This window comes from Vicia villosa, linkage group LG3, assembly GCF_029867415.1.
Source record: "Vicia villosa cultivar HV-30 ecotype Madison, WI linkage group LG3, Vvil1.0, whole genome shotgun sequence".
Taxonomy (NCBI): Eukaryota; Viridiplantae; Streptophyta; class Magnoliopsida; order Fabales; family Fabaceae; genus Vicia; species Vicia villosa.
In genome coordinates, this window is record NC_081182.1 from 12,999,657 (window position 1) to 13,070,306 (window position 70,650).

The 70,650-nt window shown below is 35.3% G+C and overlaps 7 protein-coding genes across 9 annotated transcripts; all 7 read left to right on the forward strand.

Moving 5' to 3' along the window:
- Positions 1-12,166: 12,166 nt before the first annotated feature.
- LOC131660354 (protein S-acyltransferase 21) lies at positions 12,167-18,227 on the forward strand. Its single transcript, XM_058929587.1, has 10 exons — positions 12,167-12,421; positions 13,138-13,251; positions 13,355-13,475; positions 13,912-14,099; positions 14,478-14,546; positions 15,622-15,693; positions 15,838-15,966; positions 16,376-16,456; positions 16,530-16,736; positions 16,960-18,227. The coding sequence occupies exons 1-10, from the start codon at positions 12,377-12,379 to the stop codon at positions 17,863-17,865; spliced, it is 1,932 nt and encodes a 643-aa protein (XP_058785570.1). The 5' UTR covers positions 12,167-12,376; the 3' UTR covers positions 17,866-18,227.
- A 1,182-nt stretch (positions 18,228-19,409) lies between these two features.
- Positions 19,410-24,940, forward strand: LOC131660355 (uncharacterized). Of its 3 annotated transcripts, XM_058929588.1 has the most exons (6): positions 19,410-19,602; positions 19,707-20,003; positions 20,077-20,388; positions 21,036-21,093; positions 24,094-24,249; positions 24,315-24,940. In XM_058929588.1, the coding sequence occupies exons 2-5, from the start codon at positions 19,943-19,945 to the stop codon at positions 24,215-24,217; spliced, it is 555 nt and encodes a 184-aa protein (XP_058785571.1). In that variant the 5' UTR covers positions 19,410-19,602; positions 19,707-19,942; the 3' UTR covers positions 24,218-24,249; positions 24,315-24,940. The 3 variants fall into 3 exon arrangements, with proteins under 3 accessions (XP_058785571.1, XP_058785572.1, XP_058785573.1); XM_058929589.1 differs by lacking the exons at positions 24,094-24,249; positions 24,315-24,940 and adding an exon at positions 22,317-24,012 and having other exon boundaries at positions 19,414-19,602; XM_058929590.1 differs by lacking the exons at positions 24,094-24,249; positions 24,315-24,940 and adding an exon at positions 21,181-21,346 and having other exon boundaries at positions 19,415-19,602.
- A 2,412-nt stretch (positions 24,941-27,352) lies between these two features.
- Positions 27,353-27,887, forward strand: LOC131654927 (uncharacterized). Its single transcript, XM_058924851.1, has 2 exons — positions 27,353-27,437; positions 27,541-27,887. Exons 1-2 carry the CDS (start codon positions 27,414-27,416, stop codon positions 27,880-27,882), a joined length of 366 nt encoding a protein of 121 aa, XP_058780834.1. The 5' UTR covers positions 27,353-27,413; the 3' UTR covers positions 27,883-27,887.
- Positions 27,888-34,567: 6,680 nt separating this feature from the next.
- LOC131654928 (MLO-like protein 9) lies at positions 34,568-38,176 on the forward strand. Its single transcript, XM_058924852.1, has 15 exons — positions 34,568-34,895; positions 34,980-35,037; positions 35,130-35,470; positions 35,561-35,677; positions 35,812-35,869; positions 35,964-36,052; positions 36,155-36,229; positions 36,330-36,418; positions 36,541-36,590; positions 36,683-36,723; positions 36,817-36,990; positions 37,094-37,129; positions 37,218-37,285; positions 37,458-37,518; positions 37,603-38,176. Exons 1-15 carry the CDS (start codon positions 34,767-34,769, stop codon positions 37,840-37,842), a joined length of 1,626 nt encoding a protein of 541 aa, XP_058780835.1. The 5' UTR covers positions 34,568-34,766; the 3' UTR covers positions 37,843-38,176.
- A 3,463-nt stretch (positions 38,177-41,639) lies between these two features.
- LOC131654929 (peptidyl-prolyl cis-trans isomerase FKBP18, chloroplastic) lies at positions 41,640-43,847 on the forward strand. Its single transcript, XM_058924853.1, has 6 exons — positions 41,640-41,976; positions 42,157-42,227; positions 42,322-42,408; positions 43,038-43,187; positions 43,295-43,354; positions 43,492-43,847. Exons 1-6 carry the CDS (start codon positions 41,682-41,684, stop codon positions 43,543-43,545), a joined length of 717 nt encoding a protein of 238 aa, XP_058780836.1. The 5' UTR covers positions 41,640-41,681; the 3' UTR covers positions 43,546-43,847.
- A 5,848-nt stretch (positions 43,848-49,695) lies between these two features.
- LOC131660357 (dolichyl-diphosphooligosaccharide--protein glycosyltransferase subunit 1A) lies at positions 49,696-53,894 on the forward strand. Its single transcript, XM_058929591.1, has 10 exons — positions 49,696-49,901; positions 50,083-50,127; positions 50,236-50,873; positions 50,950-51,097; positions 51,185-51,361; positions 51,784-51,852; positions 51,951-52,040; positions 52,871-53,029; positions 53,113-53,337; positions 53,442-53,894. Exons 1-10 carry the CDS (start codon positions 49,803-49,805, stop codon positions 53,631-53,633), a joined length of 1,842 nt encoding a protein of 613 aa, XP_058785574.1. The 5' UTR covers positions 49,696-49,802; the 3' UTR covers positions 53,634-53,894.
- Positions 53,895-61,670: 7,776 nt separating this feature from the next.
- LOC131654930 (outer envelope pore protein 21, chloroplastic) lies at positions 61,671-63,936 on the forward strand. Its single transcript, XM_058924854.1, has 5 exons — positions 61,671-61,806; positions 61,901-61,975; positions 62,055-62,267; positions 62,477-62,575; positions 63,692-63,936. The coding sequence occupies exons 1-5, from the start codon at positions 61,714-61,716 to the stop codon at positions 63,773-63,775; spliced, it is 564 nt and encodes a 187-aa protein (XP_058780837.1). The 5' UTR covers positions 61,671-61,713; the 3' UTR covers positions 63,776-63,936.
- Positions 63,937-70,650: the final 6,714 nt, after the last annotated feature.

A 70,650-nucleotide genomic window follows, 5' to 3' on the forward strand; every position in this document is an offset into this window, starting at 1 on the left:
CTAACAAGAACTGCAAGTTCTATATGGTTTAAGTGTTTTGCAGGTACAGAGAAGTGAAGTGAATCTTCAGAAGCAAACACTAGAAGCAAAACCATAAGAAGCGTTATTCTGTAAAAGGAATAAGCTCTTGGAAACTGAAGCAAGCTGAGTGCTGTCAAGCTTCAGAGATCAGAAGCAAGAAAGAAGAATGAATCAGAAGCACTGATAATAGAATTTGAATATCATTGTCTATCCTGTTCTGACAAAATTCTATTTGCTCTGATACATATAATGTTATGGCTCTGATACATTATTTGCTCTGATACATTATTTCAGCCTATATGGCTCTGATACATATAATGTGTTCAAACATACATTTTATGTTCTAACTCGTTCATGCTGACTTTTGTCGTTTAGTTTTTGTTCTGTAACATTTCAGGATGTAGAGATGCTCTGATGATGCTCTGGTACATTCAACAATGTTTTGATACAAATCTAGCATGAAGTGATGATTGGTAGACATTCAAAGTTCTGAAGCTATCCGAGGGAAGCAGAAATCAGAAGATGTGAATGTTCTAAAAGATCCAGAAAACTCAAGTTCTGAAGCTGTCCTGAATGGAAGCAGAAGTCAGAAGCTGTGAATGTTCTGAAGATCAAAGAAATTCAAGTTCTGAAGCTGTCCACGATGGAAGCAGGAATCAGAAGCTGTGAGTGTTCTAAGGATCTAAAGAAATTCAAGTTCTGAAGCTGTCCAATGGAAGCAGAAGTCAGAAGCTATGAATTCTCTGAAGGCAGAAGCTTATATGATCGTCTCTACCGAAATAATCAGGGAAGTCTTTTATCAAAGTTCTTCGAGTATTTATTTCAGGGGGAGATTATTTATCTCAGGGGGAGATTGTTAATCTCAGGGGGAGACATATTCATATGCTTATGCTATAGCTGTGTAATTTGTCTTTTGCCGTCTACTCTTTCTGATCGCAAATTCATATCATTTATATATGTTTTTGTCATCATCAAAAAGGGGGAGATTGTTAGAACAAGATTTGTTCTTATCAATTATCTTAGTTTTGATGATAACAATAATATGAATTTTGCTTAAGATAATATGGTACTCTAATCCAATGCAATTTCCCTTTCAGGAAATATATAAAGAGTACGCATAATTCAGCGCTCAGAAGTTGTGTCTCAAATGGTTCAGCATGCAACATCAGAACATGGTCTGGCAAGACATCAGAAGATGGTCGAAGCAGAATCAGAACATGGGTCTATGGAAGCATCAGAAGAACATGAGATCAGAAGCACTGAAGATCAGAAGATGGTATCACGCAACAGAAGCACTTCAAGATCAGAAGATCAGAAGATGCTATGCACCAAGCTGTTTTGACTCTGATGATATTCAAACGTAGTATTCACAAACATCAGATCAGAAGGAAGTACAGGTGGCAGACTACGCTGACTGACAAAAGGAACGTTAAAGCTACTAAAGGCAACGTCAGTAGACACAGCGTGAACAAGGCTCGAGGTAGTTGACAAAAGCGTATAACATTAAATGCAATGCTGTACGGAACACGCAAAGCATTAAATGCACTCAACGGTCATCTTCTCAACGCCTATAAATATGAAGTTCTGAAGTGAAGCAAGGTTAACGATTCTGCACCAAAACAACTCATATCAAACTTGCTGAAACGCTGTTTAAATCTAAACTCAGAATCTTCATCTTCATCAAAGCTCACTACATTGCTGTTGTAATATCTTAGTGAGATTAAGCTTAAACGTTAAGAGAAATATCACAGTTGTGATTATCGCTTTTAAGAAGCATTTGTAAACTCTTAGAATTGAATTACATTAAGTTGTAAGGAACTAGAGTGATCGTGTTGATCAGAATACTCTAGGGAAGTCTTAGGAGTGAACTAAGCCTAGAGTGATCGTGTTGATCAGTAGACTCTAGAAAAGTCTTAGAGGGTATCTAAGCAGTTGTTCCTGGAGTGATCAGTGTGTGATCAGAAGACTCTGGAAGACTTAGTTGCGGACTAAGTGGAAAACCATTGTAATCCGTGCGATTAGTGGATTAAATCCTCAGGTTGAGGTAAATCATCTCTGCGGGGGTGGACTGGAGTAGCTTCGTTAACAGCGAACCAGGATAAAAATAATTGTGCAATTTATTTTTATCGTCCAAGATTTAAAGTCACACTTATTCAATCCCCCCCTTTCTAAGTGTTTTTCTATCCTTCAATTGGCATCAGAGCGCCGGTTCTAAGGTGCAAGCACTTAACCGTGTTTAGAAAAGATTCAGGAAGAGAAAAACGCTTCAGTAAAAGATGGTTGATGAAAGTGAAAAGTCTACACCTACACCTGCATCTACATCTGGCTCTGCTGAGCAATACAACGGTAACAATGGTTATACTAGACCGCCGGTATTTGATGGTGAAAACTTTGAATACTGGAAAGATAAACTGGAAAGTTACTTTCTGGGTCTAGATGGTGATCTATGGGATCTTCTGATGGATGGTTACAAACATCCAGTAAATGCCAGTGGCGTAAAGCTGTCAAGGCAAGAAATGAATGATGATCAGAAGAAGCTTTTCAGGAATCATCATAAATGTAGAACTGTTTTGCTGAATGCTATCTCTCATGCTGAGTATGAGAAGATATCTAAGAGGGAAACGGCCTATGACATATATGAGTCCTTGAAAATGACTCATGAAGGAAATGCTCAAGTCAAGGAGACTAAAGCTCTTGCCTTAATCCAGAAGTATGAAGCCTTCAAGATGGAGGATGATGAAGACATTGAAAAGATGTTTTCAAGATTTCAAACTCTTACTGCTGGATTGAGAGTTCTTGACAAGGGATACACCAAGGCTGATCACGTAAAGAAGATCATCAGAAGCTTACCCAGAAGATGGGGTCCTATGGTGACTGCATTCAAGATTGCAAAGAATCTGAATAAAGTTTCTCTGGAAGAGCTTATCAGCGCCTTGAGAAGTCATGAAATAGAGCTGGACGCAAATGAGCCTCAAAAGAAAGGTAAGTCTATTGCATTAAAATCCAATATCAAGAGATGCACTAACGCTTTTCAGGCTAGAGAAGAAGATCCTGAAGAATCAGAATCTGAAGAAGAAGATGAACTGTCCCTGATCTCCAGAAGGCTAAATCAACTCTGGAAGACCAAGCAAAGGAAGTTCAGAGGCTTCAGAAGTTCAAGGAAATTTGAACGTGGAGAATCTTCTGATGAAAGAAGATTTGACAAGAAGAAGGTCATGTGCTATGAATGCAATGAGCCTGGACACTACAAGAATGAATGTCCAAATCTTCAGAAGGAAAGTCCCAAGAAAAAGTTTCATAAGAAGAAAGGTCTTATGGCAACCTGGGATGAGTCAGAAGATGATTCAGAAGATGAGCAGGCCAACTGTGCGCTGATGGCGACAGAAGATGACGAATCAGAATCTACATCAGAATCAGATTCTGAAGAGGTATTTTCTGAACTTACTAGAGATGAGTTAGTTTCCGGTCTAACTGAACTTCTGGAACTCAAGTCTCAGATTAGTCTCAAATACAAAAAGCTGAAAAAGCTATTTGAATTTGAAACAAAGAAGCTTGAGTTGGAAAATTCTGAATTAAAAGAAAAACTTTTAAAATTATCCAATAATGTTGGATCTCCTTCTGATTCAGAAAAATCCACTCCTAGTCTAAACCATATTCTGAAAGAATATGATTTAAGTTTCAGGAAGTTCTTATCTAGAAGTATTGGCAGAAGTCAGCTAGCTTCTATGATATATGCTGTGTCTGGAAACAAAAGAGTCGGCATTGGTTTTGAGGGTGAAACCCCATACAAACTTGAACCTGTTGATGAAATGAAAATCACATACAAGCCATTGTATGATCAGTTCAAGTATGGCCACTCTCATGATATTAGGCACACTTCACATGCACAAAGTTTTCACATAACACACACCAAGAAGCATGTGACACAACCTAGGAAATATCATGAAACTCATATTAAAAATTATCATGCTGTTCCTCCTATTGCTTATAATGTCAAACCCAAGTTCAATCAGAACTTGAGAAAATCTAACAAGAAAGGACCCAAGAAGATGTGGGTACCAAAGAAAAAGATTATTTCCTTTGCAGATTCTCTTGATAACAAAGAAGACAAAATTCAACATGACATGACACCTGGACTCAAGTTGCTCTCAACACTTGAAGGGAAGAAAGATTGTATTCCAAGTTCTGGTTCTTAAATCTGTTGAAGAAACTATGTTTGTAGGAATTCAGAAAAGAAGCTTATTAGTCTTGGAACCATCTATGATGTTTGCCTCTAAGGCTTTGATGTTTCTTTCTTGATTATTCTGTTTGCTCTAAATGCTACAGAATATACAACATTGAAACATTGATTGTGGACAAATCAATAAACATCTGTTTTGATGATAAACTCGTTTCTGATGAAACAAAGAGCTTAAGAATTTCTGCAGATACAGTTTTATCTTATCAGAAGCTGCAGAACAAAGAAGTGAACCTCCAGAAGTTGTGTATATCAGAAGTAATGGATCAGAAGATCATTCAGACTTATATCAGCACACTTCAGAAGGAGTATTTCCAGAAGAGAAACTTGATCAACTCAGAAGCAGTGATCAGAATCTGAAGGCGTAAAGTCTATTCTTAATACAGCTGTCATCTACTTTCTGATGATGAACACGTGTCTGTACGGTCAGTACAAAGCGTGCAGTTGAAAAGACGCCGACCTAGGTAACTGTATTAAATCATGTCATTTACTGAGTTCTCTCTCCTAATGTCATTTCTCATTAAATGCATATTAATTTTCTTTTTAAATCTTTTTAAATAACCCGCTTCATCTTCATTCCTTCTTTTTCTCTCTTTCTCTCCCGTTTGAGTATTCTTTTCGTTGTATCTCTTTTCAAACCCTAGTTCTTGACTTGATCTCAAAGTATTATCATAATGAATCCATCGTCTCGTTCATCAATCCCTAAAGAAAGAATCACTTCCACACAGAATCGTTTAAGCAAAAATGATGCTCCATTGAAAACTTGCTTAATACCTACGAAAGAACTGGAAGTTCTTTGTGAATCGGCTGTGGATATCAACAACCTCAAAGCAAATGGCTTTCAGTGTGATGCAAGAATATTTGAGCAAGGATGGTCAAAATATCTTGATAGATTGGTTGGTCCAATTTATCCTGAACTTGTAAAGGATTTTTGGGTACATGCAACAGTTACTCCAACTGCCATTATTTCTTTCGTGCTAGGGCATGAAGTGATCATCACTGAGAAACTCATCAGAAAGCTGTACAGTCTTAATGATGAAGAAGGTTGGGCTGAGTTTCAACCACATACAGTTGACTGGGCTCTAGTTGAAAAACAAATCTCTACAGCTGTTGGAGTTGATTCTCACTTCACAGGCAACTTAAAGCCTTTTTATAAAGTATGGGCTGAGATTATTCTGGGTTCTCTTCACCATAGAAAAAAGATGCGCTGCTCCTCCTACATCAGTCCGACTCACAAGTATACTCTTTTCTGCATTGGCAAAAAGATAGAGATCAACATCTCTCATATTCTTTTTGAGAATCTGAAAACCTCTATCTTTGATTCAAGAGAAGATGAAAGGGCGAAGTACCCTCATATTCCAAGAACAACCATTCCTTTCGGAAGGATGATTTCAGACATTCTGATTGAAAGCAAAGTGGTGGACTCAATCAGAAATTGTAATGCCTCGCATTTTCTTGGAGTAACTCAAGGTCCCATCTTCAATGGTGTTGATCTGTTCGAACTGGAAGTCATTAAGAATGTACCTGTTATGTGCACAAGCTTTCCTGACATTCTGTCAAGAAGAATTGCTGTTGAAGGATTCATATCTTTGTATCATAAAGAACTTGATCAAGTTGTCAAGTTTTACTTGGAAGATTGTGTGAGGAAGCAATCAGACGTTGATCCTGCTTGGATCCGTGGCAGAGTACTTCCATCCAAAGATGATATTCTGAAGAAGGATAAAAAGGAACGTCAGGCTAGGCTAAAAAGAAAGGCACAAGAAGATGAGGCTGAGAGAGCCAAGAAGTTGAGGGTCACCTATGATCCTGACAAGGTGGACTCTAAAGAACGAAGAGATAAAAGGATCAGAGATTCCTTTCGCAGAACCAGATCTTCTTCTTCTTCTGTACAAATCTCCAGAAATGTCCTTACTCCACTTCCTTCTGTCCCTAAACCATCTTTCCAATCACCTCCATCTGAACCAAAAGTAAACTTCACTTTACAAAATCCTTCTCCATCATCCTTCTCCTCTCCCATTCTAAACCCCACACCGTTGAGCATTCTTCCTCCAACTCCCTCAGATAAAACTCCCTCACCAATTCCCTTTAAAAATCCTCCTTCCTCTCCTCAACCCATTCCTTCTGATACTCCAACCTCATCAATCATTCTCTTAGATATCCCCTCTTCCCCAACCACCGCACCTCCAACTTCTATATCTCATCCATTACCTACCAGAATATCCCAACCCTACAGCCTTCTTTACCCTGACTGCAAACTCTCTCTCTATCCACCTGAACCTGAACCCTCTACCTATCTGGAACTCTTCAGATATGAAGTGATCAACGGATTAGACCTTCTGAAGGAAGCTTTCCTAAGCGGTCTGAATGATGTTTCTACGAGAAATATCTGGAAAAGATTTCGCAGGGTATTTCAAGAAGAAGCTGTGGGAGTACAGAGAAGACTTGTGGCTGCTGCCCCACGATCTCGTGGAATGCTAAGGAATTTTGAAGAATTCTGGGTTACTAGTCTAAAAGGTAGATATCTGTTGGAAGAGAAGCCCTTTGTGGATGAGATGGAACAGTTGAGACTGGCTGCTGCAATGGAAGCAAACCCATGCAGGGACATGGTTATCTGGATTCCTGAGTATCCTGTTCTGCTTGGAGACTTCAAGACCTTATTTGACTTTCTGAGGGAAAACCCTTCTAAGAAAGACCCTAGCTTGGTCATTCCAGAAGTTGTTGACCCACCAGAAGCTGAAGGTCCCTCTGCTCCCAGGAATTTAGCTGCCATTCTTCAGGCACTAGAGAATGGAGACTCTGAAATTCCTGCTGCAGAGTATGGAGATGCTTCTATGCAAGAAGCAGATGCTGAAGATCATGTTGCTGAATCAGACCCTGTTGAGGATATCCCAGCAAATGATACTTCTATGGAAGCTGCAGATCAACATGCCATTCCTGTGGTTGAAAGCGGTGAAGCTTCTTCTGATGAACCTTCTCGTCTTACAAGGACTCTAGAAGCGATTCAGAGGAGACAGGATGAGCAAAGCTCACTCAATGACAAGTATGATGCTTTCATTGAAAGGCAAGAAGGACACAACAACGATGTTAAAGAGATGCTGGCCAAGATCTTGTCAAGACTAGGGCCATCTTAGATTGAGTCTGTGTTGTTTCTTTCTTTTCTTTGCATCTATTTTGTTTCTGTGCATCTGATCTTTTCATTTTGTACTTCTGTACCCAATGGTTGAACCTTAATGAAATCATCTTCTTCCTCCATGTGTTCTGTTTTATTCATCTGAATCTTTTCTATTTTTTGATGATATGACAAAAAAGGGGGAGAAATACTGTGATAAATGATTTGATTTAATCAGTTGCATTCACTAACAAGAACTGCAAGTTCTATATGGTTTAAGTGTTTTGCAGGTACAGAGAAGTGAAGTGAATCTTCAGAAGCAAACACTAGAAGCAAAACCATAAGAAGCGTTATTCTGTAAAAGGAATAAGCTCTTGGAAACTGAAGCAAGCTGAGTGCTGTCAAGCTTCAGAGATCAGAAGCAAGAAAGAAGAATGAATCAGAAGCACTGATAATAGAATTTGAATATCATTGTCTATCCTGTTCTGACAAAATTCTATTTGCTCTGATACATATAATGTTATGGCTCTGATACATTATTTGCTCTGATACATTATTTCAGCCTATATGGCTCTGATACATATAATGTGTTCAAACATACATTTTATGTTCTAACTCGTTCATGCTGACTTTTGTCGTTTAGTTTTTGTTCTGTAACATTTCAGGATGTAGAGATGCTCTGATGATGCTCTGGTACATTCAACAATGTTTTGATACAAATCTAGCATGAAGTGATGATTGGTAGACATTCAAAGTTCTGAAGCTATCCGAGGGAAGCAGAAATCAGAAGATGTGAATGTTCTAAAAGATCCAGAAAACTCAAGTTCTGAAGCTGTCCTGAATGGAAGCAGAAGTCAGAAGCTGTGAATGTTCTGAAGATCAAAGAAATTCAAGTTCTGAAGCTGTCCACGATGGAAGCAGGAATCAGAAGCTGTGAGTGTTCTAAGGATCTAAAGAAATTCAAGTTCTGAAGCTGTCCAATGGAAGCAGAAGTCAGAAGCTATGAATTCTCTGAAGGCAGAAGCTTATATGATCGTCTCTACCGAAATAATCAGGGAAGTCTTTTATCAAAGTTCTTCGAGTATTTATTTCAGGGGGAGATTATTTATCTCAGGGGGAGATTGTTAATCTCAGGGGGAGACATATTCATATGCTTATGCTATAGCTGTGTAATTTGTCTTTTGCCGTCTACTCTTTCTGATCGCAAATTCATATCATTTATATATGTTTTTGTCATCATCAAAAAGGGGGAGATTGTTAGAACAAGATTTGTTCTTATCAATTATCTTAGTTTTGATGATAACAATAATATGAATTTTGCTTAAGATAATATGGTACTCTAATCCAATGCAATTTCCCTTTCAGGAAATATATAAAGAGTACGCATAATTCAGCGCTCAGAAGTTGTGTCTCAAATGGTTCAGCATGCAACATCAGAACATGGTCTGGCAAGACATCAGAAGATGGTCGAAGCAGAATCAGAACATGGGTCTATGGAAGCATCAGAAGAACATGAGATCAGAAGCACTGAAGATCAGAAGATGGTATCACGCAACAGAAGCACTTCAAGATCAGAAGATCAGAAGATGCTATGCACCAAGCTGTTTTGACTCTGATGATATTCAAACGTAGTATTCACAAACATCAGATCAGAAGGAAGTACAGGTGGCAGACTACGCTGACTGACAAAAGGAACGTTAAAGCTACTAAAGGCAACGTCAGTAGACACAGCGTGAACAAGGCTCGAGGTAGTTGACAAAAGCGTATAACATTAAATGCAATGCTGTACGGAACACGCAAAGCATTAAATGCACTCAACGGTCATCTTCTCAACGCCTATAAATATGAAGTTCTGAAGTGAAGCAAGGTTAACGATTCTGCACCAAAACAACTCATATCAAACTTGCTGAAACGCTGTTTAAATCTAAACTCAGAATCTTCATCTTCATCAAAGCTCACTACATTGCTGTTGTAATATCTTAGTGAGATTAAGCTTAAACGTTAAGAGAAATATCACAGTTGTGATTATCGCTTTTAAGAAGCATTTGTAAACTCTTAGAATTGAATTACATTAAGTTGTAAGGAACTAGAGTGATCGTGTTGATCAGAATACTCTAGGGAAGTCTTAGGAGTGAACTAAGCCTAGAGTGATCGTGTTGATCAGTAGACTCTAGAAAAGTCTTAGAGGGTATCTAAGCAGTTGTTCCTGGAGTGATCAGTGTGTGATCAGAAGACTCTGGAAGACTTAGTTGCGGACTAAGTGGAAAACCATTGTAATCCGTGCGATTAGTGGATTAAATCCTCAGGTTGAGGTAAATCATCTCTGCGGGGGTGGACTGGAGTAGCTTCGTTAACAGCGAACCAGGATAAAAATAATTGTGCAATTTATTTTTATCGTCCAAGATTTAAAGTCACACTTATTCAATCCCCCCCTTTCTAAGTGTTTTTCTATCCTTCAGTTCTGTTGCAGAAAATTCTCTGCCAAGGTCCGCTGAGCGGAGTTGAAGCGGATGACAGCTTTTTCTGTTTTTCCAAAACTTTGAAACTTCGTAACTCTTGAACCGTAACTCCGATTTTGTCGCCGTTCGAAGCGTCGGAAAGCTAACGCAATAACCTATATTATTATCTAATTAAATGATTCATAGGATGTAGTATCCCATTATTTTTATTAGGATCAAGTGATGAGTTGTGTAGTATGTTCAATTAACCAAACTTTGAAAGGTCGTATCTTTTAACTCGGGTGTTCGCTTTATGTGTTGTTTGAAACGTTCGGAAGCTATTTCCATGCTCTATATGATGATGTAGGATGTAGTAGTGGTTGTTTGATTTTCATAAATGGTTTTGTGAACTAGTGCATGATAAATCATGATGATGTGTTGTGTGAATGTTGTCGTAATGATACGAGGTATGTGATTAGTTGTCGATAACATGAGATCATGTTCATATGTGTTATGTATTAATGAATGTTCGTTCTTGATGTGAGACGATGTTTGGTTGTTTGTTATTAACATGATGTGTATAAGTGTGTTATACGTTCATCTATGCCGATGTGGCCAGTATGTTTGAACGGTGAATGTGTGCTGTGTGCCTATTAATGCCTGTGTGGTAATTATGGTGTGATGTAATTGATAACGATGTTATTAATTGGTGATATATCCTTTTGGATAGAATATAAACGGTGTAACGTGGGTATGTGACCGTGTTATATTGTTGATGATGTTGTTGTCGTGTAATAGAGTCATATATTTGCACAGCATAACATTTCATTACGTTAATGGCGGAATGCTATTAGCAGGTGGCCTGAATTGGCAATTATTACCAGTGGGGGCTTAATGCTCGGTAAAAAGGTGTATTTGCCCGAGTGGCAAGAGGTCATCAGTGGGGGCTAAATGCTCGATGACGTTTAGTCGTAGCTTGATGCTCGACAAAGGTGTATTTTCCTGAGGGAAAGAAGTCCCAGCATAATGCTCGGCAAAGGTGTATTTGTCATAATGACAAGGGGAGTTTTACTCCGGATTTGGTACCACATGCATATGCATAGTCGAGTCTCATTCATCATTGTCTGTCTGTATAATTTATGTTAGCATTCATGTGTCACATTACTTATATATTGATTGTGGTTGAATGAGTGGATTACTTTGTTGTATGATTCTTGATGATACTTGTTGGCATTACTATAATTGTCATGCTTTCATTATGAATTATATTCTCACCCTTCTGCTGATTTGATGCTTGAGTGGCATCCTGCAGATTAGCCGCTTTGGGAGTCTTTTGGAAGAGGTAGTTCTCCAGTTGGTCTTGTCGGTCGCTCTGATATGTAACACTGGGTAGTCGGGAGTCTGTTGTTATTTATTTGTATATGACTCTTTTGAATATGTATATGTGATGACGTGCCATTGTGTATTGTAAACACTTTATTTTGGAAAACTCCTCTTTGAGAGTGAGAGCTATAAGTATATATATATATGTTCATATCTTCCGTGTGTTATGTATCATGTTATTGGCAGGTGTGCATGCTTTTGGCATCGGTGATGTCCGTTTATTTTCAAGGTGTTTGTTTGGTTACTTAGTGTAACATCCTAATTGTGTTGTATGAAATTTTAATACTCTGATATTTTCTTGCCTAAATACTTTGGGTAGAATTGGGGTGTTACAGCGTTGCTCCTTTGGGGGCGACGCCGAGAAAGAAAAAGAAACAGTTTATAAAGACATGATTGCTATTGGAATTTGTTACAAAAGAGGATAAGCATGTCATTATAGGTGAGTAATGCATGCGACTTCTCTTTTCTTTGGTCCTGCTTGTATGATTATTATCGTCTTGTCTTAATTAATCTATTGTTTGCAAAATTTGACGAAAAAGACAAAATTAACTAACAAAAGTGTTTTTAAGGAACTAACAAACATGTAACTTTTTATAAATAAAAGACTCAAGTGAAACATTCAATTAAATTAATGGACTAAAACATGTCCTAAGTCTTTTCAATATAAATCATTTATCAAATTCTACATGTATCAATTTTTTTTTTACAAATATATTCTTATTTTATTTGTCATTAAAAATATAAATTTCACCTCTCTCTTATAATTTTAATAATTATAAAATAAATATGTAAAAAATAATTCATATTTTAGACAAATATTACTATCATATATATTTTTTACTAAAATTAGTTTCTTAATATCAATTAATTTTATTAAAAAGATTAAGACACTCATTAACATTTTATTTCAATAATAATAACAATAACATTAAAATAAAAGGAATTAGATGCTTCTTACATTGAGTAAGTGGCCATACACTTTCTCTTTGTACTATATTTTCTTCACAATACTGAAGAGCTTCTTCTTCTCTCTCTCTCTCTCTCTCCAAGTTGAATTTGACTCTACAAACCGTAAACCCTAATCGAAGAATTGTTCAGTTCAAATCCGTTTCTACTTTCTTCTTCTTCCACGTTGAACCGGAAATGGTTCTGATTTCTTAGTCAGTTATCATTTTCAGAGTCACAAAAATGGGTAGACGTCATGGTTGGGAGCTCCCTTTTCACACTTTTCAGGTACATTCATTCTTCTTCCTTCTCACTCACACTTCTCTTTCAAATTCCGTTTTCATCATCTCATGATTTATTTCTCTTCTTTTTCCATTTTCCACCTTTTGACTTTCTCGTTTACTTCCTCATTCCCATTTTAGCCGCATTTTTTCTCTATTACGACTTCATAATTTTCTCGATTTTTCTTTTTGGTTAATAATTGGAAATCTAGAATCGCTTTTTTGTTGTTGCTCGGAATCGCTTTTGTCGCTTTTTTTTTTTTTTTTTTTTTTTTATATAACATGGAATTTGTATTAATTCCTTTTTGCTCCTTACTTTCTGGATGAAAGTGCTTTTTCAACTCAAGTAATCATTTATACTAACATTTGTTACTATTTAACTGTTTAACATTATTATGATTTTGATTCTATATTCCAGCTTTTGAGTTTAGTGTAATTATATTATTCTCATTTTTAGATTTTTTTAGGGTCAATAATGTGCTTGTTGACAGAATTTTAATAGGATTGAAATTCAACACTTTAGTTAGGACATCTGCACCGACACTTCAAAATTTTCATTTTTATCGAATTATTATCGGTGTGGCTGTGTCAGTGTCAGTGTCAGGATCATGTTCGGGGTGTATGAGCTTCATAGGTTTTTACAACTGAATTTGTAATGGCATTGAGAACTGTTATTCTCACAAACTTCTCACCTTTTGTCTGCTTGTTGTAATTTGTGGACAGGTTGTGGCTATAACGGTTTTTTTCTTGTTATGCATTGCATATTATGCCTTCTTTGCTCCTTTTCTTGGAAAGGACATCTATGAATATGTTGCTTTTGGTGTTTATTCTGTACTGGTAAGAAACAATTTGATTCTTCTATACCTTCGTTCCGTTTTTCATTTAATAATGTAGAGTGAAGTATTCTTTCATTTACTTGTTCTTTAATTTTTAACTGCAGGCACTCTCTGTATTCCTTCTCTATGTTCGATGCACTGCCATTGACCCCGCTGATATGGGAGTAGTGCTTGATTGTGACAAAACTTCTAAGAATAGATCAAAACTTGATGAAGAGTTGGCAGGTTGGAATTTCAAAGCTACTGGCATTTATTTATATGATTGTCATGCTCTAGGTTTACTCTTCAGATCAGATTCACTTCATGATTCTCACAACTGTCGACATGTTGAATTTTTGTAATTAGTGTTAGTGATACTGCTTATTAATCAGAGTTGCTAAATCACTAATCACCAATGGAATAAAAAGAACTCCAATTGAATTAGTTATACTTTTACAGTAGTGACATTGCTCACTAGGCTCTAATTAACTGGCTGTACAACAAAACCCAAAGCAATTACAAGTTACAACAGATTAAGCTTATGCCTTTATTGTTGTTTTTGTACCTCTATAAGTTGGTTTCCATTTTTCCTTGTTATGGTTACCATATAGGATTATAACAGCAAATTTCTATGCTGTATGATGATTTCCCATGTTATCTGAACTCTAATCTTCTATTGCAGAACCCAACAAGATAGGACTAAAGGATGAAGGATTGTCTGATCAGCACAATTCGAATGGGTGCTCCAAAATCGGGTGTTTCTTGTGTAGTTGCCTTGCTATAGAAGATTGCCGTAGTGATGAAGATTTTATTCTACAGCAACAATCTGGCGAGGAGGATGCTTTGTTCTGTACTTTATGCAATGCTGAGGTTGGCTCATTTACTGTAAAAAACTAACTATCTTCTCCAAATAAAGTCAACACGAGTAAAATAAGAAATGATAACAGTAAAAAAATGGAGATAAGGTTTCATAGAATGCAACTAAGTTTTCTTCTGTTTAGATGAATAAAACAACCTGCCTCCCAAAACTGCTGTATATGAAAATTAGAAAAAAACCTGTTATAGACACACCCCTTTCTTGATAACCTGTGATAGTTCAAGCATGAACAATTAACCCCTTTAACCAATCGAAGGTGCAATTTTTCTTGTAGCTAATTGAGGAGTTTTTTTCATTTGCTCGCCTCACCAGAACATGAAAATTCTATGATGATTTATTTAGTATTACAACTTGTTAGATGCATTTTGCAGGTTCGAAAGTTCAGTAAGCATTGTAGAAGTTGTGACAAATGTGTTGATGGATTTGATCACCATTGCCGGGTAAGATTTGCTTAATTGAACCCAACCCCAAGTCAGTTACCGGGTATTTGAATGACTCAATATCGTACTGTCCTAGTCTCAGGTCTAGTTGTCTGTTGTCATACCTATGTTATCAATCTCGGATAGCGACACGGCCATCCCCAAAAGGGAACGTAATGGGAGCGGGGAGCAGAACAGCTGATATTATAGCGTCACGGGCCCTAGTACAGTTAATATTAATCAACACATAATTGTTGAAAACTAAAATAAATTAATCAAAATTCATGAATTATTCATATATTTAGAATTAAAAACCATAAGTGCAAAACATATTTCCAAATGTCAATAAAATTAAAATTCAATAAAATAACATTGGATAATATCATACACGGTTGACGCGGCTGAAGCGGCCAATTAGAGGGGCGTCGTTCCAAATCCAATCCCATTATCACGGTCATTCCAGCCGAGTCACCCATCTGTAACGGAACGGCACTACCTGATGTGGTTTTCTTGGTTTTTTTGTTCCATGCCGAGATAACGACCGGAATGGCCGAGTTTGATAGCATAGTGTCTTACTAATAAAAAAGGGCATTCCAACTTTCTAAACACTCAGTTCACACTTACTATGATTTCTTCTGGGGTTTTCTCACCTCTTCAAAGTTATTGTTTGTTTAGTTGTCTGACAGGTAACCTTAGTTGGTTGGTTAATTAGGGAGTTTGTTAACAGAAATAAGGGATATTGACTATAAATAGGATGAGAGATATTGAGTGGCTGACTATCTTGTCAACTGTATAGACTTGGAGCCATTTTGGTTTAAGGAGAGTCTTGAGAGACTCATAAAATTCTGGGAATTCAATTGTGTGCCAAGAATTTTCCCTGTTTTCTGTAATAATGCCAGTTGGTTTCTATCGGATGTTTCCTATGTTTGTAATTTACAATGAAGACTGGGTTGTCAACGAAAATTTACCCTGAAGTAGACCGTATTGGGTGGATTTTTGGGACTTGAGATGCTGTGTGCATCTGTATGCTTGTTTTGTTATTTTGTATTCCTTAGCTTTTATATTCAATAATCATTAAATTTATTATTTTGTTCAGTGGTTGAACAATTGTGTTGGAAGGAAGAATTACATCTCGTTTGTGTGTCTAATGGCGGTGAGCCTGCTTTGGGTAAGTAACATAAAGATGCTTACCAGCTTGTCCTAAATCTAGTTATCCCCCTCTCCTTTCTATTCTTCAGTTTTACGTTGAAAGAACCTCTATATTATGATTTTGTAAATTTCTTACTTTTTTTTCATGCATGTCATGTCACAGCTTGTAGTTGAATGCGGAGTTGGGATTCTCGTGCTTGTTCGATGCTTTGCTGCTAAGAAGGATACAGAGTATCTGATAGCTGAAAAGCTTGGAGCTGGATTCACCCGAGCCCCTTTTGCTACAATAGTGGTACATTTGCTATTTTTTTCTTTCAGAGTTTTATACTTCATCTCAAATAAGATAACTACAAATAAACTTTACTTAACTAAAGTTACTTTTTGTATAAGCTTAATCCTGGTTGCAATTTAAACATTCAGTTGGATATCCTACAAATTTGTTTTTCATTATTTGTCTTGAATATTTATCAGTTGTGTTTGATGGAAGTTATTCAACATAATTTTCAATTACTATTACCTAATCTCTGAACATCATTGAATAGCCAAGTTGTTAAATGTTACTAAATTTGAAATTTCTTCACAATTTCCCCCCCCCCCCCCCCCCCCCCCCCCCCCCTGATGTTCACTTCAACAAAATATGATTTGTTCAAAGATTGAAGATATAAGTTTCTATTTTTATGCAATTTTTAATCCTGTTACAGGCCATATGCACAGCAGTTTCTTTACTTGCGATTATACCACTGGGAGAATTATTCTTTTTTCATATGATCCTGATCCGAAAGGTATAATCATGATCCTTTCCTCCTAATTATATATTTTCATAAACATACTCTAAGCTGTCATTTTGTCTTACAGGGTATTACAACGTATGAGTATGTTGTTGCCATGAGAACTATGACTGAACCACCCGGTCCTTCAGTTGACGCGGGTGAACAGCAGAGTCTACCTTCATCTCCTACTAGTTCAGCTGTCACTGCGATAAGCGGAAGAAGCTCTGTCGGAATGAGTTTGCAAATCAAAGGTGCCTGGTGTACACCTCCGAGAATCTTTATGGATCACCAGGTACTGCCATCTTTGTACAATTGCCTGAATTTTATGATTGGGAACTATTTTAAATGAATAACCTATCTTTAAACATTACAAATAGTCATAGATAATTACTGTGAGAGATAAGAAAGTTGAATTGAGTTGAATAAAATAATGCACAAAACACAATAAAACCGCTCTTAATAATATAGGTAATAGTTGTTGGATGTTGATCAAGTGTCTGGCCTTGAATGAGCAGGATGAAATGATACATCAATTGGAGCCAGGCCGTCTACCATCTACTATGGATCCAGATGCAATACAACCTGACAAAGGAAAAAAGTTGAACCAGCGCCCAGTGAGAATAAGCGCATGGAAACTTGCAAAATTAGATTCCAACGATGCAGCTAAGGCATTAGCTAAAGCTAGAGCATCATCATCTGTGCTTCGTCCAATTAGTTCTCGATCACATGCATATGATGCAGATCATTTATCAAGTAGCAATGTGAGTGGAAGAAGCACCCCAAATAGCAACCAAGGATTTCATAACAAATATGATGCAGCCGGGACATCAAGGCTATCTCCTTCCAAGAGCTCATACCCTCCCAGTCAAGCAAGCAGGGAAGATTCAGATGCATGTCACCACAGTATGAGTAACTTCAGCAGTCCACAAGTCTCCAACTTAACTCCTTCCCCAATGCAGAGGCCAGGTTTGAACCGAGACCATTTCAACCCCATGTATCAGCAGCCATCTCAAAATCCTTCTCCTTCATCAGCTGTAGGAAGCCATGGGAATGTAAATCTAGTTCAAGAAAATGGTGCTCGTGTGCCAATGAGAAATAACAACCTCGCTGTTTCAGAGAATAGAAGCTCGTCAGTGTTTTGGGATCAAGCAGCGGGCCGCTTTGTCCCGAACACATCTAGAGCTCAAGGCAGTTCTCAGGTTCCTGGAACAGAGTTAACGTACACTGGTCGCTCTATATTTTTTGGCAGCCCGGCTCTGAGTGAACAACAGTCAAATGCCAGAACAAGAAATAATAGCTCAGTCGCCGGTGTTTTGGACAGAGATAATACAGCAAGGGATTTTCAGCAAGGTAGATCACAAAGAGGTGCGCAGCTTCCGGTGTTTGTTCCCGGTTATTCGCAGCAAAACAAGTTCTCATAGGGTATGTTTAGGTTGGTGACATAATGTGGAATGGAATGTGATAACATCCATTTTTAAAAATCTAAATGGTAGAATGTTAGCCATTCCATTCTACTCCATTTCACCATTAGCTGCAATTTTTTCTTCAATTTATTTGAAAAAAAAAATCCGTAAACATGTTATCGATTTTTAGTTTGTCTTGTTGTTGCCACTGCCACCATGTGGTTCTAGTATGTTCGCCATTTCATCATCTGTACAGGCTAATGGATCACAACCTTCTTCTCTGTACAATTCATTGACCACTGTCATTGCATTTCAGTGTTGTATTTGATCATAGGGTGTTTTCATATGCTAAATTTATGGTTTTATTTCTTTTATCTTTATGGGCTTAAATGTTTATTTTTATTTGCTTTTTAGTATTGAGTGAATTTAATCTCACTTATTATTATTATTATTATTATTATTATTATTATTATTATTATTATTATTATTATTATTATTATTATTATTATTATTATTATTATTATTATTTATTTTAACAAACTTCAGTTATTTTAAAAAAATATATATTTATAACCAATGACATATTCGTTCCATGTACATATAAATTGATTTTTTGAAAATATTATGAAAACTATGCAATTTGAAATATTTGATTATCTCAATCTTGGATCGTATTATACATTAAAATAAATTACTACACTAATTATTATCATTATTTGTTATAAGTAATTATCATTAAAATGTATAATTAACTATCATCCTTACGATATAACATAACAAAGAATCAACATCATTTATGTTTTAATGTAAAATCTAATTTAAATAATTGTTGTGAAATATTTTCTCTCAAATGAAGTGAAAGTTGCTTATAGGAAAATAATAAAAATCCACAAGTTTTTAAAATGATATTTAATTATTTGTAAATATCTTGTTAATCTAAATAAAAATATCAATGAATAAATGATCATAACGATAAGTTGATCAAATAATGATAGTTAAATATCATTTCAATAGTTAAATATCATTTCAATCCCCATTTAGAAAAAGGATTTCATTATACTCTTTTGTATTCAAACTAAGGAATATTTGTGGGTCATCGTTCAAAACCTAGTGACTAATCCGACTTATATTTTGTTGAGTTTATGATTTTAAATATGAGCAAGCGAATTAAACCCATTCAAAATTGTTACGTTTTTTTATGTAGATTTTTTATTAAAATATTTGAAGGCTTGATGATCAAATAGTGTTTTAATTTTATCCATGTTTTAAAATTGTAAATTATAAAAAAATCTAAATATAAGAAAAAATGTGATTTTTTTTTTTTTTGGTATTGTATGATGATGCATAGCACTGTAGTAAAATAAGATAGTTGTATTATATTTTAATCTAGGGTGCGTTTGTTACAGATTTTTTTTGAAAAAAATCTAATTTTTTTAGTTAAAAAATCACTTAAAACTATTTTATGGGTGTTTGTTTCAGATTTTTAAAAAATGATTTTTTTTTAAAAATGAGAAGCTATTTCAAGTAGCTTCAAAATTTTCATTCAGAGAAATTGATAATTCAAAAACACGGAAGGGTTCATCTGTTGCAAAGTTACATGGTTGCCCTTAACACATTTCAAAATTCCGAAAATACCCTTTCATCAAGGTTTTGCTTGAGAATCCCAAATTCACGTGGAACACGCTCTTGTTCTCCTCTGCTACAATGGCGACGGCGTGAACAGTGTCGTCTTCTTCTTCTTCTTGTTTGCATCGGGTAAAAATCATCAATTACCTTCTCCTTCTCTTCGATTTTCGATTTGTTATTTTATTTCTGATTTTTCATTAGAGGTAGTGATCTTTGTTAAATTTGTGATATAGGGTTTTGAACTGATTTTGAAATTGAATTCTGGAACTTGAAGCTATTGCTAATTCAGGTCTACCCCTTGAAATATTTCGCACCTCACCATTTTTAACCCCCTCTCTTTCTTCTTCTCTCACGCTTTCGTTTCTCTTTCTATTCCTTCACCATTTCGCGCATTTCTTAACATCATTCTAATAGCTACGGCTTACATTTCCATTCTCATTTCTTCAATTTCCTCTTTCCCACGCCAAAAATGCCAATCCAATCGGTACCAGAACCCACGCAAACTCACTTCATGGACCACGAAATCCAAGGTATTACGTTTCAGATTCTTATCCAATTTCTCTTCGTGTGCCAATCTGAACTGAATTTGAATCGTATGTGCAGCAATGGAGCGACAAATAGTTGCGATTAGGACAGTTAAGGAGGTTAAAACCAAACACTTGCTGGAAGATTTGCGATTGCTTTGCTCATCTTTCACTGAGGAACAACTCCAGAAACCGGTGTTAGAGATTTTTCAACAAATTCTTCCAAATTTGTCCATTGTGAATCATAAAGAGAGTAACAAATGTCAAGTGACATGGAAAGATAAAGCGCCTATGTCCATGAGCATCAACTATGATGATGTGCATACTTCGTTGCTTCAAAGGTTGTCCATGGCTTATCCTCATTGCCCCTCTTCAGTTCCTCATTCTACTGGTGAATACTCCTCTTCTTAAGTGTGTTTGATAAAATAGAACTGCTAGTTGTTCTATAGTCACATTGTTCTATAGTAGCAGTCTAGCAGACATATGCACAGTTGGGCAAATTTTACCGGACATCTTTTGTCTATTGATTGCGTTTTGTTTTGTTGTTCTTACACCTTTTACCCGGGTAGTAGTCAAAATACTTATAAAACAAAGTTGAGTATTGGTCAGTTTTAGCACTTTTGAATTAGGAAAGTCCTCATTTTGTACTAACATCTATCAATGTGAAGTTGTTTGTTTAACAATTGTTTTCAGAATCTAATTATGCTGAATGTTTAATCACAAAAACCACTGCAAATTTTACTATATTGAATTTTTAACCTCTGGCTATGAATTATAAAATCAAATCAATTTTTATTTATCCTGAAAAAAATAACATTGCATTTAAACTTCAGTAAACTTCTGATAGCAATGCATTTGAGTACAAATTTTTTTTCAAAATTATTCAATCTAATGACAGTTGCATATGCTGAAAGAATCAGCCCATGAAAAAAAAAAATTGTCTGTATGCCATTTTTAAAGCTTTTGCTTGACGCAGTATTCCTTGAGATTATGCAAAGCTTGCCGAATTGTATCTTCATCTTGATTGGAATATTTCAGGCATAACAATATTTGTGCAACATGATAAGCATTCTGGAATGAATGATTCTGCAAGCAGGTAGTCTCCATTCTTTTCTTTTCCTGTAGACAGTAATTCAATATCACATGTTAGTGTTAGTGCTTAGAGCCTGTCTATGTTTAACAGGTGCTCTTTGTTCACTACTTAACATGATATGAAAAATATACTACAAGTGCCCAATTTTTTGCAATTTATTAGATGTATTCATAGACGACAGAGGCACAATCATAGTGATGACAGCTTAATGAAATAGTAGAAGTGGACATTTTACTGAAATACTTAGGAACGATCATGCCGTGCATTTGGCTACAAATTTTGTATGCATTCATGACATGTTAAGTAGTGAACAAAGAGCACCTGTTAAAATCATATGATTCTCTTCTGTTTGCACTGAAATTTCCTCCAAGAAACTTTATAATTTAAGGATTCAAACTTGATTGTCTTTTCATTTATGGAGAACTAAAGTGTACCTCCTTCAAATGAACATCCTATTTATGCAATTGTTAATAAAATCACCTTATCTGAAATCCTTGATGTGATCATTCTGGCTGTCTCAATAACTGAACTTGGTAATCCTGCCAATAATGGGGGATATGCTTCGGTCCTTCCTTAAGTTGAAACTAAGTAAAGAAAAATATTAGTTCGAAGATAGTAATCTGATGCAAGAGAAAAAGGATAGAGAATTAGAGATACCACCTTGAACTCCAAATGGTTGTTTTTTAATTTGACATGAAAGTGATGAATTTTCACGTTAGGATAGATTGTTGCTAATTCCGATATATTCTCCATATGAGTGGCAAATATGGTATACATGAAGGAAGATGATAAATATGGTTAAGTAGACTGGAAGGTTGATCATATAAATATGTTCCTTTGATGAGAAAACCTTTTGCAGTCACCAACTGTCTTGCAATAAACAATTCAATTCCTCTTTTCAAAACCATCAATCCTCTTTTCAAAATCATATAGCAAATATTGGAGCTAAATCCATAACACTGTCTTTTACAGGAAGAAATGAATTAAACAAACACATTAAGAGACTGTTTAAATCATGTTAACACAGATAATATATTTTAGTAGTTTTAAGATAGGACTTTGATTTTTGGTGACTTGAGTATCTCAGTATTTGTCACTACCAGTATGCTAACTTACATTTCCTGTTCAAATCCCATGGCCATGGATGAGTATAAACTATTTCAAGAAAATTTTATTGCTCGCATGGAGAAATCTGAATTTTCCAACTCAAAATGATCTTTCAATAGGCACTTGCCAAAGTCAAAGCGAGTTGTGTGATGCACAAATGAACAAAAAAACCAACATGCCCAAGCTTGTGAAAGTTTGTATTGGCAGGTGGCACTTGGCAGTACATTAAGTACTAGTACCTTCCAGACAAACCTCTGTTCTTGTATAGCATTCTGCAGCTGCAGATTTATTCCTAGCGTTCAACTAAAAAAAAATTGGAGTTTTTAAGAGCCCAAACAAGTTTGTAATTGTTTGCAAGAGTGTGGATAGCTATGCAGGAAATGCCAAATGTTTTAGGAAAGCCTCGTATGGTGAGCTGAATTCAAAGAAATATTACACTGTTGACAGGAAAGAAAACTTTAGCAAACATATGCATAAACCTTCACTGGTTTCACAAAATGATCTTCGTGAAATATCCAAGAGACCGTCAATTTCAGCTTTAACAGCAAAGCATTGCTGAGTGCAGGCAACAAAAGGAACCCGCGCATGAAGCACGTCTTCATCAATAACTTCCTCTATCCTGTAACAAATTTACTAAAGTTGTGAGATGATTAGTCCTATTATTTAAGTAGGAAATAATTGTAATTACACAGTATAATTTTTTTATCAATTAGTATATTGTATAATACTTGATAAATAGTTTACATTGCAGTGTGATGTGACCATCTAGAGTATAATTACTAGTAAGAATTTGGCTTTGATAAATCAATGTATCACTTGATTGGCATGCATTTTTTATGGAATTCATGGCTTAAAGACCTTCAAAAACCTTGATAAAACAAAAAGTATTGTTCATAAGTCGGTGAAACAATCAAAATGCGGCTCTTATAGTCACTTGAACTGTGTCAGTGTTTGGTTTTAATAAGTATAGGGTTATTGAGTAAAGGATTAGTATAGTTAGTTACATGGTAGCTCCCATGGTTAACATTTGTTGAGTGAAAGTGTTGTCAAGAACTTTCTTGAGAAGGATGAGTTCTTCATCAGTAGGGTGGAAACGAAAATCGGATGGTAAATGAGCATCACTGTTGAGAGGTATCTTGTTACCGGTTCAGCGGATAAGGAACTTCGTTTTTATACAATTAAGCTACATTATATGGATAGGGAGAGTATCAATAAGGCTATAGAACTAGCAAAAAGATCAGGCTGCATCTTCCTAAAAGCTAAACACATGTTGATCCATTATTTTTTCTGTCATTTTTGTTATTTACACTCTACTCATGTGCATTATGTATAAGAGGTACATGTTTGCTTCATTATGCTAATGGCCATACCATGTGTAATCAATCATTAAAATGGTATTAAACAGGCTCATAAATTCATTAGGAAATTAAAGGTTAATATGTGTTTCTCATCTACCTGAACTCATTTTTCTCTTTAACCCTTGCAGTTTATACTAATTGTTGTATCTATGAAAAGTAACTAGTTTAAAATCTATAGTTTGAGAAATCATGTAAAACTGTTGCTTTTGAAATGGTTAAATTGAAGTATTTATTTTACATGTGCTACTGAATGTGTTTATTTGGTAAATGACAATCTAACTCTACTCACTGTCTTAAGTGAAATTGGGACTACTATTATTATGGTGATAACTTGTCCAAAGCCATGTTTAGTGTTACAGTTACAACCATTATATGGTAGCTTTGTAGAGCTGTAAGGATTTTCTAATGATTCTTTTTTGGCTATGATACATTACTCAAGCATATAATATTTGATAAAAGCATGATAGCAGTTCAAAAGTATTTTGTAATGTTAATCCATTTAAAATGGGTGGTGTTTGCAATGTTAATCCATTTACAGAGCTTATGATCGTACTCAACTTAAAAATAGATGGGATACATTGAAAAGAGAGTTTTCATCATTTGTGAAGTTAGTGGATAAGCAAACTGGAGTGGGATGGGTCATGAAAAGAAAACTATCTTGACTGACAATGATTGGTGGGCTGAAAAGAGTAAGGTATGGTTGTGTTAATGAATGAATTTCTCTATGATATCTGTTTTGAATATTTATTTATTTTTCAGGAGGATCCAGATATTTTGAAATGGAAACATGGAGGACCTAAGTTTATTGACTTGCTAGATAAATGTTTCAATGGTGCCATAGCTACCAGATTCGCCCTTTACAAACCTTATGAAGAGCAATTACCATGTGAAGGATCATAATTTCTTTTTGAAGACGGTCGTGAGACTAACACAATAACTGAGGATGAAGGAAATGGAGATAGCTTTGATGTTGGAAATGAAGTACAACCCAATCCAACACCAAGTTCTTCAAAAAAGAGAAAGATTTCAGGGAAAGGAGAAAAAATCGGGGCAACAGAAAAACTTCAACGATCTCTTGATCGTATACTCGATGGGTTTGGGCCAAGCCAACAAGGACTTCCAGAAGACAACGTTAGTTATGCAAAATGTTTGAAAATGTTGGATGAAATCCCATCCTTGGTAAAAGGATCACCTTTACACTTTAAGGCCGTTAGAATCCTTGCCAATAAAGAAAATAGGACATCATTTTCTTACTTCATGAATACCTCCAATGCTGATATGGCTCTTGATTGGATAGACACTTGTCCCGAAAAAAATACGCACGTGATCGTTGATAGGATCATATACTTCTTAGAAAAAATCATTAGTAGTTGGAACTATTATGTTTTTATTAGCTTGATGTAATATGAATTTGTCACAATTACTTTGTGGTTTTGATACCAAATGGATATGTTATTATTAATTTTGGATTCTTAAATGAAATTCTTGTGTTCTTACTTTATTACTTTAATGTGTCATACTTTGTGGTCAACATTCTAGTGAAACCATTCATAAGCATTTCAATAAAGTTTTACAAGCTGTATGCAAGTTGGGAAAAAAAGTCATTCAACCTGTTGATCTTGTTGACTCTTCTCAATATATTAGAGATAATAATCGATATTGGCCTTACTTCAAAGATTGTATAGGGGCAATAGATGGCACACATATTAAAATACATGTCCCAATAGAGAAACAAATACCGTTTTTCAATAGGAAAGGACATACAAATACTAATGTGATGGCTGTGTGTGACTTCAATATGTGTTTTACTTTTGCATTGTATGGATGGAAAGGATCTGTTCATGATGCAAAAATTCTTATGGATACTCTTCGTAAACCCGATTTGCGATTTCCTTATCCTCCAGAAGGTCAGTTTTTGGTAATTCAAATCTTTTTCTATTCTTGTTTGATATATTTTGTTTATATACATAGGAAAATAAGTATTTCTATATTCTTAGTTTGTTTATATACATAGTTCGAATGATAATTGTTTTGATATTCTTGTCTGATATATTTTATTTATATACATAGGCAAATACTATCTTGTAGATTCAGGGTATCCGTCACTTAAAGGTTTTTTTAGCACCATACAAGAATGCAAGGTATCATCTTGCACATTTTTGACTTGCTCCAAGATTCAGATCAAGAAATGGAATTTTTAATTATTATCATTCTAGTTTGAGAAGTGTGATTGAAAGAACTTTTGGTGTGGTAAAAGCAAGATGGAAAGTATTACAAGAAATGCCTAATTTCAAGCTTCAAACTCAAATGGCTATTATTTGGGCGTGTTTTGCACATCATAACTTTTTAAGAAGAACAGATTCAAGTGACTTGGATATTCTTGAAAATTTAGAGAACATCAATGGTTTACAAGATAATGAGCAAGATTTCCATGAAGGAGATGGAAATGGTGTACCTACTCATAGTGAATGGCAAGCTCCAACTCCATCTGATGTTAGATATATTGAAGAAATAAGGAACACTATCAGAGACCAACTACCAAGAAACATGGGGCGACAACGACGACAATAGTTTTATTTTTATGTTTGACGACTTTAAAGAAACATTTAGAATGAGACTTTAAAAAAAAGTAGTTTTATTTTTATGTTTGATGACTTTAAAAAAATTTAGAATGAGACTTTAAGATGTAATTTTATTTTTATGTATTTGTTTTATACTAATTATATATATATATATATATATATATATATATATATATATATATATATTGTTATTTAAAAATATTATTATATTAATCCTAAAGTAACATAAATATTTTTAAAAATTATGTATAATTATTAATTTATAACTATAAACACTAATTTGCATGTCCTTTTTAATAATTTATCATTTAAAAAAATCATTTTCACATTTAGGTAGCCAAACAAAAAAAAATCATTTTTAAGAAAAATGATTTTTATGATAGGAAACAAACGTAAATTAGCTTCTACTAATTTTAAAAATCTCTACAAAAAAATCTCTAAATTTTTTAATAAAAAAATCTATTTTTTTAAATCTAACAAACGCACCCATAATATACTTGATTAATTCTATAACTTATCACATCTCATATTTTTAGTTAAATTTTAATTCGCTCATTATAGCTAAATTAAAAATCAATAAAATAAAATAAGAAAATAAATAATTTATGCCTAAAGATTGTATTTTAAAGTATAAAATAACTAAACAAGAATTTGATATTAAATTAAATAATTAATTTATTAAAATGTAATATTTAAAAATAAAATTATTATTTTAAATTCCGAAAATACGAGTTTATTTATTTTAAAATGGTAGTTTTATTATATATATATACACATACAAAGGTCTATTACAATTTATTAAGTGAAATTCTAAAAAATTAAAAAGGTAGTGTTTTTCATTCTCATTATTTCCTATAAAATGAAATGCTCATTTAGACAAGTGACTCACCATTGTGTTATACTATTCATTTTATTATTTTACATTTTAGAAAAAAATTATAAACAAGTTTATCCTTTTAAAATTCCGTTTAGATACATGTGTATTATAAATTCAATTTCATAAAGGTAATTTTATATATTGTAATTGTTAAAATATAAAAATAGCAAGTTAATATATTTACATTAATAAACAAATCACCTTTTAAAAGAAATAATCAATTGTCATAATAACCAACATCTCTCCACTTATTATATATAAACATCATATGTTTCTACATTTTCATTTCAATTCCAATTCAAAATTGTTCATTCATCTCTTTTCTCCTAAATTGTTCATTCATCTCTTTTATCCAAAATTGTTCATTCATCTCTCATTTCTTTTATTCCATATACAAACATGTATCCTCCAAGAAGAAGCATGGTAAATAATTCTTTTAACACAAAAAACTCATTTATTCATCTATTTCCCTATTCAAATTTTAACACTATTACTAATTTTTTAATATTCATGATTAATTTTGCAGCCAACTTACTATTATCCAAGTTATCCATATCCTAGCAACATGTATGGTTACTATGATCAATATCATACTATATATGATCAAGCCAACAACATTGTGGAAACAAATCCATATCCATTTGATGATCCATATTTTGATAGAAGAATGGTGGATTCTGGTTATGGAAGAAGATCAATGAGACCTTATCCATATTATGATTCAAGATATATTTTTCATGGAAGAGTTGATCCTTATACTAGCTATCAATCTTACTACGAGACTCCATTGTTGTCTTACCCTCAACCACTGCCAACACCATCAATACATCCATTTTACACACCTGATTGGTTGTGTACTATTATGTGATCTAGCTATTTGGATTGTTAGGGTTTTGATTAATAAGATCTGTCCCAAATTTTTCAGGGTTCACAAGTGTTTTTGTTTGGTTTCATTTTATCATAAAGACCTAATTTTTTAGTTTCCTTCATTTATTATCAAAATGAACCTAATTATTTTAAGGTTCAAAAGTCTTTTAGGGGTATGTTTATTAATTAACCTCTATTAAAATGAACCTAATTATTTTAGGGTTTAGAAATGTTTTAGTTTAGTTTGTGTATTGATATTGATTTTGGTGTTTAATTTTACGTTTCTTTCTTCCAATCCGATTTATTTATAAATAGTATAATGTGATTTTTACTTTTAATTTTTTTTTTTGATTTTTTAAAACTCTTTTTAAGGCACGTGTTAACCTGAGTCTTATAAAAATAAAAATAAATTAATTTTATTTTATATATTTAAGGGAAGATGACAAAATATATTTGGATAAAGACAAAATATATAGAAAGACTTTGAAAAATAATTGAATTTTTTTTTTTTTAATAAACAATTTATATCTATTAGGTTTCGATCTGAGGACTCAAGCATCTCATCGCTAGCCCACAGTGAAGATTTTGTTTGAGAGTGATGTAGAAAAATATCAATTTAATAATTAACCTAAAATTTTGAACTTTAGAGAAAAATATTTGATTTATAAAGGGAGGGGATGTATTATAATTTTATCGTAATGTTCAAAGATATACAATTTAAATTTTGTTTTTTACAATAAAATTTTTATAAACAGTCCATGTTTAGTCTTTTTTAGTAATGTAACCTTATCCATAAAAAGAGACAATTTTTTTCCGGAAAAAAAGCAATATGAAGAGTAATTCCTTGTCCTAACTTTTTATTTGGTTTAATAGAATAGGAAGAAAACTAAATTAACAAATATATGATATGATGTTTAGATTAAGTTTTTTTAAATGTTAATTCTCCAACTCTTAAAGAAATATTTTGTTGTTATTAATATAGATTGTATCTTAATTGCTTGCTTAAATTATGCTAAGAGATTTTATGCCTTTTAAAATATGTTAATTCTTATTTACGGTTATAATATACATTTTTTTTCATTAAAATTAACTTGCTAATTTGTTGCTAATTTTTTAAAAATGATTAGTCATTGCTTAGGATATTCTAAAATCAGTAAGGGTGTGTTTGTTTCATGGATTAATATTATATTCCTTGGAATACTATTCCAAGGATCATTATTCCCGGGAACATTATTCCAACCTATGTGTTTGGTAGAAATTTAGATTCCTAGGCATAATAATAAAATTTGTTTAAATAATTAGAAATAAATATTTTATTTAATTATTGTTCTGCCATGAATCACATCTCGACCAATTTTTGTTACAATTATTCATATTTTTGTGTTCATCTCACCAACCTGTTCATTTTCACCAATAATTTTTTTTGAAAATAATATACTTTATTCATAAGGAAAAAAAACAATACAATACAAAGGTGATCAAAAGATCCAGTCAACCATATACTAATAAAATAGACTAGTTAGGGTACCATAAGCATAGCAAGACATAACTTTTTCATGCTAGCTTTCATCCCACACCAATATATCACATCGGAATTTCTCAACACATCCTATGCTTTTCTTACGCACCATGCAAATTTCAAAAAATATTTCTCGAAACTGGAAATACATTTTTGAAACGCACCAAAACCTTGGCTTTGGTGGACGAGAGACCCTACGTAACAGTTTTAAACTAATCGAAAGTATAACTACGAGTAGGAATCAGAGATGTATTTCTGAAAGCGCCCCAAATTCATATGAATTTTTAAGACTAAAGAACATTTACACGCAGAAACAAACGGAAGTGCACTTACGGGATAGAGTCGGAGATGCATCTCCGATTTGTATTGGCACTTAAACGCGTGCTCCCTTTTCTCCTCCCACAATTTCAATAACTTTTCAAAACATCAAAAAACTCTCAAACCCTTTTCAACCCCATTGTGTCAAAATCATCAAACTTTACGAAAAGCTCTTCATAAATCATCAAGCATCACACACACATCATTGTTCAAGCAGATTAAAGGAAGAAAAATCATCAACTGTAAGTTATTTTTGAGCTTTTTAGAGTTAATGTAATTTCACCTAGAAATTGTGTTTTAGGGTATAAAATTCAAGTTTTTTAGTATTTGCAAGCTTAGAAGTCATAATATATATTTTAGAAATGTTGTTTTTACGATCAATGACCATTTTTTTTAATGTTTTGGTGGAGCTTCGCCATTGACGAAGTAGAAACGTTGCAGGTCGTACCAGAGATTAATTTCTGATTTTGTTTAACTTTTCATCAAAAATCGGAAATGCATCTTCGATTTTATCTTGTCTGGCTTTTTTTCATTTGTTTTGAGTCTAATTCTTATTATTAACATTTGTTTCGTTATTCTACAAGAGTAATGGCTGATGAGAGAGCTTCTAGACTGAGACATGGCAGGCTTGCGCTACACACTTATGAGCATAGGGAAAGGAGTTAGGTATCCTAGGCTCATGCATCTGGACAAACTGTGTCGGATGTGTCTACATCCCAATTCACTCTCCGCCTCCGTCCTCCCGTAGACGCATGTTGTCACCTACATTATTTGAGGCAGAAGAGACATCTCGCTCCTACCCGACACTGGATTTCACACAACCCGAGGCCCCTGAGGCACAGTCAGTTGAGGCGGCACCTGCGCCGCCTCAGGGTTTTGGAAGAGGGCCTTATAATTTCTCATTGCTGCATCTGTACCCTGGCCTTGTTGCTAGACATATCTGAGACGGAAAGGTATAAATTTATAATTGTTGTTCTAGTTAATATTTTTGCTATAATTTTCTTATTAATTTTTGTTTAATGAATTTTGTTAAATCATGTATGCAGGAACGTGATCCGCTGAAAAATCATTAATCATTGACGAAAGATCTATAAACTCATACCTCCCGTAGAGCTATGTAAGGGTGTTCGCGGTGCAGTTTGAACGGTTTTGACGAAAAAATCATCCGAACCGCAAGAGAAAAAATCGTGCGGTTTGGTTTGGTTCGGTTGTATTTTAGAAAAAGACTGAACCAAACCAAATCAATGCGGTTCGGTTCGGTTCGGTTCGGTTAGTTCAGTTTTTTACAAATATTTTATTGAGTCATACATACACATATAAATGACAATATAACTTTGTATTTAGACATTCATACACTATCAAATAACAACAAAAGTCGTCATATTTTAACAACAACTCTCCATTTAATATGTAAAAATTTAAATTTGACAGAAGTGGAATAATAAACATAAAATAATAGCATAAAACAATATACAAATTATTATAATGAAACAAAAAAATAGAAGAGACGAGAGATTAGTGAAGATGAAAAAAATCAAAAGAGTTTAGAGATTAGAGAAGAAGATGTGCGATAAAAACGAAACTTAAATAGGGAACATTTGCATAAAAATGAGAAGGTGAAAAAGAAAGAATATAAGAGAGTGGAGATTAGAGAAGAAGAGGGAAGATGTATGTGGCAAAGAAGGCGCGATAATGCTATTAGAGATTTGAAAAGATCGGGACTGAAAACATACGTGTAAGGATGAAAAAATTGTTCGTAATCATAAGGCTAGGTATAATAGGTTTAAGTTTGGGTTGGATGTGAGTTACTGATCGGAAAAATAGCAAGTGTACTATTTTTACGATGTAGTAATAAAAGGGGTAAAATCCAAGTATCAATCTCGAGGACTGCGTAGGAATATAAGTTTTTATAATTATTCAATTAAATAAAAGGGCAACGGGGATTTTTGATTGAATTATAAAATCTAAGAATAAAATAAAAATAGCGGAACATAAATTTATGCTTTTTCACTAATATGAGTGCATGCCAAGGCAAGGTGTATGATTTGCTCTGTAACAACCCTGAATCCTTATTTGAGATCTCTTCAACAAGTTCAACCGTGCGGTTTTGTTAAAAAATGACCCAAACAAATCCGAACCAAATTCGGTTTTTTGCGATTTCGGTTTGGTTTGGTTTGGTTTGCGGTTTTCTATTGGGTTGGTTTGGTTTTGAACACCCCTAGAGCCATGGTTTGATCAGCTCTTGGTGCTTTCAGGGTTGAAGGATTTGTGGATATACCACTGTTAATCATGGTATGATTAACACGTTTGTTGAGAGGTGGCACCATGAGACGTCCTCCTTCCATCTACCACATGGTGAGATGTCGATCACACTCGACGACGTCGCGTGTCTGTTGCATCTTCTAATAAGAGAGGGGTTTTTAGACCATGAAAGGTGCGACAAAGAGGAGGCATTGGAGTTGTTAGGTGATAAATTGGGAGTTGACCCTAAGAAAGCTTTGGCTAAGATGGACAAGACTCGTGGTTCTCATGTCAGATATAGCTGGTTGAAGAAGGTGTTTGATGATTAGCTTTTGCTAGCACAATAGACTCATTATGAGCCGATGTAGGTCGCCCATCACAAAGCGTATGCTAGGAGAACATATCTGTTATATCTTGTTGGCACTACCATTTTTGTTGACACCAGTGTTACTTACACTGATATCATGTACATGCGGTTCTTTGATGATTTTGAGCGGATCCATGAGTGGAGCTGGGGGGAAGCTTGTTTGTTGTACTTGTACCAGAAGCTGTCAGAATGCTGCAAGTGGAAGACGAAGTAGATGGCTGACAACATCACACTTCTGACGGCAAAATTTATTGGTATTATATTGTGATTCCGTTTTGTTAATTATTGTGATTCCGCTACTAACTAATAATCATTGTAATTTCAGGCTTGGATCCTACAACACTTCCCCCGTATCTCGGGTTGATCATTTGCTGCAGGTTATATTGAGGATCGTCCGCATGGCGGTGCATTCGACCTTCTCAGAGGATATTCCTCGAGATCCCGCTATTTCTGCTTCTCCCCTCGTGAAACGGAGGGATATTGATGCCTTATTTGATGATTTTGAAAATCATCTTGTGCCAAATAATGTTCGGAGTACCGTAGCACTAAACGACTGAAGCTACGCTGACATTTATATCATTTGGTTCTTCAAGGTGTCCCATCCATATCTTACACAGGATGCTCCAAAAAACCCAACGAGACTAGTTCAACAGGAGATTCTAGAGGAGGAGCAGGCTAGAGACGATCATGCCACTGATGTGTTGCGTCAGTGCCTTTGTATCATGTAGATCGCACATGATGGAGGATTGTTTCCCGACGAGTCTGAGGTTAGAGGTGTACAAGATGCCATCATGGAGGAGGCTCATGGGGCTCTGCTGTACAAGAGGCAGCGGAGGAACGCCGGGAGGGTGATGGACCGACTCATAGTCCGCCATAACCAGCAGACTTCGTATATCTTTATGTATTTTGATTTGGATATTATATTATGTGTCTTGACTTTTTGGATTGTATTTGAATACCATTTTGGTTATTTTTGGCACAATTTGTATTACATATATATTATATATGCTCGGATTGTAGTCAAAATTTGTTGCAACTGGTTAATTTTGTAATTTACATAAACATTTGAAACAATAATTATATTTGTTGACAGATCAGAAATGTATTTAATTTGCTGCAAAACCGGAAATGTATTTCCGGTTCTAAAATATAGATGCATCTCTGGAACTAACTAAAATCTAACAAAACAAAGTGTGTTCCGGAAACACATTTCTAATTTCCTATGGGCATTTTTGGAATCCTATAGGATATTTTTCACCCTATAAGGTGGAATAAAAAATTCCCATATCATATTACCAACAATTTTGAGCCATGTTGATTTCTAAAGAGCCAAGCTTCATAAAACGTCTCTATAAAAACACATTTAAGGACTTCCGTTTTTTTACCTTTACCTTTTTCATTGTTTAATATTTTGATTCATAAAATTTCATTATTTATATATCAAATAAAAAATGTAAAAATTATATTATTTTGTCTGCATAAACATATTAAATAGAGTAGAGTAAAAAAATTCATCTCTTCATTTTTTTCCTCTTTCTTATTATTTAATATTTTAATTTATTAATAATAATATTTTATATATCAATAAATAATATTATAATAAAAATTTTATAATTTTGTTTGATGCATAGATATATCAAACAAAATCGAAAACAAACACAGTACAATACAAAAAGATGTTTTGTACTATACCGGCTAGTATTGTTATGTCTAATGCTTCTTATTTTGAAAATCAAAGTCACCCTAAGTATGATATAATATATTACATCAAACATAATCATATTTGCATCCCATTATATTAATATATTATATTTTACATTAAAATTATTATTTTATGTTATAAAATTAATAAGAAATTAAAAGTAAAATTTGAATATTATATTTTTATATTATTGATTAAACACTACATCGAACCACTTATAATTCTATCTATCTTCAAATCAAATCAAATTATTTTTTAAAACCCATCCAATGCAAAACGAACACTACTCAACCTCAAACTCAAATTCAAAAGTACTAATAATTTGTATAATATAACAATATTATTGCCATTTGTCATTATACATAATTAAATGCCAAAATTAGATAATGAAATGTGTGTATGTAATAATAAAATCCAGGGTCTAAGCGTCACTCGTTCCTCTCCATTCATTTGCAGTGGTTAATTAGAGTTACAATAGAATGCAACATAACAAAACACAATTTGATTCACGCTTGCATGTATCATATCACATGAATTCAACACCAACAACATAGAAAAAACCAATTTATATTAGTATACATACTTGCATGATCACAAACGAATTAATGCATGAAGATGTCATCAAACAATTCCTGTCCTCCATGTTTTTTTATTCATACAAAACTCACAATCTAAACAAACTCTCATAAAAAATCACCATTACAAATATCATAATTTTCATTTGTTAAACAACCATATATGGCGGGAGGAGGAGGCGGTGACGAACGACAGCTAGATGTGACTCCTACATGGGCTGTTGCTGCGGTTTGTGCGGTCATCGTTATCATTTCCATACTCTTAGAGAAACTCATACATAAATTTGCAACGGTACACCTATATATATATATTATAGATTCTTGATTTATGTTGTGGATCATGTTATGCAATGTAACATTGATTTTTTTTCTTCAGGTTTTTGAAGAGAAAAAGAAACATGCTCTTCTAGAAGCTCTTGAAAAGATTAAAGCTGGTAAACAAAAGATTTTTTGTTTCTTGTTCTCATTAATTAATTAATAATGTAATGTAATGTTTGTTAGTTAAATTAATTGAATTGGTTTGCAGAGCTTATGGTTTTGGGATTTATTTCATTGCTATTAACATTTGGGCAAAACTACATATCAAAAGTGTGTATTCCAATGAAGTATGGTAGTACAATGTTGCCATGTCTTCCCATGCATGAGAGGGTAGGCGGTAATCCAAACGAACATGCACTGGAGCCTCATTCGCCTGATCACGAGCCTCCAGGGTCGGGGGAACATGAGCCTGCAACAACGGGGGAACACGAGGCTACACCGACGAAACCGGCCGCGGAGGGTGAGGCTAAAGGTGAACATCATCGGAGGCTCTTATCATATGAACGTAGGGTTCTCGCAGGTGGTGGCGGAGGGCCGGGATGTAAGCCGGTAATTAACTTAACTCTCTAGCCCAATCCATTGTAAAAGGACTTTTGGTGAAAAGCAAATATGAAATTGAATTTTGGTTGTTTTGTGCAGGGGTATATTCCTCTTATTTCAGTGGGTGGATTACATCAGTTACATATTTTCATTTTCTTCTTGGCTGTCTTCCATGTGATATTCAGTGCCGTTACAATGACGCTTGGTCGAGCAAAGGTTCGTGTTGGTTCAGAAACTATCTTTGATACCTTTTGCTTTTCCTTGAATGTTTTGCCTTTTTTCACATTATATAACTATTTTTCATCCAATAGGAGAACTAGTGATTCTATAACTCTTCTTCCTTATGACAGATTAAAGGTTGGAAGGAATGGGAATCGGACCATATGGTCGATGAAGATGCGTTGAATGGTAATGCAGCGACACATGAATAATGTGTCGCCATTTTAGGTTCTCATTTTCTTAACCTATTCAATTTTGAATTGGGTGTTTAACAACTTTTCAGATCCTAGAAGATTCAGACTTACTCATGAGACATCCTTTGTGAGGGATCACAACAGTTTCTGGACAAAAACACCTGTTACCTTCTATTTTGTAAGCACTCATCACAACCAAATCCAAACTATGTCCATTTTACAGACATATTAAAGGTGTATCAATTTATTGTCAATAATATGTTTCTGAACAATTTTTCAGGTATGCTTCTTTCGACAATTTTTCAGATCGGTTCGAAGGGCCGACTACTTAACAATGCGACACGGATTTGTTTCTGTTAGTAGTTTTTCAAATGCAATATCAATATAATGTTTGTTTTGTTGTACTATTTGTCTTCTTCATATATAAAATTGTGTGTCCATATTCAAACTTGTAGGTCCATTTAGCACCGGGAAGTAAGTTTGATTTTCAAAAATATATCAAGAGGTCATTAGAAGATGACTTCAAGGTAGTTGTAGGAATCAGGTAATTTTGACAAATTTCTAACACTTGGCTGAAATCATGTCTTTCATTTGAAGTACATTTTATTCTTGAATCTGTTTATCTCTTTGGTTTTCTTTTAATGTGTATATTTGTGATTTTGACAGTCCAATACTATGGGGATCAGTGGTGTTATTTTTGCTCGTAAATGTCCATGGTTTGTTTTTAACTAAACAAACTCTATTGGTTTCCTTTCTTAACACTCAAATTTATATTGATAGTGAGTATTCTATAATAACTTGTTTTCAGGTTGGCATGCCGCATTTTGGGTGTCTTTTCTTCCACTAGCAGTAAGCATCTATCTCGGTTCATTGAGCGTGTGTGCGCGTGAGTGCGTTTATCTTTATAGAGAAACAAAGGACTAACAATTGATTTATATGAAGGTGATTCTAGCTGTTGGAACAAAGCTTCAAGCAATTATTACTCGAATGGCACTCGACATAAAGGAAAGACATGCAGTAGTGCAGGGGATCCCTCTTGTACAAGTCTCTGACAAGTACTTTTGGTTTGAATGGCCTCAATTAAGTCTTTACCTCCTACATTATGTTCTCTTCCAGGTATTCATTCTTCTTCTATTTATAATAACTTTCTATTATATAAGATATATTATGAATTTTAGAAGAATTTCTCATTATTTGATGTTTTTGTTTCATTGTCCAGAATGCATTTGAGCTCACGTTTTTCTGGTGGACATGGGTAATTAATAATAAACGGTTGATATCGTTTTCTTGTTATGATTGTGTGTTTGCTTCTGGATCCTTAAAAACACTTTATTTTTATGCAGTATGAATTTGGGTGGGCATCTTGCTTTTATGAGGATGACAGTCTTATGATTATAAGAGTTGCTCTTGGGTAAGCACAGAAGTTTATGTGATTATATTTAACATGACCTATTACTACAATTGAGATGATTTTCTGTAACAAGACCTATTACTAGTCAATTGTTTATCATCTCAATTGAAAACTGAATTAACCTAATTCAGTCATAAACAAATATAATCTAATTTGAAGCTAAATTATGCAGGTTGGGTGCTCAATTTGTTTGCAGCTATGTCACACTTCCTCTCTATGCCCTTGTCACACAGGTACATTCATTTTACACATTATAACTATCGAAAATATCACGAAATGATGAACAAGAATGAATACTAATGATTGAAAAATAACAGATGGGATCAACAATGAAGAGATCGATATTCGATGAACAAACATCAAAGGCATTGAAAAACTGGCGCAACAAAGCAAAAGGACGGAACCCAGAAACTCGAACATTAGGTGGCAGTTCAATTGGATCAGCGGCGGAAGTGCCGTTACAAGATGTAAACATAGACACAGAAACAGAATTGCAGGAGCACGCGATAGCAACCAGTGTGGATCGTGTTGATGATGACCTTCTAACTGGACCATAAACCCTGATATTAGGGTTTACAAATAGTTGATTTTGTATTATAAGAATTAACAAGTCAAATTAGCAATATGTAGAATGGATTGAAGTAGCAATCAATCAATGCATGGGAATGGAAAACTCAAAATTGAATTGTGTGCAGCTGTAAATAGTTACCTGTTGATGAAGCATGGGTTCGATTCATCGAGTTTCCTAAGACGATGCATGAGTAATTTTGTAGAAGAACTGTAAAGATTATGATGCTTGTTGTAAGCTAATTCATGAACTATATGATGATCACAGATGCAGTGTTTTATACTACACAAATAAATTAGAGCAGAGTTGCTTGCTCTATTAGTTTACTGCAAATACTGAATTTTACAAATTTAATCATTCATTATTATCATTATGAAACATGTAACGTATGAGTACAAGTTTGAAACTTGCATTTAAGTTTTTTGAGAAATTTGAGTAGGAAAAGAGCTCCAACATCAGACCATTTGTGTGTGCAAAAATTGATCCTACGGCCATTACCAGTGAGCCATTTGGAATTGGACATGAAAGTTTGAAATGGAGGCTTATGCCACTCCAAATGGATGAAAAAATATGGTACTTAATGCATGAATTGCCCTTGATAACCTTACTTATATGCATCTCCTGACATAATTTGAGCATAAAAGCATCATTGGGGTGAATGAGAGACCTCAACCCTAGACTACCGACAGATATATGACTAGTTTCTTGATGTTCAAGTCACCACTCCAAGCAAAGTTTCTGAAAATTGTCTCTAGCTCCTTTAACAGAGATTTAGGCTAAGAATAAATGGTTAAGGAGTAGAGTAGCATGATGTGGAGAACACTTTAGTTAAGTTGTATTCTACCAACAAAGGATATTGGGTAGCTTTCCAACTAGCCGGCTTGATTTTGATCTTGTCAATGATTGGTTGGAAGTGACCTCTCTTTGGTTTACCTTTGAAAATTAGGACACCTAAGTATAGGAAGGCAAAGTACCAATATTGAAGCCAAGTGATCAGGCTATATCAATTAACCTGGCTTGTGAAATTAAGCCTTTATAAATAGTTGACTTTTGAGGGTTAACGATTTGACCAAATATTTCAACATATCTAGCAAAAAACTGGGATTACACCTGAATATTTTTGGAGGATCTTGTGCAAAATAACATTATATCATATGCATATAGGGAGTGGGAAGGGATGTGTTGGTTCCTTGTGCCTTTGATTAGATTGATCTAATTACTTTCAACCTGGTGAGAAATACCCTAACTTAAAACTTCTTCTGCAAGACATAAAAGTTGAGGTGGTAGAGGGTCACCCTGACTCACCCTCTAGAAAAGGAGAAAAAACCTTCAGGCTTGTCATTAATAGAGATACATAGCTTAGAAGTGTTTAGGATAGTTTGGATTCAATTGCAAAGTTTTATGCAGAAGCCAAAGTTTTTGAGGACCTTAATAAGGATATTCCAGTCCTAAGTATCAAAAGCTTGGCTATATCAATCTTGATTGTCAGATTCCCATTGAGAGGTTTGTGGTGCAACAAGTTAATGGCCTTAGATGTGAGGCATATGCTGTTCTTGATTTTCCTTTGGTGAATAAAATCTCTTTGGTCACTAGAGAAAATAGAAGGTATAACTTGATCCATTCTATCAACTAGCACTTTGGATATGATCTTGAATTTGAAATTGGCCATTGCAATTGGCCTAAAATTGTTTAAGGTATCAACATTATATGTTTTAGGAATGAGCACAATATTGTTGTAGTTCATATTGGACAATAAGTAGTTATTAATTAAGAACTCAATCATAAAAGTACACACATAAATGTTGATGATAAAGCATTATTCTTTAAAAGAGAAGCCTCCAAATCCACCAGGCCTAGGAGAATTGTCTCTGTTGAGATTGAAGACTACATTATTGATTTCTTTAATTGAGGGAGTCATAGTGAGCATATTATTAGTGTTGTTGTTGATTAGATAAGGTATGTCTTCCTTAATAAGGCCATTATCTCTGGTTGTAGTTGACTTGGTGAACAAGGAAGTGTAATAGTTGATGACATGATTAACTAGTATGCAATTTTCTAGAAAGAATGTAGTATTTCCGTCACCTTCTTTATGCCATTTAATTCTGGCATTTTCCTGCCAAAAAGTTTCTTCCATGGCTAGAGCATTCTCAAGAGCAATTTTTGCTTGTTTTCCTGGATCAAAAGCTCTTCAGAGGAACCTTGCTCACTGATAAGAATTTGGATGCTATCTAGTATGGAATTAGCCTCACAAACATGATCATGCACATTGCCAAAAATATTTTTGTTCCAAATTTTTAGCTCATCTTTCAACATTTTAAGCCTTTGGCTAAGAATGTGCATAGGAGAATTAAAAATTTGGATGTTCCAATCTCTCTTGATAATAAAGGAACAATCATGGTGGGATGCCCACATTTTTTAAGTTTTGAAGTTAGAAGCTTACTTGAGATTGTGAGATTGGAAGTCAAAAAGAAAATGGTAGTAGTGAGATCTCAACTAGGTTAGAGTAGAGTAAGAAAGGGTGCAATAAGAAGAAAGCCAAGTTTGACTGCAAATAGCCTTATCCAGTCTCTTAGTGAGTTGAGTGCCTTATTATTTATTTAATTATTGACTTTGTTCACATCAGTTACTTAATCACAATTGTTCTTTGAGATGGAAGCTCTATCAGAAGGAGTTTTAAGTTCCTTATTATTTCTAAGGCTATCATTATGTGGTGTGCCTTTTGTGTTGGAGTTTGATTGAACGTTGGGAGGGCTCAGGCTGTTTCCTAATGTCCTTTACAACATCGAAAGTTTGCTTGTTCAACTCAGGGTCAGGAACTTTATTGTTATCTGCATTGGATCTTCATTTTGATGAGATGCGTCAAAAAATAGGAGGATTTATAAGATCAAGGTCAAGAAGAACTCATACAAAGTGTCCAAGATTTGTTTGTGAACTGATCAAGGATGCCAACACTACTATCTGTAACAAACAAAATTTCGGGCACCAATATTCTTGTGCAAAGCTAAAAGTCTTGATACTAACCTGTGCAAAAGAGTGTGGCTGAACATTGGAGTTGAAATATTTGGACTAAACATATAACTTCAGAAAACATATAACTAATAAGGGTATTTTAATAAATGAAATTAATTTTATCATTAAAATCAACCTACTTAATCATTTTTTTTAAGAATCGTGTATCGTTCAAATATGACCCTTTTTTATGAGACGGATATAGTACTTATAAATGACTATGATGTAACATTTTTTTTACACTTTCATCTTTAGTTTACCTCCTTGCAATTAAGTATTTCAATGTATGTTGATTTATAATGTCAAAATTAAAGAACTACAAATAAATAAAATTTTTAGGAAATTGGATGTATAGATTTCAATTTTTTCACTTAATTTTTTTAACTTCAAAATAAAATATTCTTTTTGAAAAAAAGTAAATAATAATTTATTTTTTGACAAATATTTAGAATAATTAATCATTCTAATTTTTTTTTTAAAAAAAACATATATTTTTCTTTAACTTTTCTTTAGATATATTTTGTTTCAACAAACAAATTAAAGCTTTGAGCCCCTTTACCTTGACAAAAAAAAAACAACATTAGATAGACAGAATAATAAAAATGATTCATTCAAAAAAAGAACCAAATATAAAGGAGGACTTATTAAATGAGGTTTTTTATTTTAAAATCTTTTTCAATCTAAAATCATTTACTCAAGTGGATGAAAAATATGAAATAAGAGGGTACATGAGTAATTGTACCAATAAGAAATTGAAGAAATGAAACGGATAGCGTAAACTAGAGGTGGTGCGCGGTGACCGAGTGTTTTATTGGCAATATGACTTCCTCTCACACTTGCAGTGGCAATTCAGTAAATTTCATCCTAAAGAAACCGAACGTTCATTACAGAGGTGGCGCGCTTTCGAATTCTAATATCACCACCACCACCACCACGTTGAGACAACCGCCATTCACGGTGGTCGCACTTTCTCTTTCTCAATCGAGAAGGTCCGCGGCGATTCTCATTTCATCCTTGCCTTTCACCTTCGTTTTCCTCTCTCCACCACCGCCAGCGGACGCCAGAGAAAGACGCAAAAAGAAGAACATTCCCATTGATGATTATCTCACTTCCCGTAACACTTTCTGTTAATCAGTTTAAGTTTAATGCTAATTAGATTTCTTAATTCAATTGTATAATCTTATAATTTTGTATAAAAGTGTTTATAATTATATAACTAATAGAGTAGTTAAACTGATTCAGAAACTGGACTTAGTTATTATCTCTTTTTTGTATTTTGTGATGTTTGATTCAGCTGATGGATTGAAATACTATGATTTCCTTGAGGGGAAAGGTCCAATAGCTGAAAAAGGTTCAACTGTTCAGGTTTGTTTGTTAACATTTCGAAAGGGGAAGAAGATGTTATTCTTTTGTATTGCAGTTTTGTTATTTACTCTTCATTTTGTGTTCTTGCGAACAGGTTCATTTTGATTGTTTATATCGCGGAATTACAGCTATTTCAAGTCGAGCATCTAAAATCCTAGCTGGAAATCGTGTTATTGCTCAGGTTTGAATCATTTACCTGTCTGGGTTTTGTTTTTGTGTGTGAGGGCGGGTGTGACATCAATGCAAATTGCAACAATTTCCTAAAAATATGCAAATTGTTTCACTTTTGAGTTTTTTTAATCGGCAAATGTTAGTATTATTAGTTGTTTTGCTAGTGTTTTCTGCATCATTAGGATTAGAATCTCGGTTCTTTAAGTCTTAACTCAAACTAGTTGAATTACCAACTCTAGTTTCATTTTTAGTTCTGTCTCCAACCTCATATGTCCTACATACTTATGAAGCATAGACTCCGACACAGACACCGGGATATGAAACAGACACTCCGACGAAGTTACTGTGAAAAACATAAGACACATGTTTGACTTTTCTGATATGTGTCGTATGAGTGTTATAATAGTGCGGACACTACGGCACGCCTACTCATAGAGGTGTCCGTGCTTCGTAGGATCTATTGCATAGAAAAAGCATGATGGTTGTTTTAACTTTTACTTGACCCGCTTTCATTTTTAGTCATATCTCAAATGTCATATTTCTTATATACTTTAGTGATCTCTTGCCTAGAAGAAAGCACGATGGTTGTTTTAAGCTTTAATTGATGGTGCTGATATGCCTGATTTATGCTCTTGAAAGCCATATGAATTCAAGGTGGGATCTCAACCAGGAAAGGAAAGGAAGCGTGAGTTTGTAGACAACCCAAATGGTCTATTCTCTGCACAAGCATCGCCAAAACCTCCACCAGCTATGTACTCAATAGTTGAAGGAATGAGAGTCGGTGGGAAGGTGATTGAAATACCCCTCTTGATTTTGTTGTAGTGTGTATTATCTGATGTTTTTATTAGCTAAGAGTTCACGTGTCATTCTATTGTTCTCTTAAATGATGATTGCAGCGAACTGTGATTGTTACTCCTGAAAAAGGATATGCACAAAAGGGAATGAATGAGATTCCGGTAAAGATCTGTTTGTGTCATCTCACTTCTTTCTATTTCTAAGTGTAAAATCACACCCCGAATACTGCTTTCTACATTTTAACTAAAATGACAAACCTATAACTGGTGCTTGTTAAACTTTGTTTATGCTGTTGCAGCCTGGAGCTACATTTGAGCTAAATATTGAACTTTTGCAAGTGGTATCTTCCTGAAGACTGAGCTTGAGTTGATTCTTATGAAGAACTTGATAATTTAAATTCAGAATTTGTACCCTATGAGGCTACGGCCTACGGCTATTCTTTTCATATTGTCGACTAGGGAGTTATTTTTTCTCTCACAAAATGATTGTGTTGTATCATATACTTGTCTTCTTTCTTGTAACCAAAAATACTTGTCTTTCTTCTCTCCTGGCTGCAATTTGATTGTGGCTGCAATTTGATAGTGATCTCAGTATATATATTTGGATCACTTTTTGTATATTATGGAATATAGAAGCTATAATTTTAACTTATAATTGTATTTACCTCCTGCCCCAAAATCTAATGCTTGAAAAAATCCTTACTTAGGCTATCTTGATGCGTATTTGGCCTCATCATGTTCCCAATAGATTGAACTATAAAGAGATTATCCTGAACGTACATCTCTTCATTCCACTCCATGGATGGTTCATCATTTAGGAAGAGGCCTTACCGGCAGAACTTAGCCTGGGTTGGTTCCAATCAAATTCTATGAATTTTGTCTAATATATGGGGTCTTTTTCTTTTGTATTTGTAAACAAGTATACTTTCTTTCCAAAACAATTAATGATTCAGTATCCATTAGCTCTAGTATTGATTATGAAATTAATTAAATCATGTTATATTAATTTGATAAATAATTTCATGTTAGTTATTTACTTCCTTAAAAGAATGTTGGAGATTTGTTCTGATTTGAACGATCTATCTATTACTTCAATTCACATGAAGAACAAATGCAGAGGAAGCGCCTACCTATTACTTCAATTCATATGAAGAACAAATGTAGAGGAAGCGACAATAAGTGACTGATAATCACTCATACGTGATTTAAATAAAATCCTAATAAATTGTTTAAGGGTCTCTTTGACCGATTGCACCAGGTGCATTATCTCTTCAAACTGAGTAAGAGCCGTAGTGGTTACTTCTTTGGCGCGCGCCTTCAAAGCATCTCGCTTTCCTCTCAACGCCCTTACTTTTTCTTGACCTTCTTGAACACTTCTCAGAGAAAAGTTTGTTTTGGACCGTAACTTTCTAATAGTATGGGAATGTTTCTCCCTTTGGTTTTTCTACTAAAAGATACAACAAAAGTTGGACCTCCAATAGATTCGTTAAATGAGAAAAAATAGATTCGTTAAATGAGAAAAGGAAGCGCTAAGAAGTGACTGATAATCACCAGGGAAATTCTTCGAAAGGGAGAGGTGGCGCTCAAAGAGCTCTACCGCGTTAAAAAAAGCAGTGTTCCACAAGGAAGGTCCAGGAGAGGCAAATATACCTCCCGCTTTCCTGCCGTCTTCTGGTCCTGTGCGGCTTCCTAACGATCCAAAAGGACCCTCCTCCCACCTCGAAATCTTGGGATGGGCGACTCTCACCAGCCCGGGTTGTTTCACACAACTACTTCCCTCTATCTAGAGGTGTTCGCGATGTAGTTTGAACGGTTTTGAAGCTAAAAATCATCTGAATCGCAAAAGAAAAAAATTTATGGTCGGTTGTCTTTTAAAAATAAAACCAAATCAAACTAACACGGTTGGATTTGTTCAACTGATTCAGTTTTTTATAAAAATTAGTGTTTAGTCAATAATAAAAAATAAAAAAAAGTCATTCCATCATTATCTTCTAAGTTGTGTTTGAAAAGGAAGAGTATATCATATGGTTTTCCTATATTACTTTAAAAAATCAAATCATAGGTAATGTATGTATTAATGATATATAAAAATTAATAACATTAATAAATTTATAGTTAATCATAAATTATATGACAAAAGTAGGAATTTTTTTAATAACCAACTACTGAAAAAAAATACGCAACTAACCACATTTTGGAAAAAATTACACATATATCCAAATTTTAGAAAAAGTTACTAAGGAGGAGCATATGAGATGGCTCATCCTCCTAAAAAAGCATGGAAGCGCCATCTGGAATGGCGTGTACACTAGGAAGACGCCATTTGGACTGACACCTCCTTTATTTTTTTCAAATTTTTTCAGTTTTCTGCAGGTTTTCCTACGGTACCTATGGAAAATAATCCGCAGGTAAATCGCAGGAAACTGAAAAATTTTGAAAAAAATAAAGGAGCGTCAGTCCAAATGGTGCTTTCCTAGTGTACATGTCAAACCCAGATGGCGCCTCCATGCTTTTTTAGGAGGAGGAGGCATCTCAAATGACTCCTCCTTAGTAACTTTTTCTAAAACTTGATTATTTGCGTAATTTTTCTCAAAACGTGGTTAATTGTGTATTTTTTTTCAATAGTTGGTTATTAAAAAAAATCGCAAAAGTATATAGAAAGCATTGAAAAAAAAAGAAGTAATTTTGACAAAGGGTGGGTGGCTACCGAAGAAGAGAAATATTTTTTTTTACAAGTGAAGAAGAAGAGAAACATGTTGCATCAAAGGTTGTCGAATATGCTGACATACGCATCTTATTATTGGCATTATATTTGTTTTATTTGTTGTTCATAGACAAAAAAATATAGTGTTCCTTTTGTTACATGTGCATTAAACATGAGCATTTGATAAGCAACATTCACTTGAGTAACCAACATCACTTTCTAAGAACATTTGATAAGCAACAATCTCTTGAGTAATCATCATCTCTTTTATGCAAGATTAGATTCAATTAGAAAATAGAATTTCATTTTGACGGAATCACGCGATTTTGTTAAAAAATGACTTAAACACATCTGAACAAAATGCGATTGTATGCGATTTTCAGTCTGGTTTGTTCGATTTGTGATTTTCTATTGATTTGATTCAGTTTTGTACACCCTTACCTCCATCAGTAGTCAAATCCTTAGGGAATAGCAGGGAAAATCCATTCGCTCTTGTGCAGCTTGCATCCGAACCAAAATCTTTCTCCTCTTGCTAAGAGAAACTTCAATCATATCCTCTGCAAAGAAGGGGTAGAGAACACTATTAGCGCATATAAAACAATAAGCAGAAGATTGGATAAAAATGTGTTATTTTGCACTGTAAAGCTTATCCAAGTACGCATGTACCCCATCACCATTCTCACGACCCTGAGTGATTAAAGTACAAGAGTTCAAGGTCTAGAAACATTTCAAAATCTAAATCATCTCCTGATCAATGGGGGAAAGAACGCTTGAATCCACCCTTGGATAAGTTGAGGATCTGGTGTCCATGATAGAGGAAAACGGGGGGGGGGGCATCATCGCCCATGTGGTCATTGGAGAGGCATCGCCACACCTTCTCAGCCTCACGAACCCATCTTTCCAATTCTCATAAGGGTATGCATAGAGTTTCAACAAACACTTTCTTGACAGGGAACACAATGTTATCCAACCATTGTTAGGGAGAATCTATGTGATAAAGAAAGAGAGGAGCACCCAAACAGGGGGAGGAACGCCCAAACTACAACAGATTATTTAAAAGCCATAAGTATACTCCATAGGGGGTGATTTGCGAGGGGAGACATTGATAATTGTTAAGAAATCTACCTCAAAGGAAGTAAAAGGGACAAAAACCCCTAACTTGTGAGTAACGAGTAGGTGGAAATAAAAATAAGGGGCAGATGACTCGCCAGAGGTGTCTATATTGGCATTATCTATTTCTAAACATGGCTCCAAGATCACATTTTCTTCAAGTCATCTACTGGAAAACCCAATGCCCTAACGAAACCTATTGATCATGTTAGACTTGGAGTATAAGGACACAATATCTCGAACATGAACCCGCTTGATGTTCTTCCTAACCATCTACTTTAGGTATAAAAGCAGAGATAACAATGTTTCTGCCCTAGAAGAGAAAAGTGAGTGTCTCACCTTTCTTTTCTTTCCTCCTCCAAAGTTGCCTTTGGCCTATGTATTTTTTAGAAAGGAAAAGCAAATAAAAAGAAGAAGAAGAGAAAAGGATTTCCTTGAGCAATGTATCATTTTCCTTATAGAAGTTTAACAGCACGAGCAATATATCCACTAATGGAATAATTGTCGCAAGAGTGGAAAAGTTCTTACACATTGAAGACACGTGTAAGAAAAAGCAGCTACATTGGGTTTCCCAAGAAAGCCCTTGTGCTTGAGGGACTGTGTAGTTTTACATCTGTAAGAGTCCTAAATAAAGGCGACGCTAGGGTCCTCGCCAAGTAAGGTATCACACAAGCTCTACGACGTGTATAATACCGTTGTCTCCCCACTAGCCATGTAAATTGAGTCATACCACGGTCTCCTTGAAAATAGATAGTCAACAGCCTCTCAGTTAGGGCAAAGCGACTACAACTTCTTAGGGTATCCTAAACCCCAGGTCCAAGTGTCTCTATAAATACATCTCCCTTAACGGGATAAAGACATATCATATCTTAACCATCATAACGCTTATACACTCATAATACAAAGCCTCCCACCTCATGTGAGTTAGCCTCTTTTACCATTATAAACATCACTAAACAGTGCCTCTCGCCACTGCGGGTAAGCCCTAACCACCCCTATTTACTAAGGACTTTGAGTATGCCCTACCTGTGTAGGGATACCATGCACACATGTACTTTTTTACAAGTACATTCTTCATCTTCTTCCCCAAATCCACAAACTTTTCTTCCTTTTATTTCTCAAACTCACAAACTTCTCCAAACCCACAGTAAATCTATCCATGTCTCTGCATCTAATATTTATACGTTAACTCATTTGAGAGATTTAATGATGAAAAATTTGGTACTTATATGGATTGTATATTCATTCTCTTATACAAACATGGTTCGCCTTTCAAACATTCTTGTATTTGTTACACATGATTTTACACGGGTTAGCTTTTTCAACATACATGTATTTTTAGTACGCAGCCACACCGTGTAAACACATTTTCTAAACACACACTTTGTAATTAGATTGAAATTGAGATTCATGGTTAGGGGTGGCAAAACGGGCCGCCCGCCCCGCCCGCCGCCCGCCCCGCCCTATGCCCGCCAAAAAACGAGCGGGGCGGGCATGCCCGCCAAGTAAAATGGGCATAAAAATCATGCCCGCCCCGCCAAGATAGCGGGTTGGCGGGCGGCGGGCTTACCCGCCTATTTTTATTTATATTTTTTTAATAGGTTAATAGGCTTTTTTTATCTTTTAATTAAACTTTTCACTTATTTTTTAAAACAATTTTTTATAAAAGCAACTTTTTAACAAATTTACTTAAAAAAATATTACATATATTTATAAATAAATGTATAAAATAAACCATCAAGAATTAAAATTACTAGAATTAACTAAAAAAAGAGTGAGTTTTAGAGGAGAGGCGGGTTTTGGCGGGCGGCGGGCTTTGGCGGGGCGAGTATGGCGGGTGGCGGGTTTTTGCGGGGCGAGCTTTGGCGAGCGGCGGGCCTAAAATCCCAACCCAACCCGCCATTTTTTGGCGGGTGGCGGGCGGGCCCCGCGGGCCATGGCCCGTTTTGCCACCCCTATTCATGGTTATGACAAAACTTTTTTTTTTTCAAACAAGGATTATTAGCGAGGTCCTTGATTTTAATCATGTTAATTGATTCAAAGACGTTTTCTATATAGAATGTCAATAAAATAAAGTTATTCATGTATGAAACTGTGAAGCATGTGTTTGTCTAGCATCTCTTAAATCCCTAGATTCATATATTATAAGAAAATCTGAAGATAAATACCAAGGTCATATGTTGTGTGTTAATGTGTGATCAAATTGGATATACATTTTAATACAATTTTCTACCATGTCGGATTTGCTATTGTTTGAAATTTTGGTTGAATCCCAAAATAGTGAAGAAGATGAAGATATTAAAAATTTAGAAAATCTCTTTTAATAATCAATTTTTTCGTTGCCAAAAGTATAATATTACACATCCCTTATATTAATTAACATTGTCATTGTATCGAAAGGACTAACTTCATACACCTTATAAAGTTGAAGACTAAAATGATTTTTTTAAGTTAAGAACCAAAATTATTATTATTTTTTTGACAAAAGAACCAAACCAAAATTATTTTAGTGTATAAGATACGGAAAAAAAAAATATTAAAGGACTAAAAGTTGAATTTAATTCATTAATTTATAAAAAATAAAATAAAAATCAATTCATTAAAAAGTAAATAATTTATTACAAGGGTGCAAAATGGTAAATAATACGGTAACATTCGAACAAGAACAACACAGTAGCAGTAACTATTTTGCCATAGCTGGGCTATTTTGGTTCAGTGAGTAAAAAGACCGTTTCGATTTGGTACTCACTGAATGAGCCGAACCATCAGCACAAGAAGAAGACGACGACGACGACGATGAGGTTGAATCTGTTTCCGTTTCTCTTCACATTTACCATTCTATCCTCGCATGTCCTATCCACCTCCGATCTAATCCTCACCAAGGTTGACCGTCGTGTAAGTCTTCTCATCCCTTTCATTTCACCGTTTAGGGTTTCGTTCCGATCTCCTTCCGTTTTCTATACAGTCCATTCCACTCCTTCGTTTCGAAATCGCTTCATTTCAATTTCTCCGATCTACTATATATCTCTGCCGGTGTATATTTCTTCTTCTGACATTATTTTCTCATTGTTTGCAGATTGATCTATCTTCACAAATTGTCCGCACCATTACTTCTCTAAAGGTATTCAAAATATCGTTTGTATTTGATATTGTTTCTTGATTTATTATTCATTTTTATGTATGTGGTTTCATGCTTTGCATTTTGCAACTTAACTTTTCTTTTTTGCAGGTAGAGAATGCAGGATCTGATACTGTATCAGAAATCTTGTTGTCTTTTCCTGATAGCCATGCAAATTACTTGGCACATTTGAAAGCATCAGTTCACGAAGGAAAGGGAAAGGCAAAATCATCTTCTGGTGCTGGTTTACCTTACGAAGTTGTCCAGCCTAAAGATGCTCCCGCTTCGTTGAAAATTTATTCTGTAACTTTACCGAAAGGCCTTGCGAAGGGAGAGAGTCTGACGTTGGATGTATTGGCTGTTTTCACTCACATTTTGCAACCGTTTCCGGAGAAAATTACGCAGGCTGACATTCAGCTTATGCTGTTTCAAGAGACTGCGCAGTATCTTTCTCCTTATCCCGTGAAGGCACAATCGCTTACTGTTAAATTACCTGAGGCGAGGATAGAGTCCTACACGAAATTGGAAAGTGCGAAACTTCAGGGATCTGAATTGAAATATGGTCCATATGAGAATCTTCCTCCGTATTCGTTCTTGCCAATTGTTATCCACTTTGAGAATAATCGGCCTTTTGCTGTTGCTAAAGAGTTGGTGCGGGAGATTGAGATTTCCCATTGGGGAAATGTGCAGATCACGGAGCATTATAATCTTGTTCACGGTGGTGCTCAGAGCAAAGGAGAATTCTCAAGGTTGCCCTGTTTCTGTGATTCTGAATTATTGGTGATGTTAGCTTGACATGAAATATTAACTCATTTTCTGCTGCAGGCTTGACTTTCAGACCAGACCAAATGTAAGGGGTGCATCAGCCTTTAGGCGTCTTGTTGCAAGGCTGCCACCAAGAGCTCATTCTGTGTACTACAGGGATGAAATCGGCAACATTTCCACTTCTAGTCTGTGGGGTGACTCTAAAAAGGTGGACATTGTCACGTTTGATGAACATGTTTAGTCTTAAATACTGTTGCTAGCATTTGTTAAAATAATAGTTCTTTGAAAATTACAGACAGAACTGGAGATTGAACCCAGGTATCCAATTTTTGGTGGCTGGAAAACTGCTTTTACTATTGGATATGGGTTGCCACTTCAGGACTTCTTGTTTGGCATCGATGGAAAGCGCTTCCTTAATATTTCGTTTGGTTCCCCCTTTATCGAATTGGTGATTGACACTCTTGTTGTGAAGGTGAGTGATCATTTTATCTTGTCATAGATTTCTTTTCTTTTGTTTTTTTTTTGTTGCAAACTTGGAATCCAATCTTTGGAGAATTTGTCTGTGAGTTATGTAACATCACATTTTACCTTAATATTTTCAGAGGAACTAGAAGTATAGCCCGGGAATATGAATTTATTTATCTAAATATTAACTTTTCAGTTTTCTATGATTAAGTTTTTGAGAATATAAGTGTGAACTCTATTCATTTTGCACACATTTAGCGAGTAGCTACTTGTTGACATACGAGTTGTTAATCATTCCTAAATTCCAAATAATTTTACCTGGGATTAATTTTTTGCAAATTTTCCTGCTCCGTCTTTGTTCGTTGTCATTGTAATATATGGTGTAGGTATGACTTAATATCACATCTGCCTGGTGCTTGCAACTTTCAGGTTGTTTTGCCAGAGGGTTCTAAAGATACTTCGGCATCTGTTCCATTTTCAGTGAAACAAAGACATGAGGTATTACTATTTTGATATCTTCTTCTAAACTATTGCGGATCGATATCTATGCCTTTCCCTTTTTTGGATTTTATAGTCCATCCTTATTATTGTTGCAGACAAAGTTTTCTCACTTGGATATTGCTGGTAGACCTGTTGTTGTGCTGGAGAAAAACAATGCTGTGCCTGAGCATAATGTGCATTTTCAGGTATTACTGATGCTTTTTTTGGAGGCTAGAAGTTCTAAATTTGAACTAGCCAGCCACTAACAATATAAAACACATTATTAACTTAATATGATCCACAAGCATTTTATTTTAACAAATGATATTATCCTGAATTTGTAAGGATGGAATGTTATATCCGGAATTTCAAGTACTGGTCCCATTATTGAATTGGTTTTTCACTGCAAATATATTTTGTTTGGAGTTTACATTTTATTGGGAAAAACTAAGTTTCACAATGCAAAGAGATAAAGCTTAAAAATAGTTCATATATTGGGAAAAACCCTAGTCTCAGTGTCTCACATTGAAAAGAGATTAAGCTTAATAATAGTTCACAAAGGCATCCCTCAACTTACAAGTTGGTTTTGTAGGATGATTTATGTCCAATTTAAAAGAAACGTATAGTATCAAAGCGTATCCATTTAGGTCGCCCACTGAAAGGTCCATGCACCAGGTCAATAGTACTAGGCGTGATGACGGGTGCATTGAGAAAAATTCAAATACTACATTGAAAAAAGATAAGACCTGAAAATAGTTTATAAAGAGGATGCACCCCACTCACCTTACAAGTCGGTTTTATTAGGATAAGTTAAAGTTAATATATAATGACCTAATTGTCTGTGTTCACTTATAAAAAACTTATTTTCTTTGTTTCATGTATTACCCTGTGAAGGTTGGAGATTTTGTTAGACACGAGAACCAGATAAAGTGAAATTGCGATTTGATTACTTGTTGTACCAGATGGTTTCTTTTTAACTTATGATATATTATCTGTTAAGTGTACTGCATGCTGATTACTAATGTCTGTATTGCAGGTCTATTATAAGTTCAACAGTCTTTCTATGCTCAGGGAGCCATTGATGTTGATTTCTGGGTTTTTCTTTCTATTCCTTGCCTCTATTGTCTACATGCATGCAGACTTGTCAATCTCCAAGACTTCTGCATCTTATTTGGCTAAGCTCCAATGGGAAGAGGTAAATCAACTTGACATTTACAAAATCTTGTATTTGCAATTGATTATGGTACTTACACAGTACACTTATCCTTTGTCATTCAGGTTCAAGCAACTGTTCACAAGATCCATAATATCATTAGCCTTTGCTTAACAACACATGACAAGCTAGAAGCATCGTTGCGTGATCTTTCTAGGTCAGGAGATATTCAAGCGTGTAAAGCAACCCGAAAATCAGTTGATAGCTCGTTGAAAGAGCTCACAAAAGAGTTAAAATCACCCGTAGCATTCTTGCAGTCTTCTCCACAAGCCACACCAATATTACCCAAGGTCATGTTGGAAATGCTTTAAAATAAATAAGATCGAAATACTTTCTTTCATGTAAAATTTCCCTCTTGATTTATCGTTCCATAACTTATCTTTTGGTTTTTCAGGTGGAGGAAGTTATTGCTAAGGAGAGAGATTTGCAGGAGAAGCTTATGGCAAAACACTCCACTGTTGTTGACTGTTATGAGAAGAAATTAGGAGGAAGAGAAATTGAGAATCGTATTGCTTCACATCAGCAGAAAATTACAGCTCTGAGGCAAGAGATTGACGATCTTCTGGACTTGATTGATGAGATATGATAGATGATTAATTCTGCTTGAGATGATATCGGGCTCTCTTTTTGACCTTGCTATACTTGATTTAGGTCAGAAATTTTAGCAGTTAGATGGTTTCCAAGAGGTTAGCGATACTTGTTTTGCGTGGGTGAGAACTATGTTGTCTATTCTGTACTAAGTTATGATAATTTGAGCATATATATATATCCTCCTCGAATAAGGATATATAATCTTGCATGTCCCTAGTTTTTCTTTTTGTTATATTGCAACTTTTCACCCCCCTCATTTCTCAAAAACTTTGCGTTAGTGTTTTAATTATGAAAATTTCTTTAGCCACCTCCCTATGGGGTCACCCCCAGCGAAAATCCCAAAATACCCTGCTTCGGAAATGAACTTCCGAAGCGCTTTTTTTTTAAAAAAATTTCCATAATTCGGAAGTTCATCTCCGAAAACACCTCATGGGGGGTGTCTTCAGAGATGAACTTCCGAAAACATGTCTTCGGAGATGAACTTCCGAAAACACCTCATGGGGGTGAATTCGGAAGTTCATTTCCGAATTATGCAGAAACTGTGTTTTTTTTTTAATGTTTTTTCTTAAACAGTCTCGCATTTTAATTAAACGCAAACGCCAAATAAAATAAGCAACAGATAAACTGAAAATACTAATACGATAAATAAAATCCAAATAATATATACAAGCCGAACCAAATAGTAATAGTGTGCGGAATATACAATCCGAAAACAAAAAATAAATAAACCCGACCACTACTGGGTGTGCCTAACCCTCTCACCCTGAGCCCTCCTTTGCCGCCTGTACCTCGCCGCACGGCCCGCATCAGTGACGATCGCCTCCATCACGGCGACTGCGTCTGGACCGCCCTGATGAACGACACCCCGATCCAAGGCGTCCCGCCCAAGCATCTCTATCCGCTGGCAGATCGGCAGGAGATCAATGGCGTGGTCATCCTCGGCCTGCTGGTTCTCCAGGATCTCCTCATGCGCTGGCCTAGGAGCGCCGGGAACGTCGGGTCTCAGTAGAGGATGGGACACCCGGTAGAACCATGTGACGTACCCCTCCTCACTGTGCCAGTCCTGTGTGACCCGAGTGAGACGGTACTCCTGCTGTACCACATGCTGCTGCCACTCCGCCCATATGGCAGTGAGCTGCACTCGGGTCACTGTGTCGGGAGCAGCCTCAAAGGGTGACCTGGGTATTCGCTGCAAGAATCCGAACTGACGCATGCACCGCTCAGGGAGATACCGGACCATGATGCCGGTCCCGCATGCCAACCAGCCTGAATATAGAGCAATGCCGTCAAAGGGGACAATTTGGGCGCAGTCAACGAACGACCTCCAGGTGACGTCGTCGTGCATCGTGCGGTCCAAGTACAGACGGTATGGTCCCACCGCATCGTTCCCCCTCTAGAGAGCGTATCTGGCGGCCCTAGGCATGACGTCAACGTACGCAGGATCGATGTGGAAGCCGTGGATGCGGGAGAAGTATGAGATGATCCAGCTCTGAAACACAAACACGATAATGAATTAAAAATAAATACGAAACATAAATAAATAAATAAATACGATAATGTATTAAAATAAAACGTACCGTAAGCAGTGTGCAAGATCCGACCAACTGCCTCGTCCTCCAGTTGGAGGCCTCATTCAGCTTCTGGTAGAGGTATGCCAGAGTAGCTGCCCCCCAGTTCCACTGGTGAACGGTATCCAGGTCCATGAAATAGCGGAGGTAGGTCACGTCGACGTACCTGTCACTCTTGTCCACAAAGCATGCAGCGCCTACCACATGCATGTACCAGCACCGGAGAGCGCAGCCACGGTGATACTGTGTGAATATCTCGTTACCCGCACCCTCAGCCTCGGCAGCCGCGTCCAGATGATGCTCAAAATAAGTGCTCAGTGTGGTGAACCGGACATGAGGACCAGAAGTCGTGGCGCACTCATAGTGAGCAACCTCGTGCTCCATGCCCAAGTAGAGCATCATCCACTCAATGGCCTCCACCCTCTGGATCTTGGAGTGGGTCAACAGCGGCCCCCTAATCGGCAGGTGGAGAAGACACTGCACGTCGTGCAAGGTGATCGTCATCTCCCCAACCGGCAAGTGGAAAGAGGACGTCTCCTTGTGCCAACGCTCCACAAATGCCCCCTGCATGCCGTTGCTGATCGTGGTGTACCCCGTCATGCAGAGCCCGCTGAGCCCTGAACCTCGCACATGGTCGTTAAACCACTCAGCTGCTGGTTTAAACAGACCGAAAATCTCGCGGGCGTGGTTGACCATTTTCAGCGACTCTCTCTCCTGTTACAAAAAAAAAACAAATAAGCGACATATATTAAATAAGCGGACATATATTAAATAAGCGACAAATAAACGATTAGATTATAAAAAATGGTGACAAATAAACGGTTAAATTAAAAAAATATCTCTCCCTCCCAGATCCGCCGAGCGACGTGATCGTGGTAGTGAATCAGCACGGAAGTGTCAAAGGGCCCTCCCGGATAGCCATCCTCCTGCTCATCCTCCTCCCCAGCTGGAGGGTCAACATCCGGTACCTCCTCCGCCTCGTGGTATGACACTGGCACCTCCTCCTCCTCCTCCTCCTCTCGCTGGTGGGAAGAAGATACCCGAGCCAGCCGACTCCTAGATCCTGAAGCAGATGTACCCTCTCCCACGTCCACGGGAACTCGCACACGGCGTCCCCGGCCCCGCCCCCGTCCCTGGGTCGACGCCAGCTGCGCCGCCGCCCGCTCGCGTCTAGCCGACGCAGTCTGAGACTCTCTCCCCTGTCTGATGCGTGCTGGTTGGTTGCCTGACATGTTCCTGTAAACAATTGAAATCGATTAATATGCGAGACAAAAGAAGAAACAAAAATAATTGAAATTCTGATACAGTTCGGAAGTTCATTTCCGAAAACTGGGATGGAGGTGTTTTCGGAAATGAACTTCCGAAACACCCCTGCGATGGAGTTTTCTGCAACTCCCATGGCAGACCCCAAAACCAAACATCAAACCTATGTCTACACATTCTAAACATCCTAAATATCAGTATAAACCTAACCTAATACATTTTTTGCTATTTGTAAACACCCTAATATACATTTTAATCATAGATCTTAAAATCAAAATGCTTACCGATCGAATGGATTTGAGGACTTTTGAATGTAATAGAGCTAGTAGTTGGAGCCTTTGAGGTAGCTTGGAACTGGTTTGCACAAAAATCTCTTGGGGTGTGAGTTTGGAAGAAGATTATGGTAAATGATTAGGGGGAGGGGGCTGTTTTGCTTAATCTGCAAAACGCGCAGTATTTCGGAAATGAACTTCCGAAATGGTGTTTTCGGAAGTGCATTTCCGAAATAAGTCAATTTTTTTATAAAAAAAAGGCGCTTTCGGAGATGCATCTCCGAAAACACCTTTTTCCTGCATTTCGGAAGTTCATTTCCGAAGTCAGGGGTATTCTGGGTTTTTCACCAGAGGTGAGCTAGAAGGTTGGGAGGTGGCCAAAGAAATTCTCTTAATTATTGGCTTGGACGACAATTTTCAGTGTCTTGTTGGATTGTTCACGACTTCATGCTAACAAACCGGTGAAATCATCAAATCCAATAGGTTTTAGCGCAAACCTTTGTCTACAATTTGCTGAACAAAAGGATAAAAAAGAATGATCTCTTATTATCTAAACTAGTAACAAACCAGTGCGAATATGTACGTGTTCTGTTCGGTTACATGAATTTGGATATATCATTTATTTTAAATAAAAATGTTTTAAAAAAATTTTAAATAAATAATTGATTAGGACTGCTCTTTCCACTCTTATGACTGATTTTCCACTATCGCTAACGTTTGGAGATGCATTTTCGAACATACTTCAAATCACATCAATAAAATTCGGAGATGCATTTTCGGACATACTTAAAATCCCAACAAATAAAAACATTGCAATTGAGACATTTCTATTTTATCTTACAAAATAGTTGATGTTGCATCTCCGAATTTCGAAGATGTATCTCTGTAAAGGGTTGGGTTGTTACTTGTTAGTAATATTTGCCATATATATATATATATATATATATATATATATATATATATATATATATATATATATATATATATATATATATATATATATATATATATATATATATATATATATATATATATGGGACGACTCAAGTGAGAACACTTGGTTATTATGATAAATGAGAACAATGAATCACGACCATTAAATTTTGATTTTGTTGATTTTAATGGATTGGATTGGTTTCTCTTTCTAGGACTATATATATATATATATATATATATATATATATATATATATATATATATATATATATATATATATATATATATATATATATATATATATATATATATATATATATATATATATATATATATATATATATATATATATTGTGCATATCAAGTGAGAGCATTTTATAATGAGAGATGACAGGAATAAATATCAACCATTGGATTCATCAAGAGAGAGAAGGTTAATGCATTAATGTGGCTATTAATTTCTCTCTCTTGATGAATTCAATGGTTGATATTTATTCCTCTCATCTCTCATTATAAAATGCTCTCACTTGATATGTTCCCTATATATATAATCAATGTAATAGCTTTGTAATCTTTGCTGCAAGATTTTCATATTAAACATTCCTCTCCGATTTTTCATATACTGCGAAACAAGAAAGCACTCCACATATTATCAATGTAATAGCATTGTAATCTTTGCTGCAAGATTTCCAGATTAAACATTCCTCTCCGATTTTCATATACTGTGAAACAAGAAAGCACTCCACATATTAGCTAGCATAATCTACAATATAAGAAAATCTATGGGTCTGGAAATCTACAATATAAGAAAATCTATGGGTCTGGAAAAGCCTTTTATGCCCTTCTGCTTCTACAAGCTTCCACGTGGCTTGCTTCATTGTTCAACAACCATTTATTTGCTACAGCTTCCTCTTTTTCTCTTTTCTATTGTGTTTTTCATATTTGCTTCTTCCCATGTTTGCTTTTTGAATTATTACCTTTATAATTAGTTTTAAAATTGATCTGGTTTTATAATTATGGAAATAAAAGTTTTTGATTTCAACAAAATTTTTTTATTGAAGTTGAAAATAAAAAAGCTGAAATTCTTAAGAGTATATTTTTGAACTAAATTTGTCTTATTGCTCAATTATTATTTTTATAATTAGTCTTAAAAATATATTTTCACATGTTTCTTCAAATTTATTATTTAATTAGATATTTAAATATAATCAATTATATTTTTTCCCATACCTTTAATTAGATATTTAAATATAATCAATTATATTTTGATTTTATATTTTCAAGCATTAAAATTAATCAATATTAAATTATTGCTCGTAAATATTGGTTAATGTATATGAAGTTTATAGTGGTTGAATTATGAAAAATGAACAGATTTTTGTTTATGGTCGCAGGCAAGTGTGCAGAGGATAACAAAATAGGAATTGTATTTATTTATATATTTTTTCAGGTTGATAAAGAGAAATTGTTTAAGAGAGAAAAACTTTATCTTCAAGGGAAAATATTAAATATCATTAACTTAAATAGATTTTATGTTATACCAACAAAGGAAAGAAAAACTTTATCTACAAATTTATCCCCATAATAAAAAAAATTATTCTAATAAATTTATTATTTTTATTAAATGAGTAGATAAAATGATCTAATTTTCTCTGGAATAAAAAGCAATACTCTGGGATGAATGATGATAGTGATGGTAGTTGGATACCAACTTGTATTATAAGAGTATACATAAAAATTAATTATTAATGTTTGTATAATTCATGCATATATATATATATAAAAAAATACACACTCAAATACTACAATATCAGCCACATACATGTTATAACACAAATATAACACACAAAGAGGATCATTTAATCATCATAACGATCATATAATCATACAATTCCCCTCAAAATCATCCCAAAACCCCAATCTAGCATATAACCAATTGACACAAACAATGCATCTAAATCAGTCCTATTATCTATAATACGATAAAAGATGTTAACCGGAAGAGTCCCCCTTACCTTAGCCAAGGATCTTGATTAGCCCTCTTCCTCTTCTGTTCCTTTTTCATGTATCAGCTCTTCTACTCTTCTGCTCCTCTTTCACATCTATTTTCCTTTTTTTCTCAATTCCTTATTTTTATGAAAATAGATTTTAATTTAGTAAAAGGCCTACTAACATAGCACCCCCTCTTTACTAACACCACATTTGGCCCAATAGCCCATCTCATAATTCTTTCCAAATAATTCCACAAAATACCGAATAATTTTAAATAATAATTTAATTTCCGATTAAATTAAAATTAGAAAATATGGGGTGTTACAGATTTACAACAAAGAATCATATCTAACCTCTTCTCATTGAAGGTAGAGACCACTAAATCATATTCAACCGCTTACACTTGGTATATTTTTCAACAAAGTTATGTTCGGTTGCTTCTCAGTGAAGGTAAACTTTAATAACTAAAATATTATCTAACCGCTTCTCATTGGAGGTAGGTTTGTTGCAGATATACAAGGGACTCTCCTGGGAATAAATATACAGGAGACTCGCTAGAGATTAGCTGAGAACATCTGGTGAGGCTTATCCATTAAGGAACACTTGCCATTTAAACTCACTAGGGAGTTTGTTACCTAAGATAATCTTATGAAGAATGTCTACTTAGACAAATACTTAAGAGAGACTTATTGAGGATATCACTAACCGGGAATACTTGACCAGGAATCCTGCTGAGAAAAAACTTGCCTGGAGGGCTTATGAAACTTTGTTGAAGAATTTCCGAAGTAAATTCTATGGGGAATTACATATTGGTAAAACCATCAAGAAATCCTGTTAAAATAGGAAACTCATTTGGGAATTATATATTCAGAAAACCAACAATACTAAACAATAAATTGAAAATAAAACAAAATAAGACGAGAAAAGACGAAATGTTTGTTTACCCAATTCAATCAAAAGATCTATGTCCCACGGAGAGAGCAACTCTCAAATTCACTATATTAATAAAGTTGTTACAAGAGATTATAAATGAGTACAAGAAAATATCCCTTGTCTTTAGAGTTCCCTAGAACAAACGCATATTTTCTACCCAAGTGTTTCCCAAGGTGTATAACTCTGGATATATGAGTCACTCAAACCCAATGTATCAAGAAGTATTGTGTAATCCTTGTAGATAACTCTAAAAGGTTTTCCTAAACCCTAAACCCTTGTTTCTCCCTTTTGCTCTAAAGCTCTAAAATTGTTACACTGTAATGACAAAAGAGATACATATTTATAATTACTAACAATAAATAAACAGATCCGCAATCCGATTTCCTAAATTTTGGAAATTTCAAAACTTTTTTTTTTCATCACTCAAGATTTTATTTTAAGACATATTTCAACATATGCAAACCTGGACTTCACTCTCTTTTCAATTGGGATGTCTCCATCTATGTCTTAATATTGACATAAATTTATTGCAATTAGTCCGGTCAACAATCATTATTGGATTTAGTTAAAGTTGATGCCTAATTGTCCATGATACCCATTGTGAACGTTAGAGAGAAAACAATATCGAAAGTGTAAGAAAAATGAAAAATTGAGAAGTAGTAAACTTTAAAAGGTCCTAAAAATTAAAAGCCCGGAGGAAGAAGGTTATAGACAGATAACTCTAGGAACACTAATGTTGTTCTCATCCGCTCGACGAATAGACTCAAAATTAACAGGACAATCTGCAAAAATGCGATACTCTTCCTTCAAGAAAAAGCTATGATTTGCCACATCTAAAAAAATATTTTATAATTCACGGAGAAATTTTAGGAGAAAAATAAATTCAAATTTTAAGGGTTATTAGTTTTTGGAGGGAGAGGGGAGTGTATATCCAAAAAAAAAAGGGGTACGGGAAGTCAAAATTCTGCAAGTTAAAAGAAGTGGACCTGCAACGGGCCCAAACTGAGTCCAACTGTAACGTTCTTCTAGGGTTTCGTGTAATAATAATAAAAATAACTAAAACTTGAAAAAAGATAATCGCTTATCATTTTAATTTTTATCTTGACAAAAAATGGAGACATCGCTGCGATATGGAGGAGATTCCAAAGCCTTAAAAATCCACGCCAAGCAAAAGCTTCGAATCGACACCAACACCTTCTTCCAGGTATTTCAATCTTCTCTCTTTCTAACTTAACTCCAATAATCGATTATTTCATTAATAATCGATTAATTCACTCAACTTTTCTCATCCAAACAAGGTCCGTGGCGAGCTTGACACAGAAACTGGACAACCGAGTTCTGGAAGTGCACTCATTAGACATTTTTATCCCAATGTATGTATAATTTAATTGCTTTTCGTCTTAAATTAACTTATGAAAAAGTGCTTAATTGATTGTTGTGGAACTGTTGTAGTTTTCAGCAACGCTTGGCGTTGGAGTGAGGTATGATAAACAAGATAGTGTGAGAGTGAGGCATGATAAACAAGACAGTGTGAGAGTGAGGTATGCTAAGAATGATAAGTTGCGATATACTGTACTTGCTAAGAAGTCGTTTCCGGTGACAAATGATGGACTTGTTAATTTCAAAATTAAGGGAGCATGTGATGTTGACCAAGATTTTAAAGAGGTATATACAATTTTCTCATTTTGCTACGTGTCTGGTGTCTGATACGTGTGGATGTTCGATACAACACGTGTTGAATATGTTTACCTTTTCTCAAATTATTTATTGTTAGTATGGCGGTCATGAGTTTCGGATCGTGTTTGTGTTGGTGTTAGTATTGTGTTGTTATGCTTACTGTGGTTTGGAATGTCGGATTGCTTTGTTTTTTGTAGTGGAAATCTAGAGGAGGTGCTGAGTTTTCGTGGAATGTATTCAACTTTCAGAAGGATCAAGATGTGAGAGTCAGAATTGGTTATGAAGCTTTTCAACAGGTTTAACTTATTTCCTCTGCCTCAATTGCAATTTCTGATTATTATTAGTATTTATTGCGGTTCTTCATATGCCCCCATGAATGAATGCCTGAAATAAAATCGACTTTACTTTATACATGTAGTCGTGGTTTATATTGATATGACATTTCCAATGATAGAATCAACTTAGGCCTTTTTGGATAATGACTTAATTAACCGTTTCTAGCATAAATGTTTATGTACAAGCTATTTCTATGATGAAGGATAAAATAAAGTCAAATTGTTTTTATTTAAGTTATAAGCTGTTTTCATAAGCTATCATGGACATCTTATATACATGTAATAAGTTGGTTTTATAAGTTCTCTGAGACACTCTTTTAAGAGTTTATGTTAGTAGGAACGCTTAAATAACTCAATCTAAAACATTCTTACACATGGTATCGTATTCACATTATCCCCTTCTAGTTGTGGAACTTGTAAGAACCGATTCTTTTCTTTAAAACTGCTACTAGAGATTCTTTTCTTTAAAACTGCTACTAGAGATTCTTTTCTTTATAACTATATGACTTCCAGTCATTTTCAATCTAGGGAAATCCTCTATTGCACCTATTTTGTTTTGTTATATCTCAATCCAGTTATTGTTGGTTTTGGATACATGTATTAGACCTTAACTACTGCTTGAGATTTTGGCTGAGTTAAAAAATTGTTAAATGCATTCTATCGGCAAAAATAAATGTTGTTAGATTCAACATGTGCTACTGCTATATTGTGTCCACTGTCCAATATCTACATTTAAAGGCAAGTATTTTAGGAGTGAAATTGGAAATTGTTGGTTGACCTAGATTGGATTGTGATCGATCTAGCTTAGTGCAGTTAAATAAAAATAAATATACGTCAAGCCTTCTATTTAACTGTCTGCGATTAAATTTATTCAGTTTAAAAGAGGCAGTTAATGTATTCTAAATATGTTGTTAATTTTTCAGTTGTTGGCAATGTTTGGGATTTATGAAGTTAGCAGAATCTGTGTAGTTGCAGCGAATCATTTTATTAAATATGTTGTTGATTTTCAGTTTAGCAGAATCTGTGTAGTTAAATATTTTAACGATTTGTTCAATGTTGTTAAATCTTCTGTTTCAGGTTCCTTATGTGCAGATTAGGGAGAATAACTGGACATTTAATGCAGATTACAAAGGTAGATGGAATGTGAGATATGACTTGTGAGAATAGGAAAGCACTTATTGGGTAGACATGTTTTGCTTGTAATTTTTTGATACACATGTTCTATTTCTCATCCAAGAGGAGGGACCATGCATACATTAAAGTGAAGTACAATACTGTTTAAAATAAGTTTCATGATTTAATATTTAATTTTATAGTTTGTATTAGAGTTCTTAGCAGAATTTTGGCTCTAATCGGATTAATTTATGTAAACTAGATTAAGTGCATCAAATTTTTATTTTAAGTTCGTATAATATGAAACCTCTTTGAATTTATTATTCTCATGTATTTTTTTGACTTAAAAAAACCTCCATTTTTATCTATCAGAAACAATTTTCACCATTGTTCAGTTGCACATGGAAATGCTTCACTTCAAATTTAAGAATTTTTTGCCATGTAGTATTAGGCTGTATGGTTCTTTTTTTTTTTTTTATGTGAACGAAATTCCATTAAAATGAACGACATAAAACAGACGCCGGCGGGTTTCCGTCAGGAAGACCCCCATACCAAGTTCTAGATCCAATCAATTTGCCCCACTTGACTAAGTTATGAGCATTAACATTACAATTTCTAGGAATAAAAGCGACAGAGGATAAATTAAAACTACCAATAAGATCCCTACAATCTGAGGCCACCGGTTCAATAACCGCAAAATCTTTCAAACCATTGATACAATCCACAACCTCAAGAGCATCTGACTGAAGCATAAATCTGTCCAGCTTCAAATTCTTTGCCAGCGACAGCCCCCATCGAATTGTCAAAACCTCTGCAATGGCCGGTTCCACCGTGATGAATTGCCTACTGCAGGCAGCCAAGGAGATAACATTATACTGGTCTTTAATAACACAACCAAAAGCTGCAATACCTTCCTCGAAGACGCCGACATCAACCTGTAAGAACTGCGAAATCCTAGGATTACTGTAATTCTTTTCAGTGCCCAAAATCATGTTTCCTGTCCTTGCTACATTGCTGCTGAATTCATCCACCCAGTTCAGTGCTTCTGCCGCGATTTCCACTGGCCCAACCTTTTTTTCCTTGAACACCAAGTCGTTTCTTGCCAGCCAAATTTTATGAAGTAAACAGCAAATGAGTTGAATGCTAAGCCTATCTCCGCAGTACAACAATTCCGACAGGACAAAATGGAAGAGAAAGAAGATTGCTTTGCAAACTCACACTCCATGAATAAATGTTCAGCCGATTCCGGTTCAGAATTGCAAAAAGAACAAACTACATCTAAGCTTATACCTTTCTTCCAAAGATTGGTCTTGGTGGGCAAAATGTTCTTCGCAGGTTTCCAAAGAAAGTTTCTGGTTTTGTTTAAAACTGGAGCACGCCATATAGCTTTACACAGATTCTGGAGGGGTAAACAGGATGGTCCAGGTTTCTTTGCATCTTTTTCCTGCAAGCAGAGACGATACGCAGATTTAACGGAGTACTCTCCGTCCTTTTCAAAATGCCATATACGTTTATCTGCAGTAGCTCTTGCTGATAGCGGAGTGCTCACAATATTAGAGGCAATAGCATGTTCAAAACTGGAGAAAATGAGATGTCTATTCCAACCGCCCAACTCCTTGTCAATAAGATCGCTAACTCTTGTTTCTTCCGCTAATACATGAACGGAATCCCTCACTCGAAAACCAGGAACACTTGGGAGCCACCTATCCTTATAAATACAGACATTATCACCGCTCCCAATCCTCCATCTAGTCCTTGCGGTGACCAGATCTCTAGTGCCTAAGATGCTTCTCCATGAAAAACTCGGCTGGAAACCTTGACCACAGCTCTCGATAGACCCTCGAGGAAAATATCTACCTTTTAGAACTCGACCAACCAAGGATTCCTCCCTCGACAAGAGTCTCCAGAAGTGTTTTCCAAGGAGACTAGAATTGAATTCACTCAGTCCACGAAATCCCATTCCCCCTCCTCTCTTCGTCTTTGCTAATTTGTCACAGGTTAACCAGTGCACTTTCCGTTCTCCATTCTTTGATCTCCACCAAAACTTCGCTAGCATCACTTCGATCTCGTGACAAATAGCCTCCGGGAGCTTATAACAGCTCATTATGTAACTGGGTATAGCCTGCGCCGCAACCTTTATGAGCACTTCCTTACCCTCCATGGACAAAAATTGTTCCTTCCAGCCCTTCATTTTCTTCCAGACTCGCTCTACAACCATTGCAAACACTTCCTTCTTTGACCTCCCAAAAGCAATTGGTAAACCAAGATACTTTGAGTGGCAATTCACAGTGTAACTCGGTGAACCGACTTTATTTGAAATGTGCGGATAGCAAGAGTCGCCACCGATTTTTATTTTATCCAAATATTAGAAAGGCTAAAAGAACAGAAAAAAACCTTTTTGAGAAAAACTGAGTTCGGGGGGTAATTATGCAAAGGGAAGGTGTAAGGCACCCTTTGCATCCATGGTTTTCCATGGGCTCTTAATTGCTTTGCTCTTTGAAGAATTTTTAGAAGAAGTGAATATGGACTTTAGCTCGTAAATGAGCGTAGCCATTTTGAAGGTTTATGAGAAAGAATATGAAAAAAAAAGTTTTAGCCAGAGCAAGTCAATTAGGGGCAATTACCTTAAACTCAGATGATAGGTCTCTTTTTAGCCTTTCAGAATGAAAGGGTCTATCCTTGCCATAAGAGGGCAGGAAGCCTTTCGTTTGGAGGTAGAAGGGTCATCGAAATATCCTTTGCCATAAGACTACCCCATGCCATAGGAGGGCAGGTAGTCTAAGGTAAGGATCAGAATAAGCCTTATTCGTAGGCAGCCAGAAGATACCTCAGCCTTTTTCCGTAGGCAACTTCCGAGGGCCGAGGTCATATTTGTGTATCGAAGGCAGCATCATTTAGGGTCGCATGACCTTTAGTCATCGAGGCAGCATGGCTGAGGTATCCTCATATTCGAGGGACATGGCTTATTCTGCAAAAAACACAAAGGCAACGGCAAAGGCAACAGGCAACTGAGAGGGTTACCCAAAAGTGTGCGTGTGTGCACCAATCACGTGATTATATTCAGAAATTTATCTTGTAATTAGTGATTCTACGTTCAATTCAAAGGTTGCACTCCCTAGGATTACTAACCACACATTTAAATAATATAACCAAAACATATATGGGGGAGGGAAATTGTAACCAGCGGATCCCTTAATAGGGTTTGACATAAGTAATAATAAAGCATAAAATATTAAAGTTAGGGTTTAGGGTTACCAACACTCGTAGCTTTGGCAGTCAACAAACCCTGAAAATTGAAAAGAAAAGAATAAACAGAAGAGGGTGAGTGTATTATTTGTTCAGAGGCAAGCATCATTAACCCTAAAATAAGAAGGTCAAGAAAATAAAATATGATAAATAAAAGGCACTTAGCTTTGCGTTTGATCTGGTATGGTTGGTGGTCGGAGGAAGCCTCGAGATTAACCCTGAAAAGGCAAAGAGGCAAGATTAACCCTGAAAAGGCAAAGAGGCAAGGCTCGTGAGTGTAAAATAGTCCATTGACTTTCGAGGTTTTTTAACCCTATGATGCGAATGAATATTTAAATGATAAAATAATAAAGAAAGGTTAAGAACTTAGCTTCATTCTTTTGACGAGGCGCGTAGTCGGAAGGCACCTGGAAAGACAACCCTGAAAAGGCACAGAAAAAGAAATAGATTCAGTGTAGGCACGTTCTTCGTAAACAATGATTAGTTATCATGGCAAAATCAAGGTTTAGAACATAAAATAAATTTAATTACCCTAAAATAATTATTAGCCAAAAAGATTATTTTTAATGTTAGAAGAAAAATCGAGATTTCAATTAGATATCTAATCCTAATATGTATTTTGATCAATTAACAAGATATTTATAATTAATTAAATATTTAAACAATCAAATTAATTTAACCATTTAATTTATTTAAATCAAATAAAAGATAATTTACTAAACACATAATTAAAAACAAAATTATATAAAAAATAAGAAACAAAGACTCAGCTTAGCTTTAGTGTGGTTGAACTCAGAAGGTACATGGTGTAGATGCAGTATCCTGGGCGTTGGATCTTGCTTTATTGAGGATCTGAAGGGCTGGAGACGAGGGTGCATCATAAGCCGGCGTGAACGTGTAGCACTGGATTGTTGAGCAAATCTATGATTTGGAAATTAAACAACAAAAAATAATCCCCACAGGGATCGAACCCGCGTGTTGGGGGATGAGGGAATTGGAGGCACACGTTCAACCACTAGGTCACTTTCATTCGCTGATAATGAGGATCACTTCATTAATATATATTTAGAATAAAACGTGGATTTAAAATTAAAACAGAAAGGGATCGCGGGCCCCCCTGTGCTTTTCTTCTTCGCCGAATTCTGGGATTTGCATCTTCGTACGATGCACAACAAACCTTCACTCCCTGCAAAGTCAAAACTCAACAGAACAAATGCTAAATCGAAACTAAGGATATAGATTGACTAAAAATCAACCACTGAATCCAATGGTTCCATCAATTTTGGCTAATTTTTCCTAAATCATAAATTCCCAATTTGAAGCTTTGGAAACCTATCAATGGTGTATCTCTGTACCTGCAACTAAACGTAAATCGAACGGCATAGGGAGCTTGCAAACATGATGCTCAACACAAATATATATCTAAACATGATTTATGATGTATGTATGAATGAATTCAGATTGAAAAAAAAAATTTGAACCAAAGCGTGAATCAAGGGAACACGTTTCTGCGATTTTCGGTTGATGATGGAAGCTGATTCACGTTCAGAGAATTCCAAAGAATCGTTTGAGGCGCTTTGTTTGGTGTGAATCGGGCTAAAAAATTTCCTCCTCTCCCTCGAGACTCACGGTTTCACGAGTTGTTGAACAGGCTCTTTTTTTGCGGCAAAAAATAATATCCCCATTGTTCTGAATTCTCTTGGCTTTTACAAGGGATGGCATTAGGTTAGGAATAAAGAATCAAATCTTCATCAATTAAAAGATTGGAATTTGATTAGGGAGAATCCAATCTTTCAAATTTCACGTATTATTATTATATTTTTTAGGATCGGATTTTATGCTGCCTGAATCAAGAAGTAAGCATCCATCTATAACTATTTCCTTATTTATTTCATTTTTTATTTTATTTATATTTAAGTGAATCAAATTCATGATAATAAAATAATAAATAAATAAATAAATAAAAATAGTTAGGGAATGGTTTATGGGCCTTTTTATGAATCATGTGTTTGCTTGAAATCCAAAACTTTAGGCCCATTTATCCAACAAGTCCATTATGCTCAATTAGGGTTTTGTAGATTTTTGATCTTTTCTTGATGAACCATGATCAATTCTTGATCAAATGGTGAATGATAATTCAATATGAGGATGTTGACAAAAAAATCAGGAGTTTTGACCACAGCTGACTTTTAGGTCAATTTAGTCGACTGTTGACTTTCTGAGCGATTGAGGAATCAATCTTTTGAGTTGAGACATGAAATTTGTCATGGAGGTGGTGTGGGGTATCATAGACCATATAGGATGCCTTGGAGTCTTTGGTTCATTGATTTCCCTTCAGAGCGACAAACCCTAATTCTTTGAGTCTTGTTTAGGAGAGTGTGTTTTGGAGCTTTATGTATTGATTTGAACTTGTACAAGAGGAAATAGTATGGGCAAATTTTGGGGTATGACAGCTGCCCCTGTTCAATTATCTTAAACCTGAAGATGTAGAGTGGTTTGTGTGCCAGTCGGTATCTGAAGGTGGAAGATGATTGAACACTAGAATACCAAGAAATTTGCCCTAGCTGAAGTAGGGACTTTTGTCGGAGATGGGCTTAAAGATGCCATCCAGGCCTTGAGAGAAAGTTTATTGGAGATGGGCTTAATGATGCCATCCGGCTTGATAGACCTGAGAATTAGAATACGTCGTAGTTAGACCGTATCTGAAGAATATACTTAGGATGAGTCGTACATTAGACTGAATCCACTGAGAAGTATTTGTTGGAGATTGATCGTGTCAGCACCGTTCGTAGTAACTGAATTAGATCTTGGATTGTTTCTGAATTGTGCCTTGAATGAGTGTCGAAAGATGAGAGTTATAAGAATGTTTCAGAAGTCTGGGGTTCGAGCTTCTGGAATGTATATCTGACAAGAATGTTTCAGAAGTCTGGGGGTCATGCTTCCAGAATGTGCATCTGATTGGAATTTTCAGAATGTCCGGGGTTCGAGCTTCCGGAATGTATATCTGATAAGAATGTTTCAGAAGTCTGGGGGTCATGCTTCCAGAATGTGCATCTGATTGGAATTTTCAGAATGTCCGGGGTTCGAGCTTCCGGAATGTATATCTGATAAGAATGTTTCAGAAGTCTGGGGGTCATGCTTCCAGAATGTGCATCTGATTGGAATTTTCAGAATGTCCGGGGTTCGAGCTTCCGGAATGTATATCTGATAAGAATGTTTCAGAATGTCCGGGGTTCGAGCTTCCGGAATGTATATCTGATTAAGATTGATTTGTTGATGATATTCGTTTGCTTGGGAACTTGCCTGAAAGACAAAGTTAGCAGCATGCAATGCCATGATGCATGTATTTATGTGACGAGTCTCTCAAAATAAATGAGAAACTTGTATGTTATGTATGAATTTATTATGAGGTAATGTATGCAATGTATGAATATATGATGTATGACTGATGCTATTTGGAGTGTTTTGAGAAAATAAATCTCTGTATCGTTGTGATTTTGATGTTTGATCTTGTCATGGAGATGCTTAGCTAGGGATGTATGATTTTTGCTTGGGGATGATCAGTAACTATTAGTAACCATGTTGGAGAAGAGCGAAGTGTTGGAGATGTAAACTCTGATGGGGAGCCATGTCTTTGTCGGGACGAAAGTATTTGAAGATGATTACTCTGTGGGGGT

Excerpts from the sequence above, each read along its gene's own strand:
- LOC131654928 (XM_058924852.1), top strand. The coding sequence starts at position 34,767 with ATGGCGGGAGGAGGAGGCGGTGACGAACGACAGCTAGATGTGACTCCT. Across the intron at positions 36,053-36,154 it reads CACCTGTTACCTTCTATTTT|GTATGCTTCTTTCGACAATT; the intron begins GTAAGCACTCAT and ends ACAATTTTTCAG. Across the intron at positions 36,724-36,816 it reads TGTCTTTTCTTCCACTAGCA|GTGATTCTAGCTGTTGGAAC; the intron begins GTAAGCATCTAT and ends ATTTATATGAAG.
- LOC131660357 (XM_058929591.1), top strand. The coding sequence starts at position 49,803 with ATGAGGTTGAATCTGTTTCCGTTTCTCTTCACATTTACCATTCTATCC. Across the intron at positions 50,874-50,949 it reads AGCAAAGGAGAATTCTCAAG|GCTTGACTTTCAGACCAGAC; the intron begins GTTGCCCTGTTT and ends TTTCTGCTGCAG. Across the intron at positions 51,098-51,184 it reads TGTGGGGTGACTCTAAAAAG|ACAGAACTGGAGATTGAACC; the intron begins GTGGACATTGTC and ends TGAAAATTACAG.
- LOC131654929 (XM_058924853.1), top strand. The coding sequence starts at position 41,682 with ATGACTTCCTCTCACACTTGCAGTGGCAATTCAGTAAATTTCATCCTA. Across the intron at positions 42,409-43,037 it reads GAAATCGTGTTATTGCTCAG|CCATATGAATTCAAGGTGGG; the intron begins GTTTGAATCATT and ends TGCTCTTGAAAG. Across the intron at positions 43,355-43,491 it reads AGGGAATGAATGAGATTCCG|CCTGGAGCTACATTTGAGCT; the intron begins GTAAAGATCTGT and ends ATGCTGTTGCAG.
- LOC131660354 (XM_058929587.1), top strand. The coding sequence starts at position 12,377 with ATGGGTAGACGTCATGGTTGGGAGCTCCCTTTTCACACTTTTCAG. Across the intron at positions 15,694-15,837 it reads TGGCGGTGAGCCTGCTTTGG|CTTGTAGTTGAATGCGGAGT; the intron begins GTAAGTAACATA and ends GTCATGTCACAG. Across the intron at positions 15,967-16,375 it reads CCCCTTTTGCTACAATAGTG|GCCATATGCACAGCAGTTTC; the intron begins GTACATTTGCTA and ends ATCCTGTTACAG.
- LOC131654927 (XM_058924851.1), top strand. The coding sequence starts at position 27,414 with ATGTATCCTCCAAGAAGAAGCATG. Across the intron at positions 27,438-27,540 it reads ATCCTCCAAGAAGAAGCATG|CCAACTTACTATTATCCAAG; the intron begins GTAAATAATTCT and ends TTAATTTTGCAG.
- LOC131660355 (XM_058929588.1), top strand. The coding sequence starts at position 19,943 with ATGCCAATCCAATCGGTACCAGAACCCACGCAAACTCACTTCATGGAC. Across the intron at positions 20,004-20,076 it reads CATGGACCACGAAATCCAAG|CAATGGAGCGACAAATAGTT; the intron begins GTATTACGTTTC and ends TCGTATGTGCAG. Across the intron at positions 21,094-24,093 it reads ATGAATGATTCTGCAAGCAG|AGCTTATGATCGTACTCAAC; the intron begins GTAGTCTCCATT and ends ATCCATTTACAG.
- LOC131654930 (XM_058924854.1), top strand. The coding sequence starts at position 61,714 with ATGGAGACATCGCTGCGATATGGAGGAGATTCCAAAGCCTTAAAAATC. Across the intron at positions 61,976-62,054 it reads TTAGACATTTTTATCCCAAT|TTTTCAGCAACGCTTGGCGT; the intron begins GTATGTATAATT and ends GAACTGTTGTAG. Across the intron at positions 62,576-63,691 it reads GTTATGAAGCTTTTCAACAG|GTTCCTTATGTGCAGATTAG; the intron begins GTTTAACTTATT and ends CTTCTGTTTCAG.